At 38.1% G+C, this 72,089-nt stretch overlaps 1 protein-coding gene across 1 annotated transcript; it reads right to left on the bottom strand.

The window, feature by feature from the left end:
* Positions 1-37,460: 37,460 nt before the first annotated feature.
* On the bottom strand, positions 37,461-65,133 carry LOC110583188 (nesprin-1-like). Its single transcript, XM_021693240.1, has 17 exons — positions 64,993-65,133; positions 64,541-64,708; positions 62,456-62,632; positions 60,131-60,277; positions 58,436-58,561; positions 56,920-57,096; positions 55,452-55,717; positions 51,728-53,888; positions 46,707-47,044; positions 46,368-46,512; positions 45,304-45,522; positions 43,828-44,087; positions 42,324-42,489; positions 41,822-41,977; positions 39,341-39,493; positions 38,568-38,750; positions 37,461-37,631 (listed from the first exon to the last, which is right to left on the bottom strand). Exons 1-17 carry the CDS (start codon positions 65,131-65,133, stop codon positions 37,461-37,463), a joined length of 5,154 nt encoding a protein of 1,717 aa, XP_021548915.1.
* Between the last annotated feature and the right edge of the window lie 6,956 nt (positions 65,134-72,089).

Below are 72,089 nucleotides of genomic sequence, written 5' to 3'. Positions count from 1 at the left end.
GTAGCTTTGGTCCCCAGAGTTCCCCAAGGGTGGGGCTACATAAGCTGTTTATTTTGGAAATACTAGAATAGTAACCACTTTTGCCAGGAACATTCTTTGGAAGATTAGTGAGGATTGGAAATGCTAAATATTAAATAAAACATTTCTTTATAAAGCATTTCATTATTTATATAGGGCAAACTCTGCTCCTTCAAAGGATGATAATGTGTGAAAATGACCTAAACCTTTTATGAGGAAAGATACCATGTAATTCAAGAGATAGTATTACGTGCCCATATGTCTGTGTCCCTTCACAAAGACGAGGAATCTCTTGGGGTGGGGGGGGGAGATTAAAGGGATTGGTTATTCTTTGATACATACAGAAGTCCAGTTAGTTAAAAAAGATGGCCGTGATAGATAATGACCATTTTGTAGGCAAGTAGCACTGAGAAATGGTGTGCTTATGGCCATACAAGACTTAGGAAGGGGCTCCAGCTCTCCTGAATCATGCAAACCCCAAGCGAAGGATACAACCTCACTGACATTCTACATTCAATGGAAGATTTTTTTCCTCAATGTTAGTTAATTTCATATCAACTCTGAATTTTTTTACATGAAGGCAAATGACCCTTTTTATGGTAATAATAATGTAAACAGGGCTCCTTTTATTCATACAGTTGGAAAAATAATCTCTTCAAATAGCTCTAATTATAAAAAAAGAAAACCAATAGTTTATATGCTGGAAACTCATTAGACGAAAGATGAGGGAATTTATAGATATTTTAAAAATAAACAAGGATCAATTTAAATTCAGTGAAACGCTACCACGTTTTCCAGTCTTTACAATTTTTACAACAGTATCCTCAGGAAATCCTTCTACTTGTAGGCAGGGTCAGGATTTTACTCAATTTGAAGAATCCCTGTGGTCATGGACAGGATCTGCTGGGTGTGAGCCCCATAAGCTATTGAAGAGCTCAGCCCAGCCATCTCTGACCCAATCTCAAACCTAACCTTCCAGCATGTCAGGAGTTCCTTTCCCCCCAAAGCATGTGGTTTGCAAAAAGCTGGTTGTTGTTTTTATTATAGTCACTGCTATTTGAGCACTTCCTGTGAGCATTACTTGCATTAAGATCCTCAGGATTTTTAAAAGTTGAATACTATTAATATCCCTATTTTACAGATGAGAAAACTGATTATTTGACCTCAAGTTCCAGGAGCTTGCCCCAGGTCACCTAGTTAATGACTTGTGGTACACCAGGATGGGGAGACTTTAGGATAGCAGTTGGAAAGTGAAGGTCCAAGAACCTAGTCTGACCTCTGTTTGGCACACAAATTATTTTAAGGTTTTAGAATCAAATGGCAGTGTTTTAAAATTGGGAGATTATTAGACATAAATCCAAATGTCTCTTCTCTGGAAGATCTAGCAATAGTGCCTGTAAATTCTTGTATGACAATAGCTGGAGCTGAGGAACAGCTGCTTGACGTAAGACCAGCTTGCCAAGGTCCTGACTGGGCCTGCTTCACTCATCGATATGCCCATACCAGGCCCTGAGGCCTTGGAATTTGTGCCTTCATCCCTTCACCCCCACCCCTCAAACCTCCTTTTAATCCTGACATGTGCCCCCTGTGTATTAGGTTGCTCCCTCCCTTCCTACCTGCCCTAAGGGGTAGGGCAAGTACAGCTTTCATTTTTTAAAATTATTATGATGTTCAATTAGCCAACATATAAGTACATCATTAGTTTTTGATGTAGTGTTCAACAATTGCAGCTTTCTAAATAACTATTCCAGATGTGAAACCTTAAAGTCTCTCCCTTTGATTTGGTTTCTTTAGAGACAAGGTTCATTCACATATCACCATTAGGAAAAAAAAAAAAAAAAGCACGATATATTAGGTTGATAATACTTTTTTTAATAAAACCAAGTAAATTACTGTGAACTTTTATAGTTAGAAAATCCTCATTTTGTTAAATTTTAATATTTTTATTTTTGTAACTAAAATTTTAAAAGTTTATATTCCCTACTCCCTAATTTTAATATTTTTAACACTCTTCTTTTTGCTTTAATTCATAAAATCAGATTGCATGTACATTTTAAAATATGTAAATTTAAAGTAAAAAGCAATATTTTGTCTTTATTTGCATTTATTTAACCAATAGTGAATTAAAATACCTTTTCACATGTTCACTGGCCATTTGTATGTCTCTTCATTTGAATTATCTCTTCATCTTTTGTCCATATTTCTGTTTAGGTGATCTTTTCATATTGATTTACAAAAGATTTGTGGAAATTAAGGGAATTAATTCTCTGTCATGTGAATTATATAGTTTCTTTCCTATTTGTCCGTCTTTTCATTTGGTTACTATGTTTTTGGTCATATAGAACTATTTCATTGTTGTGTAGTAGTTTTAAGGAAACTAAAATTCTGTGTGGGGGCATACCAGCAAAGATCCTTCCCATCCTAAGATTTTTTTTAAATACCCATATATCCAGAAATTTTTAGGTTTAAATTTTTATATTTAAATATTTGGTCCATCTGTGATGCTTTTTTTTTTTTTTCTGTAAAGGATGGGATAGGAAATCTAGTTTATCATATTTCAAGTGGTTCGCCTATTACTTTATTATTATTTTATCCACTGATTTGAAATGCTACCTTAACCATTAATCAATTTCCCTTAAATACTGGGGTATCTTTCTGGAATATTTATTCTGTAAATTTTTTTGTTCATCCATTTATTGTGCCAATGCCAAACTATTCTAATTACTGTAATACTGTATTTTAATATATGGTAAGATTAAATTAGCCCCTCATAACTCTTCACTTTCAGAAGATTATGGTTAATTTCACATTTATTTTATTCCAGGTAAACCTGGAATCATTTTGTCACATTTTATATCACTGTGTTACATTCCAAATAACAAACTTACATGTTAGTAAAGACAAAAATGTCATCTTTAAAATGTTGTATTCCTATCTAAGAATAATTTATCTGCCCATTTTTTCACATTTTTTTCTACTCAGGTTTTAAAATGTTATTTGTTGAGATTCCAAATATTTCATATCTTGTTGATATTACAGGTGGAAAATTATTATTATTTCTCTAAGTTGTTTTCTCTTTGTACATGGCAAAGTTATGGATTCTCCATTTTTTTTTTTTAAGATTCATTTATTTGGGACAGAGAGAGCTAGCAGAGAGAAGGGGGAGAGAAAGAATCCTCAAATGGACTCCCTGCTGAGTGTGGAGCCCAACATGGAGCTCGATCCCAGGACCCTGAGATCATGACCTGAGCTGAAATCAAGAGTCGGATGCTTAACCAACTGAGCCACCCAGGTGCCCCTGGATTCTCCACTTTATTTTTTTTTTAATAAGCCAGTCATCTTACTAAATTCTTCCATTGCTTCTAATAGTTTTCTGTTGATCAGGTTTGATGTTCCAGACCACATGAATTACACAATTAACAAAAAGAACTGAAAATATGTAGTTTAGTCTGAAAAGAATTGTCATTACACTGAGTAAACAGAAGCAATCAGGGTGTATGTTCATCAAGTTTTCACCACAGTATTGGTATCCTGTCCCCTGCCAGCATCTGACTCAGACAAGAGGTTTCCCTGGTAGTGGAGTTCTCAGACCACACCCCACCCTTTTGGCCCTATCTTCTCCCTCCTACACATTTTTCGTCAGGTTCTTTTTCATCATTCTTTCTTCTACCGAGTTATTTCCACCCACATGTAGGCACGCCATTACTCTTCTAATCTTAAAATGTTTCTTAAAGCTTATCATTTCTCTGCCCCTCTTCATAGGGATATCCTCGGTCACTTGTGCTCTCCTCTCCAACCTGTCCGCTCGTCCTCACTTTCATTTCAGAGTTGTCTTGGCTTTCTCTACTCAACTGGAATGGCTGCTGTTGACTTCACCAAAGACCCACACGTCATGCAATTCAGTGGTCAGCTCCCAGTCCTCATCTTGCCCCACTTACCTGCAAGTAGCTTCCAGGAACTAAACTCTCTATCTTCCTCTCACCTCCCTGGTTTCTCCCTTTTACTCTCTTTTGTGGGCTCCTCCTCCACATCTTCCAAACCCAGAGCACTGGAGTGGTCCAGCACTTGATTCCACGACCTTGGTCTTCATCTCTCCTCAATCCTTTGGAATCTTCTCAAGCCTCATGCCTTAAGGACCATCTAGAGGCTGATGACTCCAGTCTAGGTCTCTCTCCTGAATTCCAGCCACTATGGGACACTGAATAGGCATTTCAAACTTCACCTGTCCGAAATTAAACTGTTGATCTAACTTCTATTTCTGCCCCCACATCTGTTCCTCAGATAGTTTTCACCTTCACAATTATCCAGAATCTAGGAAGTTCTTGTCACCTCAACCTCCATATTATGTCTTCTAACTGGTGCCTGAGCTTCCACCCTGGTCCCCTATAGTGGATAAAGGCTGATCTTGTCACTCCTCTATTCCCAATACTCCGGGGTCTTCTTATTTCTCTCAGGGTAAAAACCAAAGTGGGTACGATGCCTGTAAGATCCATTGTACCATGTCCCATGTTACCTGTACCTGGCTTCATTTGACACCACTCTCTCCTTGCTCACTCCACTCTAGCCACAGTGGCCTTCTTGAACAGACCAGGTGGGATGACCCCACCTGGGGGCCTTTGCACTTGCTTTCCCCTTTGTGTAGAACTCTCTCCTTCATATCTGCATGGTTCACTCCTTCAAATGTAACCTTAGGGAGGCTTCGTTGGTCACCCTGTTTAGGACTGCAAATCCACTCAGATTGCCTTTCCCCATCTACCCACCTTATGGTATCTCACCTGTGCCTCTTATTATCTCCTAACTTAATATATAATAATGTGTTTTAATTTTCTTTATTGTTTGTTTCCCCCAACCATAATCCTTTGAAGTCAGGAATGTATAAACACAGGCCTATAGATACAAATATAGTTATTTTCTACGCTCCTTCGCTCAGTTATATAAAATAGCAGCTGACTCATAGTTGCCTCTCAATAAATGTTCACTTAATTGTTGTATAGGATAATAATAGTAATTTCTAATTTTTACAGATTAAAAAGAGCAAAATTAAAATACTAGACAGTATCAGAATGAAAGATGCATGAGAAGTCTGGGTAAAAGTGTTCTAAGATTCTTACATTGACCTCGAACAAGATTAAAAAATAAACTTAGAATTTATTAGGTATGAGTGCTAAAGAGTAGATATTGGGTAGAAAAAGCATTCAACCACTTAAAAATAAAGGTTAAAAAGGAAAAAAAAGAATAGAAAGAGAACAAAAATAAAAAACAAAAAGTAAGATAACAGAAGTCTATCCCAGTAAACTTAAATGGACTAACCCTGTCCTTTCAAAGTCAGAGATTTTCTGATTAGATAACTGTTTAAAACAAAGTACAGCCAAATGTTTTTTTAAAGAAGCAAATCTAAAACAAAAGGACACAGAAAGGGTGAAATCAAAGGAAAGTTAAAGGATACACCAGGCAAATATTAGCCCCCTAAAACTCCAGTGACATAAAACAGAAATCATTATTTGGGAACATTAAGATCACCACGTGAGAGTAAAAAGGCTCCATTCACCTAGAATATATGACAATATAAGGTATGAACCCTAAATTAAAAAGTCTGAGTATATCTGAAAAATAGAATGTAGGAGAATAAAAGAAAAATATTAAAATGTTATAGAATATCTTAATCTATGTTTAAATACTTTTTAAAATATTCTATTTGCTGAATGTAGGTATTTGTTTTCATTTTCTTTTCTTTTCCTACACCTCAGACTTCAGGTCTACGGATTCAAACAGTCCTTACAAAACCTATTTGAAAATCAGTGCCGAAGTGTGTGTAAAGCAGATCCAGGCGTTAAGTATGCATCATTCCCCAACTATTCCTTTAGGGATCCAAGGCACAGAAAAGGCCCGGAACAATGCAGGAGGATTGAGCACTGCTGGAGCATTGGCTTGCTGCGCGTGGCTGGAGCCCTCACCTGGAGCCCTCACCTGGATGTTGAGCTGTTTGTCATGCAGTGCTCTCTGCAGCTCCAGGAGGCTCCCCTTGAGGGTTCGCAGCTTTACGGCCAGCAGCTCAGCCTCCTCCTTGGTGTGAGCCTTGCCCTCCAGCAGCAGGTTTTCGTTGTGGACTGAGAGTTCTGATAAGGCCACCACCTTCTGCTCTATTTCCACCAGCATGTTCTGGAGCAACAGAAATGAGGATGAAAATTCACACATCTTGCTGGCCTCGGCAAAGATTCCTTCTCACGTCGAAATACAACACTTCCTTAGTCTTCCACCAAAAGAATATGCCTTTGGGTTTTTTCCTACTTTTCTGACAGACCTGAAGAGTAGTTATAGATTTTTAAAAATTCCTTGAGCTTCCTAATTTTTCTCTTCTTTTAGATTAGATATTGTATAATGGAAAACATGTTGGAAAAGCACAAAGAAAGCGTATTTCATATAGCCAACGGATAAGGAGAAAAGACCATGCCTTTGCATTATCCCATTATTGTGACTGTTTTATCATTTTAGTGTTAGATTGTGATGCTTATGACTAATAATAGTAAAGATGTCATATGATCAACCCTTTCTTGTCAATTTAAAGATGATTTTCTCTTTCAAGACATTGCTTTTTTTTTGATTGCTGCTCTTATTTCTTGATTTTAATTTTTTTTGTTTTTTATATAATGTACTTTTAACCTTATATTTCTAAAAGTTTTCATAAGAATTTTACTTTCACTTTCTATGACAACTCTCTAGAGCTGCCTTTTCTTTTCAAATAGAGGCTAAGTTTAAAGAAGGAGCAAACTAGTCTCCCTTCTTCAAGGTAAGATTTAAAACAAAAACTAAAAAAGACCAAAATAAAAACATCAAAGCTAAACAAGTAACAATCATTTTATTTTTTGCAGAAATCATTCTGTTCTTATATTCTTTAACTCTGAACTTTTTAAAATGTACTATCTAATTTATATTTAATCAAGTAATCAAGTATTTTACTAATGAGAAAAGATATTTTAAATCAGAAAAACTGTCATCAACTAGTAAGAATATATGTTGGAACCAAAAGATTAGAACTAAATGGAAGCATGAAATGTTTAATGAAATGGAGCTTAACGGATGATTTCCTGAAGATTATTTTTTGAGAAACTAATATAATTATGTGCCGGACAGACTCCTCCATTAGGCACAGCTGACACAGTGCTGAGAGCTCATAATACTTTGAGGCCCAATAAAAATCTTAATTTTAATTTCTTCTAAAATCAGAAGGAAAAAAATGAATATAATAATGAGTATGTATTAATAAATCTACCCTGGATCATATTAGTCTTTGTACCAAAGCAGTTATAAAATAAAAATATAATTTTTAGTATTTTTATAGAGGAAGAAGCCCATAGAAGCAAGGTGCCCAGGGCCCCAAAATTCATAATGAGACCCTAGTAATAGCCACACTCCTAATTACATGACTGGCTTAAATACTACATTTGAATTGACCGAGGAACTGCTGTATACTTGTGTGATTCCATATGCTTCTAGTTTCTAAAAATGTTGTCAAAATACCATTTCAATACTTCATAAAAACCCTGAAATATATTATCTGAATCGTGGAATTTATGCATAGCTACAAAAATAGAGACATCCAAAAGCGATAGGTGGGAGTAATGGTAAAACCTAATTTTGGAATGCTAGTTAGTACATGTGCTAATTTTAAGCACTAGCAGGGAACGTAAAAAATAGACATATCTTTCCAGCAAGGAAACTTTAGGAAAGATGATACAAAAAACAGAAAACATTCACACGTGGTTCTCTATTCTCTCCCATCCAGGCAGAGAACAACAATGCTTTGAATACACATAGATAAGCTGCCTAGAGAATTTAAAAATCCAAGTTATAATGATCAATATCACAATAAGCCTCAAATCATAAAAGGAATGATCAAAATAGCATACTATATATTAAGAAAAAAGATAGTGTTCATTCATTAATGGTTTTTGCATATTTCCTGATTCCAAATAGGAGACATATAAAGTTACACATACTGATACTTAACCCTGCAGATTAGTAAGTCTTTCTAGATACTTGCTAGTTTGTTAAATGAAAGAGCTTCTAGATATACTTCACCCACATGTGAAGTCTATTATGTTGATAATCATTGAAATTCAGTGACTGGTACATGGGACATTATCTAGTCTCTATACTTATACATGTGTTTGCAATTTTCCATAATGAAGATATAAAAAATATTACAATAAAAACCTTAATATCATTAGTCCTTACATTAATTCCAAGAGACCTCACATCAGAGGAAGTATTTTTCTGCTCCAAAAGACAACCTTCTATGTTCAGTCTGTCTGCCTATAACTGACAGTTTTTCCAAGTTGTCCAAACAATATATCAGAATTAGAACCAAAATTGCAACAGAGTACCTAGAGACACCTCCTGCTGTGTTTATCCACACAGTTTATCCACAGTCTGATTCACTGATACTAATTCTTTTCATTGGGCTTGTAGTTCTTACTAGCCACTAAATAGAGATACCATAAGTGTTTTTGGTATTTATGGTCTTTAAAAAATGTCCTTTAGGAAGCTGAAGATTTTCTAAAGAGTAGATACTACTGGTAAATTTTTTCAAAAGACTACGTCCAATTTCAGATATCATTTAATCTTTTATAAGGTATTGTTTTTCTACTCTCTAACCATATAAAATATACAGATTGTGAAAAATCATATATCCGTACCAAGTCTTTTTACTATTATGTTTTCTGTAAACAATGTACTTCATGATGTTGACATATTCCCATATTCCTTCAAGACCATTTTTGTACCTGGCAGTCCACCAGCTGGGCCTCCATGTCCATAGGCTCTTTGGCTGTACCCAGTGCGGTGTCCAGAGTAGCCTTAGTGCTCAAGAGCCAGTGGTCCAGCTCGTCAGCTTCACAGCGATACCTCTGCAGAGCCTGTTCCTGTCTCTGTTCCTCAAGCTGATCATTTAACTTCTCCTAATGAATTAAATAGAATGTAACATAGATCACCATGAGGTCAAGTCATTAGGATTCAACACAACAGAACCAGGTTCTTAGTCCTGGTTGTGCATCAGAATCACCTGTGAAACTTAAAAAAAATTAAAAATTAAAAATTAAAAAAAAATACCTATGCTTAAGCCACAACCTGGAGCGATAAATGAGTTTCTGGAAGTGAGTCTCAAGATTGGTATTTGTTAAATGCTTCTCTGATGATTCTAAGGTGAACCCAGAGTTTAAGCTTCTTGCATACTATGGCTATGGCATTAGGCAGATAATGTAAATAATGGAAACTGACAAGGATTAGAACAAAACAATGGTGGAAGACGGTAAATGGCAATAGATGCTTTACCTCAATGTCTGGGAAGGTGTGAGCAGTGGTGGGGACAGAGTACCACCATGCAGTTTCAGGCAAGTGATTCCTTGCAGGAAGGGGGGTTCAGTGGTATGAGTTTCTTGGGTGAAGGCAGAAATTCAAATTTTTTGGTTACCTCTCTGGGTTTTCTCAATGATGGTAAATAATTCATATTAAAAAAAAAAAAAAAATCCAAGCCAATCACTTCATTTTAAAACTCCTCAAGGATTTCATAGCATGATTAGGGACAGTAGTAATGAATTAAAAAATTAATTCTTAAGACAAGTACTGTAAATACCTTATTTTAAAAATTATTTCATTAAAAACTTATTATTGTTATTTTTAAATTTCTGGGCTCACATTAGAATCACCAGAGAAGCTTGCTGAAAATAGAGATTAAATAAAGCTGACACATTGATTTTAAGCGTCTCCTAAACAACAAATAAATGAATATGTGATTTGACTAATCTTATAATAGGTAAAGCTGGAAAGAGCCTACACACAATAACAGGTCCGTGTTCAACTGAATTATAGCATAACCAGCAGCTACATAAATAATCTTAAGTTCATATAATAAGAAATGTGTTGAGAACTGATCATGAGCCAGAGAAGCTGCTTGACCCTGGAGACACCAGGAGAGAGATACTCTAAAGGTCCTTAAGAGGTTTCCAGTCTAATCAAATTTATAGGAGCAACATATGAACATTACATATGTTTAGGGCCAGGAATTATAACAGAACAAAGAAAAAGCAAAATAACTCATTTTGTAACCCATGTTATCATCACTAAAATTTATCTATTAAATAATGTTAAAGTTAAGTAACATGAGAACCAGAATTACAAAACTATTTTCATGAACTAATGTGCTCAAACTGGCTAAGGGTGACTAAGGATTTATTCTTCAGAGTATTAGTAATACTGGTCATAAAATGCTCTTATTTAAATTTTTTTTTTTTTTTTTAAGATTTTATTTGCGAGAGAGAGAATGAAAGACAGAGAGCATGAGAGGGAGGAGGGTCAGAGGGAGAAGCAGACTCCCCGCTGAGCAGGGAGCCCGATGTGGGACTCGATCCCGGGACTCCAGGATCATGACCTGAGCCGAAGGCAGTTGCTTAACCAACTGAGCCACCCAGGCGCCCCAAAATGCTCTTATTTAAACAGAGCAAACCATTATGCAAACCTTTCACAATTATTCTTCACAAGGCTCACGTCTACCAAGTTTTGCTTTCCACATTCTCAATTTTTCATGCTGAAATGAGCCAGGAAGTGGTGAAAAGACGCATTCATGGCTACACAGTGACTCAGTGCTCTATTCACGAGACCCTCCTTGAGACACACACAATACCAGCTTCTTCTGAGTGGGAAACTATAAAAATGTAGATCACGTAAATAACCCGCATGCTTGTCAACACAAGTTGGAGAGTGAAGGTAGATGTGAGGGGCACCTTCAGAGTTACTTGCTACCTCTAAAAGTTGCCGCTTCCCTGAGGCCTTCATCTTGATGGTGGACATTCGCTCGGCTAAGACGGTGAGCGTTGACTGCAAGGCCAGCTGTTCGGCGGGGTCGGACTCGGGAGACTCGGACACCAGCTCCTCCGCAAGAGACGACTGGAGCTCACTGATCTCATCTTGAAGCATGAGAATCTCATCCATCAATGCCTGTGGAGAAGACTGTGGAATCACACTCCTGTATGTATTTTTTTGGCCTGAGGAATCACATCCCTGGCTGAGTCTCACATTGAGATTAGTGAAGATTCTTCACGGGCAAGTCATTTAACCAGCAAACAGGGGTCGCACTAACCTAAGTTCTGAAATGAAAGTACCAGAATGAATGCCAGGACATTTCCGACTTCAAAACCATTTGTGTCCCTAATGTAAATGAATTTGAACAAGTTAATTAATCCTTCTGACTTTCAATTAGGCTCATCTGCAGTCCAAGAAGAGGGGGCATGCTCAGTCTGAGTCTACGATTCTATGTTGAAAACAGAATTCACTACTTTCTTCCTCAACATGATTTTTCCCACTCCAAATTTCCCCAAGTCTGACACAACACTACACTTTAACCCAAAGCTTACATGACACAAGACCAGGGAGATCCGTCACCTGTTTCTATGTCGTCACCCTCTCCTCATTGTCTCCTGTCCATTGCTGAGGCTTCAAATGCTTTCTAATGCTGAACACTCACAGGGGTGTATCCCTTACCCAGACATCTCTCCTAAATTTTAGGCTTTGTATTCAACGTACACATTTCCCGGGTATTTCCAGTGCGATACATACAAAGCTTGCTTCCTCCTCTGTCTTCATCTCAGTGAAAGGTAACACTCTCTCATTGTTCAAGCTCAGGACCTAGGAGTCACTCTTCACACCTCCTCTCCACTCGCCACATCCAATCAACACCAATTCCTCCACGACGTATCCTGTAGGTCTCCTCTGCCCCACCCCAAGTCACAGCCAGCTCTCTTACTGAATTGCTCTAATGGTCTACTGGTCAGCTCTCCTGCTTACGGGCTTACCTGGCCTCTCCAGTCCAATCTGCACAAAGCAATCCCAGTGAACTTTTAAAAAGGTAATCAGATCCTCTCATTCCCCTGCTTTAAAATACTTAGTGGCTTATTGCCTGTAAAATAAGAGCCAGACTCCTTGCCCTACTTGTATGTCTCACCACTTCCCGCCCTGCTACCATCCATACTTCCTGCTCGCGACATTCCCGCCTTCTGTACTCACTCTAGGACCTTCAGCTCTTTCAGGCAAATAGCACGCTGATTTCTTTATTCACATCCATCACAACTATATACATGGTTTTGATTTCCCAGGTTTTGGTATGTTATGACTTGCTCTTTGACTGGAATCTTGACAGGAGAAATTCTTATTTAGGATTTGAATGGTGTGTTAGAAAAAACAGGCCTTTTGGCTAAGACCAAGTGTAGAAAAAACAGGTGCTACCACATGAGGGGCCGCCAGGCTTCATCTTTACTAATATTTCATAGTTTCTCATGTACCCAGACTTGCATAGTTCACAGCTCTGCCATAGGACTGTGGGCTTCAGTGTAAGCCCAGGGCCTCCTCGGAGTGGGCTCTCAACGAATATTAGAAAACAAAACAACAAAAACACCTTCTCTTCTCCTAATATCAAGTGTCATCATACTCAATTGATTTTTAAAATATTTATATTCAAGTTATTCTATACATCTAGAGAAGTGTGCGACTCTTAAGTGTATAGGTCCATAAATTTTCACAAACTGCATATACCCATGTCCTGCCACTCAGATCAAGAAACAGAACAAGGACGCCACAAGCCCTTTTGACCTCCTCCCTGTTACCACCTCCCTCCTTCCCAAAGATCACCACAGTGTTACCTGTAAACATCACAGATTACTTTTGCCTATTTTTGAGCTTCATAAAAATGGAATCATGCCTGAGGTACAGCTCTGTGTCTGGCTTCTTTCCTTCCCTGTCATGATGATGAAAGTTGCTCACGTTGTATGTAGAAAGAGATGGTTATTTTCATTGCTGTATGGTACTCCACTGTCACCTGGTTTGTGGATCTTTTCCAGTTAAGTCTTTCTAGTGGGTTCATAGTACTATCTCACTGTAGTTTTAATTTGCATTTCCCTGATGACTAATGAGATTGAGCACTTTTTCCTATGCTTCTTGGCCATCTGGATATCCTTTTTTGGGACTGCCTGCTAAAAATCTTTTGTCCCCTGGAGTCTTTCCTTTTCTTATTGATGTGTAAAGTTGTTTCTATATTTTGGATAGGAGTGTCTGTGTTCCTTTTGGTTCTGTGTATTGCAAATATCTGCTCCCACTTTGTGACATGGTTGTCCCTTAATAGGAATGACTTCCCTCCTGCTGCCTTTTGATAAAATGAAGTTCTTAATTTTATTATAGTCTAATATATCAGCATTTTCCTTCACTGGGAAAGTTAGGGTTAGGTTTGGTGTCTTATTTAGGAGATCTTTGCCTACCCAAGCTCATGAATGTATTTCCCCATGTCATCTTATAGAAGAAGATACTTTAAATAAAGTATGGCCCACGAAATAGTATCAGTCTGCAAAATGCTTGTTACCAATTCATGACAAGACTGCGATACTGTAGGTGTCAAGAAACTTTTAAAGCAACGTGACATTGATATGTCCAAGCAGTATCTTATTTTATTTTGCTAAAATACTGGTCTGATGGGTCAGAAATTTCAAAAATTAAGTACTACAGATAGTTTGAGAAGTTCTATTTCAAAACTTTTTTTTTTTTTTAACCTTCACATTTAGATCTACAATACACCCAAACTTAATTTTTGTGTCCCGGGTAGGCAGGGGTCAATTTTTTTTTAAATATGGATATCCAATTGACCCTGCATGACTTATTGAAAATACTATTTTTCAGCCATTGTTTTGCAGTATAATATTTGACATAAACCAAGTGTCTTTGTAGATGTCTGTGTCCTTATGGCTTCTAATTCTGTTCCATTGACCCAGCTGGGCTATCCATGCCAATACCACACTCTCATAATTACTGTTGCTTTGTAAGTCACTCTCTGGTAGGATACATCCTTCAGCCTTATTCATCTTCTTTGCAGTTGTCTTGGCTATTTTTGACCCTTTTCATTTTCAATATATATTTTTATACATTTGCAAAATATTTTAATTTTTTAAAAGATTTTATTTATTTATTTGAGAGAGAGAGAGCAAGCGAGAGTGAGCAGGAGAGCCAGAGGGAGAAGCAGACTGCCTGGTCATCAGGGAGCCCAATATGAGGCTGATCCCAGAACCCCGGGATCATGACTTGAGCCAAAGGCAGACACTTAACCAACTGAGCCACCCAGGTGCCCCTTGCAAAATATTTTAGAATTAGCTTGTCAATCTCCACCAAAGAACTTGCTGGGATGCTTTAATGAGACTGTAATGAATTTAAAGACTGATCTTGTTTGTTATACATTCAAAATGCTTTTTCTCCAATAAATTATTTTCCACTAATTCATAACCATTTTTTCTATTGTCAAATACATAAAGTTCGTATTATTTGGTCTCTTTTAAAGGCTTCTCCATAACTAGACTGACCCCATTATGTCTTTTTTTTTTTTTTTTTGCACCGATCCTCTGTACGAGCAAGGAGAGCCCCTCACTATCTTATACCATGCTCACTCCCATTCTCTACTCTGTGCCTTTCTTCACATGTGTTTATGTTTATACTGCCTCCTACCCATTCCTGTTGCCACTACAAATTTTTAAGATCTGTGCTTCCCAAAAGACCTGATAGAATTTCCTTTTATCTACTTCCCATCACTGTAACCCACAATCCCATTGCTTTTTTTGTACAATGTGTTGGTAATTCACCCAAAAAGCACATTTTTAAATCATATATTAATGAGAAAGTGTGTTTTTTTCAGCTGTGCACATAGTAGGTGCTCAACGCATCTAGCTGACTTAATTCTAACTCATGATAGATAAAAGAGGTATCTGAATCAGGAAAAGAAAAAGCCACCTCCTTGAATCTCAGTGGAGTTGACCAAGCCAGTGTGCAGTGAGGTCACCAGCTTCTGTTTCAGGCTCACGATGTTCTAAAACAGCTCTCTGAAGGTTCTGGAGTAAGGAGTAAGGGATTCAGGAATCCTGGAACTGTTGGTTTTCAGGGTCAAGCCTCCCTATTCACGCTTCAGTTTACTCTCAAGGGAGAGTGGATGTTTTTGGAAGGTAGCTATAGTTTTAAACTTTGAGATCAAGCAGCCAAGCTTACCGGAGATGGGGTTTTCTCCTGAGGTAAAATGGTTTGAAATCAGATAGAGGCGGTGGTCGAATGACACTGTGAAAGTATTAAATGGCACTGACTGCACACTTTAAAGTGGTTAATTTGAGTATTTAAACAAAAAGATCCAGCAGTCAAATATGTCTTCACCCCGTAACTCTGTCTCCCCTGGTGACCAGCTCTTCCCTTACAACATCCGACTTAAGACTAAGAGAAGGAGAAGAAACGCACATCCTTGGGTTTCTGACTTGTTTTTACAAGGAGGATATGTGCATGATGCTTCTGTGGTTTAGAGAAGTACCTCGGGCTTCTCTAAAATGACTTACCTCTGGGTAAGTTTCAAAACTTGGAGTTGTCATGTATATTGAAAAAGCAAAAACAAAAACAAAATTACCTCAGAGCCCTGCTTACTACCCGTCACAGAGCTTAATGTGGCAAAGACAGCACATACCCACAAAGCATGAACTGCCCATGACCACGAAGGTCCCTATCAAAGAAGGCTTATCACTTAGAACAGCCACAAGTCAGCTTATGAACTGCATTAATGCCTGCATTAATGACAAGCTAAGATCTATCATACAATTTAGAGAAGATAACAGGAAAGGCACAGCACTCCACCCAAATTCAGTAGATTTAGACAAATGTTTAGAGGAAAATGTAGGGATCAGGATAGCTCTTTAAAGAAACATTAATACTTCCGAGAGAGTGTTGGGAAAGAAATAACAATTTAAGTGTTTCTATTAATTTTTGGAAAATATAAAAAGCATACCGGACTTCCTCACCCACATTCAGCTGGAACTTAGAAATAGTAATTCTACAACAGTTCTTGGAATTTTTAAAATGCCATTCCAGAAGCTAAGAACCAATTTAGACTTTGTGATACCATTAGCTTTTCACGTGGGCAGCTCTGTCCCAGAATTTGTAGAACATAGGTACAGACGGCAAAAGTAGGTCAGATGGAAAATTTTAGATTTGTGATCATATGAAAAATATTACATTATTTATATTTTCTTTGCCTCTCATTAGAGCATTAATGTAATTGTTAAGTTCAGATGATGGATAATCATCATGGCATTAGCTCTATCTCCTCACTGCTAAAATTGTTCGCATTACCACTCCCAATTTAGAAAGATACAGAAAGTCAAGTAGTTGGCTTAATTACAAGAAAAGTCACAGATTCATTTCTAATATTTAATACTTCGCATTAACGTGCAATTTTGAGTTTTCTCCATTAAGTCCCTTGAAGAAAATAATAATTCTGCTCTACATTGTTCATGCACGTCAGGTAATGGTGACTGGGAGCTAACCTGCATTTTCAGTTAAGATCTCTGGAATGTCAGGGCAGACTACCAGGATCCTGTTCTCATGCAGTTCCTAGATCCTGGGGGGACCCAGTGAAGGATCTTGGTGAGATGTGGTCAGTCACCTGGCACACTAGAATGATGGGCCTTGAACAAAGGCAGAGATGACCCTGAGAGTAGAGAGAGTAGAACTATGTAAACTCTCCCAGGAACCCCTGCTTCTGATAATCTGAGCCTGTGACACTCGAATTCACTCTAATGCAGCCTTTGGATAATGTATGCCAAATTCCCTTTGAATGTTTAGAGGAAACTGTAATCAAGTGGAGGTGAGTGGTCCTCCCCCTCCAGGCAGAGTGCCACATGGGGCTGGGAGAGGAGCAGAGAGAACCCCGGGGAGCACACTGGTGTGACACAGACAACACCTCAGATGACAGTGAGGGGGTGGCAGCTGACAACGTGAAAACTGGAGTGACAGTTTAAGAGGACGGTGGCACTCGGAAGAAAATTGCATTGTAAATCGTCACCCAAGTCCCTGATTGTCCTCATGTTTGGTCTGGTCCAGGTAAACAAATACTGACTTTAATCTTCTATTTTTATAGCACCCTGCCCAATCCAGACTGACTATGGATGACTTTGGGACAGCAGAAAGCCCCGTAGAAGGCAGTTTTACCAAAATAGGGCCTAAAAATGGGTGCTACACTTTGGTCTCTATCTTAAGAAGTCACAAGAGTGTCAAAAACCTGAAACCACTGTTTCTCAATATGTTGTCTCTAGATGAAATGTTCTCATTTTTGTGTTATACTGTAAGGTCCTATACTGTAAAAGAATGAAATTTTATCTTAGGCTATACATATGAACAACCAATGTATTCCAAGGTTATCCTGGGTTCCAAAAACAAAGTACAGAGTTTCACTCTTAAAGCTGATAAATGTCCCAGTACTTGACAGATACACATATCATATCATGCTTTTATAGCACTTAGTTTGCATCTACAATACCTTTCTTTTCCTCTGCCTTTTATAGGGTCATTACATGCTCCTTTTTTCTGCTTGGGGTCAGGTAATATTTCCCCCATCAGTGTGACTGCATATTTAGGTGAACACCTCAGTACCCTTGGCTCCCAGTTATACCTGATTGTGCATTAATAGCACACTTGATCATACTGCTGAAGCATTAACTAGATTTTAATATATGCACTTTCTTAGCATGCATTTTAAATTGATGCATTTTTAACACTTTTCTGAGTTAGGTTGATGTAATCATCTGTGTTTCTCATGTAAAGCTAAAGTTTTGCCTACTTTATATAACTTTTTAAAAACTGATTCAAGTCAGGGACAACTCTAAGAGTATAACTTTGAACCCCTATTCTTCAACGGCTTCTTTGTCCACTAAGCCTGAGAACTATTCTCTAGTGATAATGGGAAGCTGCTAGGCACACACTGGCTAAATTTCTTCAAAACAACAATAACCAGAGAAGGGGGATGCGGTGTACATTTTATTCCTACAACAACAGTTCACAACAACAATAAAATAATGTGGCAACTAGTAGGAAATGCACTCTGTGTGATAAAAGTAAAAAAGCAATACCAATGCATGCAGCTTTCTTTAAGTTCAAGGTCTGAATTTCTATCTTCCTCTCTTAGATCCCTCCCTGAAGCAGTGGTGGAAACAACCACCATTTGGAATCTTGTTTACTCTGTAAGAACTGATATTTAAAAAAAAAAAAAAAGTCAGTCTGCTCTCCCAAACACATGCTTGGCCGCTTGGCTGGCTGATCAGTCAGTCACAAGAGTGCACCTACTTAATCATGCAGGAAACTGAAGTCATTGCTATTTTTACCTGATGTTCAGCCATCTGGCTTTCTGGACTCCTGCCGTGCTCCAGACTCTCACTGAGTTTCATCTCAATGGCCTCCATCTTTGTGGAGATGGACTGGAGGGAGTCCTGGTACTTCTGCTGGCGTTCCAAAGCCTCATAGAGAGTTCGCTGCTTTTCACTGATCTGCAGAAGAACAGGATATTACCAAATGTTTCCTAGCCCCTTATCTTCTAGATTACAACATTTCTTTCCTCATATGACATTCTTACCTCTGTGGCCCAACAGAGGGTATTCAACAGTGTACCGAGTGTGTAAACTCTCTGCATGTGTTTCATAAGACAATCGCTAAGGTAATCTGTGTCTGGTCAAGTTAAACAATTCCATGTTTCAGAGACTTACCACATTCTTTAAAGTTTCCCAAGAACGCTGCAGATCATCCAGTTTAGCAGTAGCAGATGGCTCCAGCCCTGGTTCATAGAACTCCTGAGATGGCAATGTGCTGGGGTGGATTCTTGAGGCATCGGTCTGCAACCTCTCGGGAGATAGCGCTTGGTAATAAGCAATGTCCTGTGGGTACAAAGCCCAGTGTTGGATTCAAGAGGAAGACAAAGTAAACATGCTCTGGGTACTGTCTGTCATGTGGAGGAAAGGTTCAGGACTCACCTATGTCCCAGGGGGCTAGAAATTATAGAAGTTAGTATAATTCTTGTGACAAGAAGAATTTAAAGATCATATCAAAGCACATTACAGTTGCTTTTGAATTTTGGCTTCTATTAAAAAATGAATGAATTTACCAATATTTCAAGTTGCCAAAACTCATTCTTAGTTTATATTCAGTAAAATGGAAATATAAAGGATTTGAATGGTACACATGTTTAGAGCTTGATTAACTAGTAGGGCAAAAAAAGAGAATCTGAATCATCTATTTCCTAACATGTTGTTTAATGCATTGATTAAAGTTCTACATAATTTTAAAAAGGACTTTATTTATTTATTATTTTTTAAAATTTATTTTTACTTAAATTCAATATATAAGACTGATGAATCACTGATCTCTACCTCTGAAACCAATAATACATTATATGTTAATTGAATTTAAAAAGTACTTGATTTAAATAAAATTAAATCTATAAGTCGTTTTTAAGATATAGCCAGATCTTCAGTATTTGTGAGTTCATTATTCACAGAAATTAATTAAAATATTTTAATATTAAATAAAGGAAAATGTAATAACTTAGAAGTTAAAACTACTCTAAGTAACAAATAATAAAAGGGATTCCTTCTAATCAATTCCTGGAAGTACAGTAGAAATAAAGTGAACGATGAAAAATAAAACTTTTGAATATTTTATTAGTTTCTTGAGATATAAGTAACATTACATATTTTATAGTATTCATAATGGAATCTATTCTATCAAGACATGTAATTCATGTGTTTTCAATTGTTTCTATGCTTATTTATGCATATTAATAGAAATTGAATTGGGGAGTAATGTTTATATTCTGGGAATTTCTATTATAAAGTTCACTACTTTTACAATTATACTATTGAAGATAATTATGTATATGAATTTAAAATACCTCAGCTTTATGGATAATAATGTCTTGAAGAAGGTCCCAGCCACTGGGAAAACCAAAGTAATAGCAGGAAGGGGCCTGGCGTTTGGCAGGATTGTGTAGTAGGAGGAGTTCAGACAGGAGTCTGACACCTGAGGAGTCAGGACAACTGAGATTCCAGTGGAAATTCTCCTCGTTAAGTAGCTCTATAATTGGAGAAAGTCACTCACATCTCATGCATTGGTTCCCTAATCTGTACAGCACTGGGGAGTTCTGAGGATTAAACGAAGTCATATGTTTGATTGGCCATGAGGCCTTCTACCTATTTTGTTTTTGTTGAGACTTCCAGATAAGTCCCCAACCTTAACTGAAGGAATGTGGAGACTGGTTCCTCTTCATTTGTCATCCTGTCACCATCCTGAGCAGATTACCTTGCAATTCTCGTCTTTGCTTGGCTCATTCCCATTCATGCTCCCCTACTTTCACCCCACTTCAGTCCTCCACACCCTTGAACATGACAGCCTGTCATCATTGACTTGGTTCACCCCATGTGCACTTGGGGCTATGTCTAAAGTTACTTAAACCCTTCTCTTGCCAACACCTTTGCTTCCTTCTCCCCTTAAACTCTGCTTTACCAACACCTGGAAAATCCCAAGTAGGACTCGATCCAATTTTACTTTCCAGAGTGCATGTGTGTACACACACACACACACACACACTCCACACACACGCACAAACAGCTGAAACCACTGAGGAGATACTCCTGAAACTTCTCAGATTTCTAAAAATCTCTCTATTCTCAGACTCACCTTTATCTTACACTTGCCAGTCTCCTTGCTTAAGGATAACCCTCCCACCTACTCCCAGAAGCCCATCCACCTTCACTTTTTCAAGGACCTTGGTCCATTAATACCCTCCTCTTCTCCTTGTTGACTCTTTCCCCAGCATATAAATAGAGTCAAATCTTTTCAGTCTAAAAACATCTTTTTTTTGGTATTTTTCTTATAGGGTATCACATAATAGAAAAGTCCACAAATCATAACATGATGGGTCACCACACATGAACACACAGTCGCGATCACCCTTTCTTCCTTTTCTCCTTTTCACTTGATAATCCAGCTTCTGCAAATAGTAGTTTACATTTGATAATGTTCACTTTCTCGTCCTCACTCCACTTCTAAATACCCAGCCGAGTTTCAACCCTAATGACTCTTTTACTATGAAACAAAAAGATTGTTTTCAGCCCTTCTTCTGCCTGACCTTTTAGAAGCATTCAACACTTCTGCCTGTCCCCTTCTGGAAACACTTTCCCTTGAATCTGTTTTCCTTCTAGCTCTAGTCATTCAAGCTTTTTGTGTAGTTTGTTTCTTCCCCTCACTCTTAAATTTTGGTTATTTATAAGCTCCACACTCACATACTCATTTGTACATTTATATGCCTCATGCTCTTCAAACCAACATTTCCCAAAAAAATAAAATAAAATAAATCCAGATGAGAACTGAATTTAGGAAAAAAAATAACATTCTATCCACCTTTCAACAAATGGAACTTCAACTCACCAAAGCTCTGAGCTTGGGATTTATCCTCTATTTCTTCTCTCCCTTCCCATCCACTGCTTATTTAGGATGAGTTCTATCAACACATATCCTTGCCGCAGCACTGGTTCAAGTTCTAGTTAGAGCAACAGCTTCCTAATTCCCAGGCTGCAAACTGGCAGCCTGCAGGCTACCTTTGGCTTGCATACATTTCGCCTGGCTTATGCAGTGTATGAAATTGTTGAAAATTTCATCGAAGTAGGGAGCCTTTATAAGAATCCAGATTCACAGCTCCTTTTGCAAACCAGAAGGTACATAAGCCTGGACTCTGTGTCCACATGGCTCCAGTAATTCTAACAGAGGAGAAGCTGCCTGGTGTATGAACAGAGGTGCTGCTCAGGTCCTCTTCACCCCCGAGCCTGTTTCTCTCACGAACATCACCAGTCCTGGCCCAGGCATCAGAGTGTGCAACTTCTGTCCCTCACTAGCTTCTCTGGTTCTGAATCTGTCCATCTCTATTCTATTGTCCACACTGATCCAGGATGAGTTATTCTAAAACCTACTTCTATACATAGCTTCTAGTTAAATTCTCCCTGTGGTTAACTATTAGCATCTGGATGAAATTCAGTTTTTTTGTGTGTGGCATTCAAGGTCCTGTCCTTCATGATGTTTCCTTCACCCCTCTCAGTTTCTTTTCTCCCCCTCTCCCTCCTCCTCCAAATCTGGTTCTCTAATTATACTGATACTATTTGCAGTTGTCCGATGGGTCATCCTCCTTCCAGCCAGCACACCTTCTATACGTCCTTCCCGTTGTCTGAAAAACTTCACGTCACTCTAGTGCATACCAGCTGCCTAACTTGTTCTCCTTTCCTAAAGCTCTGGCTGCCATCTTTGACCCCCTTGAACTCCCGGGTCAGGTGCTTATTCCAGACCACCCTCACCATGCAGTTTTCCCACTGTCATGGCACCTGTCCCCTTCTATTGTGATTACTTGCCTGCTCTCATCCAGACTATGAGCTCTCTTAAGACCGGAGTGAGCTTATTGTCTTTGACTCTGAGCCTGAGTCTTTTGTCTTTGACTCTGAGCATGTCGTAGGGTGTTTGGCAAATAACAGACAGGCATATATATGTGTCCCTAGTGAATCGTACATGTAAAAACACTTTTATAAACTTTATCATTTTATATACACAGAAGGTAATACTATTACTGTCCACAAAGAAAAGCAAAAAGTTGCTTTAAATGTAAAAATTCTAAATTAAATACTCTATTATAAATAAAGAAGCCCCTCAAAAGAGTCAGAAAAAAACAATGTGTTATTTTTTTAAAAAATTCTTTTTTTCTGGTTCTTTGTCGTGTGTGTGTGTGTGTGAGAGAGAGAGAGAGAGAGAGGGAGAGAGATTGTGGGTGTGTACGTGTTTTGCTCAGGCCGATTAAACAGAACTGACAATTCCTGGTTTCTTAAAAGCATTTGAAAATATGGCACCTTTTGTAGATGAATAATTTGTATCTATTTGAGGACTACATAGATTCAATAAAATAGAACCATCAGTTCCATAACTATTAAGCAGAGGCAATAACTGGCATAATGAGGGATCATCCTTAGACACAGGTCTCTTGTTGCTTTGTGCCTAAGTTATGAGAGTTATTATCCAGTAGATTCCTGAGGGAATACATTTGGAAAACTATTGCTACTATTTCATTAACACTGTCCAGGTAAAAGAGTACTTTCAGGCTTCACATCACATTGAATTTTCAAAATTTTGTGAACTAAGGAGCACTGCTTCTCATTACAGCTGAGGCTGCTAAGGGACTTTGCAGGCTCTTTCAGCTTACCGCAGAAAGGCTGGGACCCGTTCTGAGTCTTTAACCCGGGGCCTGGCACTCTACCTGGTACAGGATTGCGCTTTTCAAACTTTGCCTTCTGTTGACTCTACCGAGGAGCCTGACTCTTGCTTTGCTTCTGCAGCAAATCTGGGGGCTGCCTGGTGCTTTCCACTCTCCAGTAAGCTATATCGTTCCACATCTCAGCTAAGAGCTACTGTCAGAGGCAGAACACACTGACTGGGGGGTGGGGTGGGGGGGAATCAGTTATATAATGAAGATCTACTTACAGAAGCAGCAAGCCCAAAACCTTTTTTTAACAGCTGCAATTTTATAAAGCAGTTATATTTGGCCGCCCCTTGAAACAGTTGTGCACATTCTGTACAGTATTTTGAGTCTGAAAAGTGGAACTTAGGGGGATTCTAAATGTCCTCCTCAGCTTCCAGAGATAGCTTGTTGGCCATGTTGGAGTATTTGTTCATTTTCCTCTGACTTATTTTACTGTATGAGAAGAATACCATGTGGCCATAATGATAGGGTTGATCTGTTTCAACAACACCAAGCAGAACACATTTGCTTTTTAACAGCCTCCTCTGAGTAAAGCCGTCTGACATAAAGACAGTTTTTGCTCACCTGCAGTATCATATAAAAGTATACTAACAATATGATTTAATTGATTCTTTCCTTTGATAGGGGGGTGCCAAAATAGATTTAAAACAAAAATCTCACTCATAATTGTAGGATTTGATTGAGTTTGACAGCTAAAGTAACCATAATAAAAACATTTGCATATTTTATCATTCATTAGGCTTTTTCACATGTACACTGAAAGACACTTTACAAGAAGTATCACTGAGACTGAAAATCTTAGAAAAGGGCTATTCTTCCCACAGTGTTCATCTCAAGGCCAGTGTTTACTGTTCAATTTGAAAAATTTAAGAACATTAAACATATTATATAGGGTAATTTTTTCCTATACAATAAACAGCTGACTATAGCCATATTTCTCTGATTCTAATAACATCTGTGACTACAGGGAAGAACACAACATCAAAGAATGAGTAATATGTATTTTAAAATCAGAATTTGAAGAACAGTTTCCCCCAGAGTGCCCTGAACTTCTCCTTTTTTTGTTTTTCATTTCCTCTCAACACTTCTGTTATTATTCAGTCCACATCCATCTTTCTTTCTAGATTATAAGGTCTTTGAGGGCAGGGGCAGTGTTGTCTTCTCCTTTATTACCTACCTGTGACCCAGCACAAGATTTCATGCCATGCAGGTGCTCAGAATGTGTCTGATGAATGCATAAATTGATAACTTCTTAGAGCTATAAACATTTTTACCAAGAGAATTGTTTTATCTAAAATTTTCAACAATTTTATTTTCCTCCTTTGGGGGAGGAGGGTTTTTTTTTTTTAATCACAGAAATACTATTTCAAATGCTTCTGCTTTAAAATAGAAATAATTGTAACTGATTTGTAATATAGCTTATAGAACATTTGCTCCATTTAATGCTTCTTTCTTAATAATAAATCCCAACTCCTTTGAACACTTACATAATTTCAGTCATGTAATTAAACTTTTTAAAAGCTATTTTGGCTAAAGGAAAAAAAAAGGTATTACTTAATGTACATTAAAAAGTTTTGGCTATTGTAAAAGCATATTTTTTATTTCCATCCAGTATTTTTCATGAAAACTCTGACATACTTAATTCAGTACAATCTAAATTTAGCAGAATACACGCTAGACAGTACCACATAACAACAAGCTATTACCTCCACTTTATAGGAAATAAAATTTAAGATTATTGATTATTAAGATTATTAAGATAAGCAAAAAACACAAGTCTACTTGGCATTCCAATATATACACTGGCAGACAACCCTTAAATTGGTTGACAGTAAATAAAGAAAAAGTATAATATGGTGAGCAGAAGCTTTTCATCTTCAAAATCTGAGCTGGTAAGTGGCAAAACCATGTTTAATGAACGTTAAAATACAAAGAGATCATATTATTTTACAATGGTGACACAAACATTTCATTTTCTGTTAGGATGCAGTACTCCATTACAGATAGCTGTTAGAGACTAAATGCCTTAAAACAGGGCTTTCTCCATCTATAATTTCTGTGACCTGGTTTTTGCCCATCTCACTGCTAGCAGCCCAGAAGAAGAGCGGATGTGCTGAGCCGAGAGTGGCATCATGTGACAATCACGGTTTGTGCAACTTCACACCTAATGGTGTGTCCCTCAAAGTCCAAGGTTCACACCCACAGTCTATTAAGAACAGAGAATGGAGTCCTGCAACCATCCAGAGATCATAGCTAGAGGAATTCCAAATGGCTGGTACCTGGTTAACTGAAGCATCTGTATTAGCCACAGGTGAAGGGGAACGACACGCAGGTGGAGAGGAAATTTCACTGCTGGTTCCCTCCTCCCCAGACTCCTCAGTGACAGGTGACAGCAAAGTGTGACAGCGACCTGCAGTCATCTATCACATAAAATGTAGCCCAAAGGACATGAACATCAGTTAGCTCTGTTAACAAAAGACCTGGTCTGGCACAGGTCAGAACACAAGTAATAATATAGCAAAGGTGAGAGATACAGAGTCCCAAATCGACATACAAATTCTGTGTTAGTATTTAAAAGTTTTGTCCTCAAGTGAGTATGACTCTAGGGACCATTTGTAAAACAAACAGGGAAAGGGGGTGCATATCACAATCAAGACTTTTGTTGTTGATTATTTTAGTTTCCTTTCCTTGATGTCTGTTTGTGTCTTTATAGACAAGTAGAAAAATTATGAATCATACAAGGGAGGGAAGGGTCTACAAAAGAAAACGGGTCTTCCATGGACATCTCAAATTCCAAATACTCTAGGGAGATAAATGCACCCAAAGTGATATTTTTTCAAAAGAGTCCAGCTATGGTTACACACCACCTGAGGCACAGCTCCTATGTGTGGACAATACACAGCACTTTACAGTTACCAAAATAAGTAATGCATTCTAGATACAAAGTGATAGGTAAGTGATGTGGCAGAACAGAAATTAACGGAACTTATTTATTTTAATCCAAAGCTAAACTTTGGATTTTTCTGTTTTCTTATTTTCCTAATAGGACCTTTTCTTCTATATTTTATTAAACATCTGTATAACAGAATACGCAAACATATCTAGTCACCCAGTGTTTTAGCTTGGAAAACATACACAAAAAATATGTGTAGCCTGATTCTCCTATCCCTCAGAAAACTAGAAAACTGTGCAAAGGAAATTTTTTTTTTTTTTGAAGGTCAGAGCCTCTCAGTATTATTGCTAAGTTATAAACAAATGCAGGGCCAACCTTCGACATATTAAATAATTCAGCCACCTCAAGCAAATAGCTTCATTTTAACTGTCACTGTTTACAGTACAAAAAACTGGCCTTGGCCCAAATGTAGTCCGAGAGTTAAGGAGACTGCTCCTCAGTTCGAGTCACGAAGAGGGAACCTGGAGCCCCTAGCCAGGGTACAGACAGAAGGGAGCGCGCTGGCTCCCAGCAAACCCGGCCTTCGCCCTTACTTACCATGACCACAGAGGGGTGGGCCGAGGTCGCGGGGAGGAGCTCCCTGTCCAGGTCCTCCGTCCCCTCCGCTAGCCCCTCCACCTCGGTCACCGTCAGCAGCATGGTGGCGTGCTTGGCTTTCATCGTCAGCATCTTGCACTTGGAGTTCAAAGAGGCGATCTGCTCCTGGTAGCCCTTGATTTTCTGAGCCAGCTCCTGGGGAAACATTTTTCCCCCCAACCGTGTGTCAGAGCAGCATCAAAAGGAAACACAACTAGTAGCGTTCATCTTCCTCCAGCGCTGGCCAATGAAATCGCAGAGCTGCGCCAGGCGGCAGCCGCTGCCGCGGCCGAGAAGCAGGATGTGGACGTGCGAGCGGAGGAGCCAGCCTCCCGGCCGCGCACCCGCAGCCCGACCACCGCGCGGCGGGGCTGGAAGAGCGGCTGCGCGGCGCGGGCCGGAGACCCGGTGCCCTGCGCCCGGGGGATTCTGATCCCGGGAGAGGCTCCGTGTGCAATCAGGCATTTAGGTAACGGGAAGCACTGGCAACTTTCTTTAAAATGCCTAAAGAATCTGAAACTGCCAGATGGTTCATGCCATGGAAATTAGGTCATGTGATGACTAAAACTACAAAAACATGCAATGCTCAGCTCTTACCACACGGAATGTGTCAAATAGAGCAGTCCTCTGTTACCGACCGCGTCGCAAAAGTAACCTGCATGTCAATTCCCGGGACCCACGGAGTTGTTTTTTGTAGATAAGCTAAATATTACATGTGAAACCCTAATTTTTTATGCATCTTATTCCCACAATAAAGTTTTGTACATTCATCAAATTCTCCCTCCTGGACTCCATCATGCCTCACATGTTTCTGATGTTTCCAAACTAGAGCTTTGCAGTCCAGTTCAAATTTAATGGCTTTTAACTTCATTTGTTGTTGAAAAAATGTTTTAAGAGATAAAGGTGTTAAAGCTTTTACCAAGAGCTTACTGAAAATATACTCTGGACAGCACGTAGCTCTCAAAAATCTAAAATATTAAATAAAAATAATCTAAAGTGGTAATTCTAAAATATTAAATTTATATTTTCTTACTTAAAAGATGTATACATGTTTAACAAAAATGAAGATGTCTATTCCAAAAGATGAATCCTTAAAAGTACCAAACCATTACTTTTTTCTGTTCCTTTTATTTGGCTCTGTTGCCTGAAAAGCTGTCATTAAGCGTTCGCATGTAACATATTTTGTGACAAAAACATTAAATGTCAACGTGTTTAAAACAATGTTATGTATATACCTATATACACACAGGCATATATACATTCTATGCCTGTCTGTATATATGTATACACATACTATCATTTTAAACACAGTGACATTCAAACTAGAGCTTTGAACTTGGAAGTTCAGAAACAAAGTGGATCAACAAACTGGTATATATATATAATGTGTGTGTATGTATATATGTGTATGTGTAGATATATACACACAGACACACGTATATATCATTTTGTTTCTCCCCTCCCAGCCAAAACTGACTAAATGAAAGGAAAAACAACCCATTAAAACTCAGCCAGTAGCCTGTCTTCTTGACTTCTTCTATAGCACAATAATTTCTAAAGCAAGAATTTAAAAAGTAGAAATCACTTCTTTAACTTTTAGAGCTGCAGGTACTTAATTAAACCTAATAGGGTTTGTTTGTTTTTTTAAATAGTGATTAAACAGCTACTTACTACATCTGACCTAGTGCCCAATACATGGTTACTCTATTTTAATTAGCATGCACATATAGAAGACATCTACCAACTCAGTGGACTTCTTGAATTCTGTGTTTTCATAGGACAAATCGCTATGCTTTCTTACAATGGCTTGCCCCATTGGGGTAGATTTGAAGAATCTTTGTGAAATAGCATTAGTTTTAGTCCCTCCCCTTTCCTGCCTACATGGATGGCTGTGTCCCCTCCTGCTACACCCTGCAAAGGTGTGTGCCGTGCTGACAGCAGACACCACCCATCTCCTAAACTGGAGTTCTCAACTTTATTGTGTATAAAACTCATTTGGGTTGTTTATTAACAACGAAATTCTGGTCTCCACAAAGGATTTTGATTTACTAGGCATTTTATACTTATCCCAAATGACTCCCTTGGAGAAATAGCTCTTTAGAACTTTCTTCTGTAAGACTAAAACCTCTCGATATCATAATAACTTTGTGGGTTGGTGATTAAATCTGCTAAATTAAAATGGAGCCCCACTGGCTTAATGTATTCCCTATTCTCAGGAAGCATATGTATTTTTAATTTTTACTGGATATTTCTGAAAATGATTACACAGGATGAGCATAAAGAGGTGGGAATTTCAGATACAGTGGCTGTTCTAAGTACAGTGCCTACCCCTCTGTGGGCAGTCTCCCGCACTCTGGAGAAGGCCTTGTATGTAAGGTAAAAAGCAAAGAGCCTGAGTATTCTCTCCTATGATTTAAAAGTGGCAGGATAATTTTTTCAACTTAAATGCAGCATTTAAAAAATTATAGAAAAAAATGTGAATTCCTTAGAAATGGATAAATTATCAATTATTTTTATGAGTTAAAGTTATCCTTCTAGATACTAGATTCACCTCAAAATTGAAATTCCATTAAAAGCCGGCTGAAAATACAGGAAAAAGCAGCCTTCCACATTCTTATGGTAAATCAGGCTTTCTCCACTGAGCACATCCCTTCCTGTGTTTGTTTTATATGCACAATGAGTCTCACACAGGACTATGCCATTGTGATTATGAACATGTATTCTAAATCACATGGCAAAACTTACAAACGTCTACACTCATGTTTAGAACTGGAAAGAGAAAATGTGACAAAATGAATGCATCCCTGAACAGGAGCCTGGAGGACAGTCTACAGATGACTGTGCTCAGAGCCAACTCTGGGACCCTGGGCAAGTCATTTACTTTCCTGGACCATCATTCTTCTCTTCTGTGCAATAAGGTAGCCCAAAGAATTTCTGCTGCAGGGGAAAACATCATGGAATTTGAGGCCACAGATATACTGGCTTAGAATCTGGTTTCTATTAGTTACTAGATTTGGGAGCTTGGGAAGTCACAAAAATCAGTTTCTGTTTTCTTATCAGTATAATGGAAATGATTAAAAAAAAAATCCTTACCTCACAGTGGTGTTATAAAAGATAAGAACTTTGTAAACTGTTAAAAAAACTAAAAAAAACTGTAGTAATTATAATTATTGTTATTTTAGACAAGATTTTAAAGATATACACTTTCTGTACTATGAGAGAAAAGTTGTTACAACAAAATTCTGGATCTTATAAAATGACATTAAAAATAGTTTCAAAATTAATTTGTAATATATAGCCTAATGTATGAATTGTATAAACAGTGGTTTCAAATATTTGCGTAACATATTTTCACTTAACCAATGGCATCAGAAAATCAATAGTTATCATAGATGATATGTACAGTGTAGAAGTAAATGTAGGTGGGATGTTTGTTTACATCAATTTGTAAATCGTATATAAATGTAAGTAGTGATGCACTGGACATGTCAAGAAATTAAAGAATTGCATTTGGAGAGATATTTCATCCTTCAAAGGTAACAACTGAATCTTCTGAGAAACTCACTATGATACTTGGCTTGGAAAAATGGTTTGTTGCTCTTATGACAGCAAAGTTAAAACAGAGCAGATGAAGAATAAACTAAATATCCACCCTTGGCACAGAGAAATAAGACACCCTTCCCTGCCCTGTTGCTTACCCCAATTCATGATGCTTTGAGCCAGTCCCCAAGGGAAAGAGTAAATGTGAGCCATATAGGAATTGACAGGTCAGAAGAAATTCACTGGTAGGTATCAATGGGCCAAGACACTTAAGGTCTATGATCTCTGAGACGAAGTCTGCACAAGGAGTGTTCAAGTCCTAAGTTTATAATGAAGTTATAAATTCAAGAAAGAAGGCATATTTGAAAATGGGGAAGATGCTAACAGACACAATCTGGAAATCAGCAAAACAACATGGACCATACTCTGATTTTGGTGGAAGCAACTGAAATAACCTATATTTGAAAGAGCAAATGATTTTGTTTTTAATATGAAATGTTTCTTCTTTTTGAAGAGAGTGATCAAAGCAGCAAGGCTTTGAGCATTGCTGTTTCTAGCAGGCTTTGAATACCCAGTGGACTATGTTTTGGTGTAATTAACTGTGAGAATTTTGGGTGCAGGAGACAATTGGTGGATCTCAGGTGAGATATGTCATCAGCAACATGTAAAGAGGTTTTGGCCTCAAGGGGAAGACTCAGGCTCCTGGGTCTTGGAAAGGATCAGCAAATACAGTGCTCAAAATGCAAAGACAGTCAGAGAGGATCCCCAAGAACTGAGCACACTGTGTACGGGACAGGGAAAACTTTTCCCTGTGATTCACTAGAAACCAATTACATGTTCTCAGCAAGTGCCTGCGTTCCTGTCTCACCTCATGCTGAGAAATCTGGGCCTGCAGCTCCTGGATGTTACTGGTGGCCACAGGTTTGTCCTCAATTTCTCTGTGAGCTCCTTCTATCAGCTCCTGGAGGTGTTGCATTTCTTGCTCATACTGTTCATACTGCACCACAGCCTCCTTTGAAAGGGGGAAAAAAAACAACACACAATTATCTTTCTATATCAATAACTATGGGAATCATTCTGTGCTGCTGTCTGTAGCGTTAACTGGTATTTACCTGTGTGTCTAGGGAATAAAGAAATGATGGGCAAAATCCCTGGATGATTCAAGTCCTCAAGTTTATGCAGATATTTCAAAGACTTCTCTCTAAAATAGTTTGCTAAGATTATCAACTGACTCAAAATAGCTAAGTAGCTAGATCCTCTCTCTTCTCCCTATTCATGTTGTCCTGAAAATGGCAATGTTATGGCCAGAACAACGTTGTGGTGGGAAGCAGTATGAAAAACATGATTGCTTCATTTTTCCATCTAAGAAATACTAAATATATATATGTAAGGCACTTGTCTAAATGCTGGGGTGGAAGACAAAAAAAAAATGAAGTAAGCATGACTTCTATCTTCAGGAATTTACTATGTAACAAATTACAAGATAATTCAAGGAGCAAAAATAGTTGACCAAGTTGACCATTAGCTATTTAATGAGCAGATATGTATGAAATTTTTGGATAAAGCAGGTAAAGTATTAGTGGAAAGGAGATATGAGGTGGAGAGTGTCATTCCTTCCTAGTAAATGATTTTTCTCTTATTAGCTAAAGAGATTAAGAGTTACACGTGGATGTACTTTTCAGGCAAGGAAATGCATTTGGTGCATCAATAAGCTGAAATATGAAAAAAAAAATTCTGTAACATATACTAGCAGTAAAGGCATTTTACAAGGCTTTAGAGGATTCTCAGATGGATAAAAAGAGATAAAAATATATGACTGAAGACAAAATTAACCTTTATAAGTTGTTCTTTACTAAAATATATTGCTCAAAGATAGTGTTCACCAAAGGATATTTTTTATAGAGCTTTCCCCAGGCTTTTGTGGGTGATCCAAATGATAGCATTTCATCTCCTTATTTTATATAAGCACAACAATCTGTCAAATTTAACACTCTGGATGTGTTTTGATGGCTGAGCCCACACAAGGCTAAGAAAAGAAGCCCATGACTCATTAGCCGTTGCTCGCCGGTGCGGGGACGGGAGGCTCCTGCGGCAGGTATAGGAGCACATGCCTGCATGAGGTTGCACTGCTGGATGGCCGTGTGCTGTAATCGGCTCGCCTCCTCCTGCAGGTGCAGAGCGGCGTGGCAGAGCGGCAAGCTGGTGATCACCTCCTCGGGGATCCGGAGTGCGCTCTGGCAGATCTGCACAGCATGGACCTTTGGCTTGAGTGACTCCATCTCAGACAACAAGTGCTGAAAGTGCAAGTTCACATTTTACATTTTGTAAAGCACGGGAAAATCGTATATTTTAATAGCTTATTTCATAAACCAGAGACGTTTACTAAATTACAGCTCTGTCACGTGTCATAAACATTTTCCAAGGAATTTTTCTTTAATGTATAGAGTACTAAGACTGTAACTGAGTTTAAAAATCATTTTTCCTCACTATCTTCCTTTTTTTTTTTTTTAAATATAGCTCCCTGACTCATTTCCTCTGAATTATTTTTGCTTACCAGTCGATGAGAAAGTTGCTCCTTGAGACTAAGACGTCCGACTTCTGGAGAAGTCAAGGTTGTCTGGGCTTGCTCCAAAGCAACTTGTAAGTTTTTTAGCTCGGTTTCAAATTTTTTCATATCCTACAGAGTAAAAGCAATATGAATGTCAGTATATAAGCACTTGAAGTTCAAAGTCATAGAAGAGTAACATCGCAGTCAAGAAGGCATTATCAGAGGTGAGTACTACATCTCCACTATAAAACCACCATTTTTTTAAAATGATAGACTTTCCAATTTGAATTACTATTATTATTATTATTATTATTGTTATATTTTACCTTGGCAGCATCTTGGAGATTCTGCAAACGAATTTTGATCATCTGTCGCAGCTCCTCAGACTCCCGTCCCAGTTCTGCCACTTGCTGAGACATTTTTTCTGTGGAGTACACACTAGCGAGGTACTGTAATTTCTCAATCATTGCTTCCAGATTGCTGTGAATTTCTTCAGATTCTTCTAGCATGGTCTAGAGAGAATTATCAATATTCATGACATTGACAGGTAGGCAGAGATAGACATATAGGTACTCAATCTGCTGTGGTATAAGACCATCAGACTAGAAGAGAGGGAGATGTTATCCACAGTTCTCATGCTCACTGTGGAGGTTCTGTGTGTCTTATTGTGTTTAACCCTCACACCCCTGTGCCTACTCCCCACCCACTCTTATCCCCATTTCACAGAAAAAGAAATCAAAGTTTAGGAACTGTCAACAGTTTGCCGAGGCCACGGGTTATTAAGTGTTGGATCTTAAGGCTCATGCTCTATCTACTGCCCCAAACTGCTCCCTGGTGAGGGTCAGAACGTGAGTATCCCAGGAGCGTCGATGCTCTGACAAGTTGGGCATCTTTGTCAGGTTGCTGAGCCTACTTTTCTCATATTTAAACTCAAGAGATGCCTTTCAGCTCTAATTTTCTAAGATCTGAGATGCTTATTGATCTAAGAAATTAAAATAACACAAGAGCATTACAAACAAAAACCTCTGAACACTTGGTTTTGGTGAGACAAAGAGGGTAGCAGCAACTTGAGATACCAAGAAGAATAAAACACAGCCCTCGTCATTCAGGGTAGTATCATCTAGTGGGACTAATAATACAAATGGATTGCTAACCACATAATACACATTATATGAGTAGAGTTAAAGAGTAGAAAGGTTAAAGATGACAGAAATGAGATGTGCTCCTACTTGCAGGAAGATTGGGAGAAGGAAGAGCATAAGTAAAGGAACAGAGGTGAGTGAGCACAAAATGTGCAGTTACTGGGATATGTGATGTACAAAGAGGAGAAATGGGAGCTGGGACATTATTCTTAGGCAATAGATCTTTATTTTTTTTAAAATAAAGTACAGTTTTTTTTTCCTCATGAGGAATGCTATATATATATGTATATGTATATACATATATATATATTAAAGCTTAGAAAATATTGAAAATATAAAGAAGAAAATAAAATACTCCACAATACGTCAGAGATAACTTTAAATAGGAGATAACTACTGTTACATTTGGGTATATTTTAAGGTAATTGAGATCATAATATATGTACAATATTCCATCTTTCTTTTCCACCTGACTTTAGAACACATGCATTCTCTCTGTGCACTGTTTTTGGCTAAACATGGGCAGCCTGAACTAAGGCAGGTAAGGAAGAACTCCTCAAAAGAGTGTCTACAGGCTGAGTTCTCTCCTGAGCTTCCGAGAGACCCACAGACAGGCGGTATCCCGTGTCTGTGAGGCACTCAACTCACCCACTGCCCAAGTCAAAACACCTGGAAGTTGTCCATGGCTCCTCCCTCTCTTTCACCCATATCTAAGAGTCTCCAGAGTCCAGAATTCTAGCTCAGTGATAGCCCTTGATTCTGTCTTCTCTCAACCTCCAAAGAGGGACCCTGTCACTCTCTGTCATAACACTGAAGCCAACTTCCGTGCTGTCTTACCTTCATCAGTCTATTTTCCACAGGCTGCTAAATCGTCTTTCTTAAAATACAAGCCTGAATTTGTCGCTTGCCTGAAGAATATCTGTCAAAGGCTTCGGAGGGACTGTAGGCTAAAGCCCAAGTTCTTTACAGGGCTTTTGATCTTTTATCTTCTCCCTCTATTCTTACCTCTTAAGCTTCTTTCCAGCTCTCCTCCACACCTCCTCCCCATAGTGCACCCTCCACTGCACCAGAGCACCCCTCACTCTTACTACTGGGATTTCGACATGCATTTTTGTCTAAAATGCATTTCACACAAGTAGGCAGCCTGTCATTCAGGACTCAGGCGGGACTTACTTTTTCCTAAGAAGGCCTCTTTTAACTTCCCCTAGACCCCAGGCAATGTGGGTGGAGCGTGCTCCTATGGGCTCCCTCAGCACTTTGATCCCTCATTTCCAGCACTTATCACACTGTTTGTAACTGTCTAGATCTGTCTTGTGCCTCTTTTATCAACTCCCTGGGGCAAGAACAGGGAATATTCTTTGTATTTTAAATTGCTAGCTTTGGAAAGAAAGCATTCTATAAATGTTTGTTGAATAAATAAATGAGTGCAGGACCTACTTAAAAAAAAAAAAAAAGCCTTGATGGTCATTTTAAAGACTACATTTATACTCTATTATATCCAAAATGTCATTGAGAAAAGTGACTTGACATTTTCTTTAAAATTCCACTATAGGGGTATCTAGGTGCCTCAGTCATGATCTCAGAGTCCTAGGTCTTCAGTCACCTCTGCCTTTGGCTTAGGTCATGATCTCAGGGTCCTACGAACGAGCCCCATGTTGGACTCCCTGCTCAGCGGGGAGACTGCTTCTCCCTCTCCCTCTGCCCCTCCCCTCTGCTCCTGCTCACTCTCTCTCTCAAATAAATAAATAAAATCTTAAAAAAGAAATTCCACTATAGTGGGGCACCTGGGTGGCTCAGTCGGTTAAGCATCTGACCCTGGGTTTCAGCTCAGTTCATAATCTCAGGGTCATGAGATCAAGCCCTGTGTCAGGCTCCATGCTCAGCATGGAGTCCCCTTGAGATACTTTCCCCCTTTCTCCCTCCCCCTCTACTCACCCCCCCCAAGCCCCCCACCCTGGCTCACACTCTCTTTCTCTCTCTCAAATAAATAAATAAAATCTTTAAAAAACAAAATTCCAGTATAGTTATTAATACCACATATTTTCTACATTTTGGATTATGGAGTAGTAACATTTTGATGATCATGATACATTTTGCCAATTGTTTTTCAAAAAGTTTTTAACAAGTAACCTTCAGAGTTGAGAGTTCTCACTTCTTTAAATATGAACCTCAAATAACTTTTTTTTTTAAAGATTTTATTTGACAGAGAAAGACACGGCGAGAGAGGGAACATAAGCAGGGGGAGTGGGAAAGGGAGAAGTAGGCTTCCCACGGAGTAGGGAGCCCCATGCGGGGCTCAATCCCAGGACCCTGGGATCATGACCTGAGCCAAAGGCAGGTGCTTAACAACTGAGCCACCCAGGCGCCCCACCAAATACCTTCTAAATGGTGTTAATTTGATAGAGTGTTCTCTCTCTTTAAATTTTCGTTTCTAGATTTCTAATGAGGTTGAATATTTTTTTCACTGTTTACAACCAATTGTAACTTAAGTCTTGTCTTGAGTGGTATAAGAATGATTCCAGAAGGGTATGCAAGATTGATTAGAAAAGAACGATTATGTACATAGGGAAATTAATTAGCATTTGTTAAAGCATTCCAAGAAGGAGAAAATGGGGCTTTGACCTAGAACCCTGTCCATAGGAATGGAAAAGCAAATGATTTAAAAGATATGAGTATACATAAATCAGAATAAAAGAGAGAGAATCTAAAATACTTCAGGATATCCATGTAACTAAGTAAAAATCATTCTGTATTGTATTGTAAGCTAACTGGGCTACTAGATATTTGTACTAATTCAAGCTAAAGATAATAAAAGGATGAAATAATTTCCTGGATGATATAACCAGAAGAAAACTTCCGGAAATGAAGTAATGCAGCCACCATGTGATATGGACTCTTTGCTCCTTTCCAGCTGATCCCTACTTTCTCTGGAAAGCCAGACAACCAAGACTAGGCTGAATGCTCGGGAGGCACCCACGTGGCACATGGTGTGCTTGATATTTGCACATATGCTAAACCATTTGATCCTCCTAATAATTCTGCAATATAAATATCATTTACATCTCCATCTTATTGATGAGAAAATGGAATTCAGAGAGGCAAAATAGTTTGCTCCAAATCACACAGCCCTAAATAACAGAGCTTGGTTTTCCCATCAGTCTGAGTCTGGAGCCTATAATCTTTCCACATGTCACATCTCTTCCTGGGGAAGAATTTCCCACCATATCCCCGCATGTGATTGTTTCAAAGAAGCCGCAAAAAAAGACAGACCTGTATCTGGCTGATTATTTGGGGTCTTGGAGAAAGAAAAGTCTAGGGGAGATAGAGGATATTTATTTATTTATACAGTCTAATGAAATCTTATGGGTAGCCACTTTCTTACAAACCTTTGGACAAGTCATTAGGGCTACCTTAGCTTTCTTTTTATCTGGCACCTACAATAATTCTACATCATGGTCCTTTAAATTTTCTGTCAGTCTAGCCAGTTAAATCAAATTGCTCTCTAAGTTACTCTTTGAAAACGTTTTTTCCCAAAGTTACCTGATGTAAAATGTATTGTTCTCGAAGTTGGTGTGCCGAATTCCATGTAATCTTTCCATGTACCAACACTTTAGCTTTCTCAATCCACTTCAAAATGAATTCAAGCATTTCATTGTATTCTTCTAAATGTGATGCTGCCTGAAAAATCATTACCATTCAGATAGCAATTGTAAACTCTGCTTCATGAGCTAGAAATCAGTCTTCTATTTCTCTTCAGATAGAATAATCCTAGGGGATCTGTGATATCTAAAGGTATCATAAACAATCATTTCCTTGTTGAAAACCTGTCAAGGACGTCCGAGTGACTTTAGGATAAAGTCCAAGTCCTTAATATGCTTGAATAACTGTCTTTTAAAAATATTCTCTATTCTCATTTCTTAGTCATCTGTCTAGTACCTCTCTACCCCTCCTCCCATACTCCACCCTCACTGAATAAGGAGGTTTTGGTACTATAATTCATTAGTTGCCAAATCATGATTTAGTTTGTCCCTGATTACACAAAAAACACATCATCAATTTATAAAGGTGAATCTACAGTCAACAATTATGATGGATGTGTGACCTGAACCTATTAAGTAAAGGGTAAATGCAAGCATGTATATATGTGTGTGTATATATATATATATACATATATATATACACATATATATATGTGTATATATATGTGTATATATATATATATCTTATGTCTTACATCTTTAAATATATATTTTTTTACTTTACATATATATATATATATATAACTTTAAGATATTTGAATTCACTCCATACTGATTTTGTAAAACATGTTACTGGATGAGTATTCATTTCACAAAATACTTCTCCAGTTGACAAAATATTCATTCCAAAAGTCCATTTATATGACCATGTTTGTCAATGAACTTATAATATGGTTTGATATAAAATAAAGGCAAGTTTAGATGTAAATTTTAGGAACACAGGTGTGGTATGAAATAAGCTACCCTTAAACTACCCTCATCATTGTCAATATTATCTTTTGATTTATTTCCAAAAGAAAAACAAACACTGAATTTCTGCCTTAGAAGATTTTGATGCCTGGCCTGGAAGACATACCTGACCGAGCTTGGAGAGCCGATTTTCAGCCTGCCTAATGGTCTGCTGGTGGAGTTCAGTCAGTTTTCCTATCTTCTTGGCCAGTGGTTTACCCAGTTGGCCATTCTGTTCTGCGAATTTCTGTACTGCTGCATCTAGTTCTATTAATTTTAAATGACAGCCATCTAATTCCTCTCCTAGCACCTAAATGGAAGCCAAAACAAAAGAGCATTAGACTATAGAAAGTAAATTTCTCCAGATTTTCCAAGATCAAGGGTGATATTTTAAATGACTTTTGTAAATGCCAAATATTATAAAGAATAATTCTACTCTGATCAGGTCATTTCTGTTTCTTTGGTTAGAAAGGCAGAGCAGGCAGGATGTTTTGTAACCCTGGTGTTCATTTCCTGTGAGGCTGAGTGAGAAGGTTAATGTTATCCTTCTGCCCCACCCAAAAAGGATTCATCACTTAACTCATCAGCAGAGCGAGAACACAGATTTAACCACCAAGACCATCCTTCATTTTGGAATTTTTATACTTATATTCCCAAATCATTATCTGGTCCTTTGACACTCTTCCCTCTTACACACATATGTAGGTACATTTATTAATACACTTCCATTGTAATGATGAAGTAAGTGATCTATGCTGTTATGTTTATAAAATGTCTTACTGCCTGCCTTTGCTAATCAAGAAAGCTTTTTTTCCCCCCCCTCTATATCCCCAAAATAACTCCAAAAAATAGTTAATTCATTCAGTAGCACCTCTTATGTTTCCACTTCTCCTTCCTTACCTTTTGGTCATTTTTAGCTTGAGCTAAATTATCTGTCTTTGTTCTCAGCTTACTCAGAATAGTTGTGAGATCTTTGGCTATCTTCTGAATTTGCCGGCTGAATTCCTGGCTCATGGTCTTGCTCTGTTCAACTTCTCTTACTTTGTCCTGGATCTAAATAATCAATGAGAACAGCAAAACCAACCATGATTAAAACCGCATAAGTGCTAATGAAAACCTCCATCTTAAGATGTTGACAAGAGGGGCGCCTGGGTGGCTCAGTCATTAAGCGTCTGCCTTTGGCTCAGGTCACGATCCTGGGGTCCTGGGATCGAGCCCCACGTCGGGCTCCCTGCTCAGCGGGAAGCCTGCTTCTCCCTCTCCCACTCCCCCTGCTTGTGTTCCCTCTCTCGCTGTGTCTCTCTCTATCAAATAAATAAATAAAATCTTTAAAAAAAAAAAAAAGATGTTGACAAGAGACACTTGAGGTGGTTAACACCACTCTGGCGTTGATGGACTTTGTCAGGCCAGCCACGTACCGTTACTAGCTCTCACGGCTTTCCAGGCAGCTTTGCTTCCCACCACCTTCATACCTCCACTCTCCCTTTCTGCTGCTGTTTCAGCAAAGAAACAAGCAATGCATGTACAGTGATCTATGCATCAAATGTTTATAGAATACTCATTACAAATAATAGTATGTATATAGCTGAGTTTGAATCCTAGGTTCTCCATTTACCAAATTCAGAACACAAATTCCTTTAAGCCTTTTTCTCCATAAAATGGAAAACACTTCCAGATCATTGGAAGCATCTGGATTTGTTTCCAAGCACCTTTTTATAAGTTAGCTGTTGGTGATCTGTTAACTCCTCTTCCAACTTCCCAAGTACATCCCTATAATATATCAAAAAAGTGTTAAGCACAGCCAATAAAAAGAAAGGTAAAAAAAAAATACAGTTAATGTTTATAAGTTTCAAATGGCTTTGGTTTGATTTGAAAACAGTGATATTATTGCTTATAATAAAATGCTTAAGAGAAAACGATAAAGAAATATTTTCTTTATATAAGTGAAAAGCACTTTAGAGGAAACATGCCATTAAAAGAACACTTTTTTGGGGCGCCTGGGTGGCTCAGTTGGTTGAGCGTCCAACTCTTCGTTTCAGCTCAGGTCATGATCTCAGGGTGGTGAGATGGAGCCCTGTGTGGACTCCTCGCTCAGCGGGGAGCCTGCTTGAGATTCTCTCTCTCTCCCTGTGTTCCTCCCCACCGCTCACACTTGCTCACTCTCTCTCTCACATAAATAAATAAATCTTAAAAAAAAAAATACTTCTTTGGCCTTCATCATTTTGAGTTGAGTGCCAACGTAAATGAGATGCATGAGAATAACTCTAATATAGAGAAATTCATCCAGAGAAAAAGAAAAATTAAATTTGAACTTTTTTTTTAAGATCTGAACTTTTTTTTAGGATCTGAACTTTTCCCAGTAGACCTTCCAATGTCTAAGAAGAAAAACCAAATCGGCCTCTTAAATACTTAAAATAGAAAATAACATTTTAGTTTAGGTCAATATCATGATGTAGTAGCATTGGATTTTGTTGAAATTTTTAAAACACTTTGTATTATTCATTGGAGGGTCCAAAAATGCAGTGTACTTGCATGAATTTTATAATTGCTACAATGTGACACTACTTTCCATTTCATGCAGCACTTTAGAATTAGTGGTATATCTTCTCTTTGTCCCCCATAGACTGCTTTCAACTTAACTGTGCTTTAGCATTATGTCAGCAAGGAGGTCTTAAAACACTATTATGTTTCCATACAGATGCTACCAAAGCTATTTACACTATATGAAAGCATGTCCTCTTTTTGGGACTTAAGATAGAAATCTCCCTCTGATCTCAGTACTATGAATGATTATGTATCTCTTTGTTTAAAAAAAAAAAAGATTTGTTTTAAAATTTATAGACATGGATTGGATTATGTCACATCTTTCTTTGGTCATTTGAAAGCTAGAGTTTATTTGAAGGGCTTTCTTCTAGCAACATTATAGGACCCACCAATGTGCATTTTGGGTAATAACTTCCTCCCTGGCTTTACCTTATTTTTTTACTTTGATTTTCCCTTTTTTCAAATATCTTCACCTACTGCACTTACATTTTGCTGAACTGAAATAACAGCTAGAAGAGTACCTGGCAGGTCCTGAGTACTCAAAAAATTTTTGTTGAATACATGAGATATAGCTTTTAAAAGATTTTAAGTCATCTATTTTAGAAAAAGGTGAAGTAGGTAAGTTATTTTTAATTGCATAACATTATTGTTCATATCCGTGATCATCTGATATGTTTCTTGCCTACAAATAAGACCTCTAATTTAGTATTGTTGTTTTATACTGATATGTTTTTAACTGTTTCCATGAAGACAGGATTGTGAAAATCAAGAACTGTCAAACAAGAGTACTGAGCCGCTGAAAGAATGGAAAGGTATACTTTGTGCCCCTAGGTTTACCTGATCATGGATAGTTCCCAGGTCCAGTGCCACCTCAGCTAACTGAAGGGACAGTTCAGAAGGTAAGATGGAGTAAAGACCCAGGTACTTATTCTTCTGCTCTTCAGTCATTTTCTCAATGTTCTGTCGGTGATTTGTGACTTCTGTTAGGAGAATCTAAAAAAAATGATCAAAATTAGAAGCTTCTGGGAGCCTGATAAGGAAATTCATTTTTATGGGTACAGAGACAAGACTATGTATTGTTTATCAATATATGAAGTGTGGACTTAGAGAAACATCTTAAAAAAAAAAACCTCAAGCCTTTCCTTAGTCTCTGGGGAGAAGCGTGTCCCCTTTATACAGAACAAAAGGAAGTCCCTCGAAATAATACTCAAAGCCTTTTATATGTTACATTTCTGAAAAATTTTAATTCAATACTCACTAAATATAAACAAACATATCTCATTAAAATCAGGACAACATTTTAAAATGATGGGTATAGGGAATAAGAAGAGTTTGGTACCTGAAGTTCTTCAAGTTGAGCATCTATTTCTATTGTTGGATTCCCCAAATATTCCTTTGTTTCCTGAACCCAAGATTTCACCGAATTGATTTGAGTCTCCACAACTTCTCGCTCCTTTAGCTCTTGCTTTACCACCTTTCCGTTACTCTTCACTTTGTCCTGCATGCTTCAGAAACATTAAAGGGAGAAACCAGAAAAGGATTTGAAATGAAAGGAAGTCCCTAATCAATGATATAATATTATCAAAAACAGACATTGAAAAAAACTAAAGCCTCATATCCTTTTTTGCAAATAAAGACACTTCCCCAAATTCTGAGATAATGTTCAGTAACACTTAAGCCAAGTACAACAGAAGAATATATGTCATATGAAGTCAATGATTTATCCCTGGAAAACTGAGAGTTGACACACTCCCAAGCCACTAAATTGCAATGAATTTTCCTATCTTAAACAATTGGAGATTGTTTATTTATTTCCTCTTTGGAAATCTACTCAAATGGTGCAGAATCATCAGCACTTAAAAGTAATGTGTAATTGGAATGTTTGTGGCTATTAGAAGCCAGTCTCTAAACAAAGTATCAAGCTTTGGAAATTTGGCAGTTAATAATGTTCAACATCCAAAGTATAAGTTTTTATTTGAATTGACAAAATAAGTAAAAAAGTTTTGGTAAAAAAGTTTAAATAAGTGAAGTCAGATTATCCCTTATTAGTCTATAAGTAGAAGAGGGGAATATAGGCTATGGATGAGTAATATTAGTTAATACAGGGTAAAATCATCTATTGACATTTTTTCCTCTGGCTCAATAAGTGATTCGGGCTGGTTACACATCAAGATTAACTTTCTCTTTCCACTAAGTTCACTATCAGTAAATAGCTATCATTTATCTGGACTTTGATATTATCCTTGTTCTGATCTCCCTGTCCTCCAATTTAGCCAATGAATTATCAAGCTTTATCAAAATGAAGTTTTCAATAGCTCTCACCTGTTCACCTTTTAAGCTTCATTTCTCAGGAATTGCCCTGTCGCCCAACCGCTCCTTGAAAGTGACATGCTCACATCCAAGCTTTCTTACATTGTATTCCCCTGTTGGCTAACCTCTCCTCCCACTTCACTGCCTAGCTCAAGCCTGCCCAGACTTCAGCATAAGCACCCCTCCTGAAGGGAAGCCTTCCTTGATTCCTCTCCTAGAGGTGCTGCATATGCCCTTACCACTCTTTCCATGCTCTGCTGAAATGCTTCCGTAGTTGTCGGAACAGATAAACCTCATGAAGGTAGAGACTGAATTCTGTATGGCTCATCACTGTATTTCTAAATACTACTAGGATGTATTTTTCAGATAAATACTTGAAGAGTTAAGAAAAATGAAAAGCAGGGATGAAGCGAACAGTTCCCCACGTTTTTAAGGCGGCATGATGGGAGAATCCCCAGACTCTAATACTACGCTTATCCCTCTGGGTCATGGCCAAGTTTAGTAACAGAGAATGAAAGCAAGTGTATGCTTACTTCAGGCACCTATCTTGCATTGCCATGATTTCCTGGACAATAGATGGTTCTTCTCCAGGGGACGGCGTGGCTCCATCCTGGAGCATGCTCAGTGCTTGCTGCTGCAGCAGACCTAAGGCCAGCTGCTGCTGGTCCAGCTCCAGAACGAGTGTGTCATGATGGTCAAGAAGAGTGAAGAGTTCTGCTTTTGAGGCTTTCTCTGCAGAACTGTCCGGTAATTTATCTTGCAGCTGATCAATCATTTCCCTGGCTTTTGTAACCTGAGGACAAATGTATATACTGTGAAGATCAAAAATAAACTGAAAAGACAGAGTAATTCCAATAAATGCCACATTTGACCCAAAGGCACTGAGGCACGTTAAAGATGACAGCATAAACTCTAAATTTCAGGGACTAGACATGAACAATCTCCTTAACATGAAAGGGAAGATTTCTGGGTTTTAAGATTTAATCTCAAAATAATAGGGCCATCAGAGACTGCATAACATAGAAAAGGTTGTTTTTTTTTAAATAAACAGATAAAAGAAAAACTCTTTCCAATATTTATGTTAACATGAATGTGTGCCTTTGAGTCATTAAGGAAGATATGGTTTAAAATACTGAAGCCTACTTAAAAGATAAAAGAAATTAAACATAGCATTTTGGAAATTCCCACTCATTTTCATGACAAAGAAAGTATTTTATACTTTTTCAGGGCCAGGTAAGAAATTTTTTTTTAGAGATTTATTTTTTTATTGGAGAGACAGAGAAAGTGTGTGTGTGTGCGAGTGGGGGGAGGAGCAGAAGAAGAGAATCTCAAGCAGACTCCCCATTGAGCAGGGGCCCCCCTTTCCCTCCACACTTGGGGCTCAGTCTCAGGACCCATGAAATCACGACCTCAGCTGAAACCAAGAGTCAGGTGCTTAAATGACTGAGCCACCCAGGTGCCCCAATTTTTTTTTAAGATTTACTTATTTATTTTAGAGAGAGACAGAGAGAGAGGGGTAAGAAAATTTTATTAAGAGCCCAGCAAATGGGGCAAAGTGGGCTTGTATTCTTTTCAAAATCTAATTGCTTGGTTTTCTCATTAAAATAATCAGACCCTGGGGAGCTTCCTGATTTTGGCTCAGGTCATGATCTCAGGGTTGTGGGATTAAGCCCTGAGTCAGGCTCTATGCTCAGCGGGGAGTTTGCTTGGGATTCTTTCTCTCCCTCTCCCTCTATCCCTCCCCGCCCCCCGTTCTTGCTTGTTCTCTCTTTCTCTAAAAGTAAATAAATAAATCTTAAAAAAAAAATAATCAGACCCTGATTTAGGATTAAATTGCACATTGCATTTCATAATTTGGCTTTCATGTCACTGAAACAGAGACTTAAAAAAGAAAGGCTTATTGCTTTTCAGAAAGCCAATTTCAAAAAAGAAACAAAATAGTGTTTTTTCAAAATACATTGTCATCAGCAAGGAAACAGTTCTTTGAGCCCATCAGTCGTGGAAATTACCTTAGTGTTAAGGCTTTTCCACTCATCTACTGCATCTTCCAGTATCTTCTCCTGGTCCTGAGCCACAGCACCGAGACGTGTCCAGCGCTGCCAGACAGTAGTCATCGACCTGCTTAGGGCTGCTTTGCTTGCGTCATTTCCAGTTTTTTCCAGTTGTGAAGTTTTATCCTCAAGGGCCACAACTTTCTCATGGAAAGAATTAACTACTGACACTAAAGACTGAGATAGGGAGAAGATAAAAGAGGTTATGAGGAGAGACTGATTTTTCAGAAGGTCTATGGATTTCAGTAAAGCTCAAAATGACCTGCAAAAGGAAATGTTCCTACATATTTTTATTTTCCTCTGGTAACTCTTACTTTTACACTTAACTTTTAATTGACTTAGGCTTGAATGTTTTAAAGAGGTAAGGTAAATTTATGTCTTTATTGAAAATTTATTTATTAAAATATTTTATTAAGAAGAAAAGTTCATTTGCGACTTGAGATAACATTCTCCCAATTTCAAAAGGCAGCAAAAATATAAGGCACTGAATTTGATATTTAAGTATGTTACATTCCACCTTATATTGCTGTGTTATATGAGTGAGACTCAGTTATGAATATCTGAATATTATTTGAATTTATTGAAGTTATTATCAGGAAGTATTTACTGAAATTTATTGTCATATCTTTTTTATTATGTTATGTTAATCACCACACATTACATCATTAGTTTTTGATGTAGTGTTCCATGATTCATTGTTTGCATATAACACCCAGTGCTCCATTCAGTACGTGCCCTCTTTAATTTATTGTCATATCTTATCAGAAGCAAATTTCTCTGGTCTTTTTGTGAAATTAGCTGCACATTTCAACAGGAATCCTAAAAAGGTGATAGCATTTAATTAAGTTCATACTGCTATGAAATGTGACTAAATGTATCCTTTTCACATTTAATATCCTTTTCATATTTAAATGCATCCAGGTGTAAATGAAGATTTATTGACCTGTTTCTGGAACTCTCAGATGACAAAGACCCATTACAATTACAATGAAAGGATATTTAAAACAACAACCAAAACTAACCTTGTGTTCTGACAGTCTTTCTTCTGCTTCATGACTGGAAGAAGTTTTCGATAAAGAAAACTCAGACAATTTCTTTTCTGCATCATTCATCAGTGTGATAACCTCTTCCCTTGCTTTTTGATAATCCTGCCATTGAGCAGCACATCTTGAAAAAGTCAGACAAAAGACAATAAGCAACATAAAATCACACATTTCTATACAGAGCTCTGGTGGAATATGTCTAATGATACTTAAGAGAGAAGAATGAATTTACATGCTAATGTATATCATTGGCATATTCCTCTTTTCTATGTGAAAATTCATTTCACTGGAATATAAAGACTAAAACAACTCTAATACCTCTGCAAGAGATCTAACTGGGCATGGGAGTCCTGTATTATCCTCTGGCTCTTCTCTTCCAGGGAAGCCATTTTCTGTGCTAGGTCCTCTTTTCCAGTTGGCTTGAGGAGTGGGTCCAAGCTGGCTACCAGGCCTTGGAGCTCTTCCAGATTGCTGTGGAACTGATCTTCTGTACTAAAAAATTCCATGTGGCTTTTGAGATTTTCCTCTGCATTCTCCACGTCTAGACCATTGCCTGCCAGTTGTAACATTTCATGAGCATCCTCAAGCCAGTCGTTAGCTGCTTGAGATACTTGATAGTACCTTTGACATTGACTATATATTTGAGTTAAGGCAGCCTGAAAAACAGTAATGGCAAACACAATCAACTCTCAATTGCAATGTATTTACTGGAAATAGTTTAATTTTTTTCCACTTCTTTTCCAGTCCTCAGTCATGTGGGTATATGCGTATAAGTGAATTGATAAGTTGGTGGAATTTTTTTAGGCACAATTCACCATTACTTTTTTCCTTCTCCTATTTGTGTTATGATTTTATTATGGCAGTTAAAATAAATAAACATGGACACAAGTAGAATAGAAATTTTTTGGTGGTATCTTGACTACTTCTGAAGCTTTGTTCTCTCCCTTTTAAAAATAAATATATAATGCTTTGCAATATATGAGCAGCTGAATATTTACCAAAGTGAAATAATGTCTCAGTTGGTTGGAAGTATAATGCCAGTGGGAATGCAAATTGGTAAAGCCACTATGGAAAGGAGTATGGAAGTTCTTAAAGAAATTAAAAATAGAACCATCATAGAATCTAGCAATCCCACTTTGAAATTAAAAATAGACCCAGCACAGAATCTAGCAATCCCACTTCTGGGTATTTACCCAAAAGATAAATGAAATCATCTTGAAAAGATATCTGTACTCCTATGTTATAGCAGCATTTTTCACTAGCCAAGGCATGGAAACAACCTAAGTGTTCATCCACAGATGAATGGTTAAAGAAAATGTAGTATACAAAAATAAATTCAAAATGGATTAAATGTGATACCTAAAACATTAAAGTCCTAGAAAAAAAGATAGGCAGTAATTTCTTTGACATTGTCCTTAGCTACATTTTTCTAGATGTCTCCTCAGGCAAAGGAAACAAAAACAAAAATGAACTACTGGAACGGCACCAAAATGAAAATCTTTTGCAGAACAAAGGAAACCATCAATGAAACAAAAAGGTAATCTACTGAATGGAAGATATTCACAAATGATATATCCAATTGGGGGTTAATATCTGAAATATATAAAAAGAACTTATACAACTCAATACCAAAACCCCCACAAATAATCCAATTAAAATGGGCAGAGCATCTGAATAGACATTTTTCCAAAGAACACATACAGATGGCAAATACACACATGAAAAGATGCTCAACATCACTCTTCATCAGGGCAATAGAAATCAAAACCACAATGAGATATCATCTTACACCTGTCAGAATGAAGAGCATCAAAATGCAAGAAATAACAAGTGTTGGCGAGGATGCAGAGAAAAAGGAACCTTCATGCCCTGTTGGTGGGAATGTAAACTGGTGCAGCCACTGTGGAAAACAGTATGGAGGCTCCTCAACAAGTTAAAAAATAGAAATACCATATGATCCAGTAATTCCATTACTGGGTAATTACCCAGAGAAAATGAAAACATATTCAAAGGATATATGCACCCCTATGTTTATAGAAGCATTATTTGCAATAGCCAAGATATGGAAGCAACCCAAGTGTCCATCGAAAGATGAATGGATAAGGAAGCTGTGGTATATATACACAATGGAATACTACCCAGCCATAAGAACAAAGGCGATCTTGCCATTTGTGACAACATGGATGGAGCTAGAGGGTATTATGCTAGGTGACAGAAGTCAGACAAAGACAAACCATATGATTTCACTTATATGTAGAATATAAAAACAGAACAAGCAAATAAAAAGCAGAAATAGACCCATAAATACAGAGAACAAACTGATGGTGGCCAGAGGAGAGGTGGGTGAGGGGGATGGGCAAATGAGCAAAGGGAAGTGGGAGGCAAAAACTTCGAGTTATGGAAGGAATAAGTCATAGGGATGAAAGGTACAGCTTAGGGACTATAGTCAGTGGTATTGTAATAGTGTTGTATGTTGACATATGGTAGCTACACTTACGGTCAGCACAGCATGACATATGACTCGTCAAATCATTATGTCACATACCTGAAACTAATGTAATGTGTATCAACCATACTTCAATTAGAAAAAAAAAGAAAAGAGGGTGCCTGGGTGGCTCAGTTGGTTAAGCAACTGCCTTCGGCTCAGGTCATGATCCTGGAGTCCCGGGATCGAGTCCCGCATCGGGCTCCCTGCTCAGCAGGGAGTCTGCTTCTCCCTCTGACCCTCTTCCCTCTCGTGCTCTCTGTCTCTCATTCTCTCTCTCTCAAATAAATAAATAAAATCTTTTAAAAAAAAAAGAAAGAAAGAAAGAAAAAGAAAAGAAACTATGGTATATTATGAATGTTATTCAGCCTTAAAAAAGAAGGAAGTCCTGTCATTTGAGAAAACATGGTTGAACCTGGAGGATATGATGCTAAGCAAAATAAGCCAGACACAGAGAGACAAATACCACAAGGTCTCACTTATATATGGAATCTAAAGAAAAAAAAAGTTGGAATCATAGAAATTAAACAGACTAGTGGTTCATAGGGGGGCTAGGGGGAGATTGGTAAAATGGTACAATTTTTTAGTTTTAAGTTGAATAAAGTCTGAGGAGCTAATGTGTAACATGGTGACTATAATTGATAACACTGTATTGTATAATTGAAATTTGCGAAGACATGAGAAATTAAATTTTAGGTTCTCACCTAAACAAAAAATGTGAGGTGATGGATGTATTAATTCACTCAATGGGGGAAATCTTTTCACAGTGTTTACATATATCAAACCATTGCATTGTACGCTTTAAATATCTTAGAATTTTATCTGTCAGTTAACCCTCAATAAAGATGGGTGTGGGAGGAAGGAAGTATAACAACACCAAACTTCCAAACTGGCATTCACCAGACTAAACAGCAATTTGTGGAAGTGAACTAGTAGTCCATAAGTCTTGAATAGAGACTAAAACAGAAAAGTTTAAGAATGGAAAGCTGACCCCATAGAGTGAAATCCATCCAAATCCAGAAGGAAAGGAAAGATTGTAACTGGCCAGCAGTGACTGGACAAGACAAGCCATTATTGTGCAATCAGACGCAGAAAGTATGTGCAAGACTGCCACTTAATAAGGGAAGAATGTGGATGGCCAAGCAAAGAATCAGTGGTAGAGAGAGTAATGCCCCTGGAACCACAACCTTCAATTACTGGGACCAAGACAATCAATAAGACGATCAATCACAAGATGGAAGAAGTAGGGACAACTTAACAGATTCAAGATTTTCATTCAAAAATAAAAAAATCAGCAGAAGCAAGCTAACAGGACAGATGTTTCTCAGGAATGAAAATTCCAGGTAACTTCTGTCCTGATTCTTCATTCTAGGTTAAATACTTTATGGCTACAGGGAAATTAAAAAAAAAAAAATTAACAGTGACCTTGAATCAACCTGAAAAGGTAGAAGTATACTAACTAGACTATAGTTAAAGAAGTCAGAACTTTAGCTGATGAAGTTTCTCAAGATTTTTCCCAAATATTAAGATTATCGGTGTGAGGGGGCAGGTGGGAACCCCCTGGGAGCCTGTGGGGTTGAAAAAAAACCAAATATTAAGATTTTAAAAAGATTTATTATTTAGTGTTAACCTTATTCTATGTGGAAAAAAAAAGTTAAGTGATAGCTAAGACTCATTGGGGGCTACTTCTGTCTCCATCAGGCCCTATACTGAGAATATAAATCTAAGAAGGAAATATTAGTATCCTTCCTCCACAGAGCAGAGACTGAGATTTAAGGGATGTGAATCATTTCCCCAATATCAAATAACTAAGATTAAAACCCAGGTGTGCCTTACTCCAAAGCTTTAGCTGCCATGTTATCCTAAGGAAAACTCTTTTACTTAAATGGCTGGTTCAACCAGGATAGAACTGGGGACTGAGGACAGATGTGGAAAAAAAGAGCCAAAGGATAGGTAAGTAAACTTCTGGGCGCTATTATATCTCTTATTTTCGAACACACAGAACTTGCAAGCCTCAGAACAAGCTGCAGTTAGGTTGTCAAACTGGGAAGTTCTGTGCACACTCTCATTTCTTTGTTATCCCCAAGTCAAGTCGTGAACGAATCTTTTAGTCTTGCTTCTGCTGTGCTGTGGGGGAGCAAGAGAAGATGAGGAAAGGATGAAGAGAAGGGGCAACTGATGAGAGGTCCCACAGGAAGTGTGGCTCAACATCAGGTCAGGACTGCATCTTGTCCACAATGCCTCCTTTGGAGGCTCTTCATCTAGCGCTAATCTTAGAAACGCCAGGCTTCAGATTGTTTAAAAAAAGGCATCACTGATTATTCTCTGCTAGTTAATTTATTTTAGTATTAATGTACTCATGAGTGGTATTGATTATATTAGTGCTATCATGTATTATTTCTCCTAGAGGTGAGAGAGAACTGAGGTATCACGGTGTTATAACTAAGGACAAGTCGAAACGTGGAATACATGAGATTAATACCATGCACGTAAGCAATAAAGATACTAAAGATGATTCTATGTAGTATCAAAAAAGAAATATAAGGGTGCCTGGGTGGCTCAGTCAGTTAAGTGTTCGACTCTTGATTTCCACTCAGGTCATGATCTCAGGGTCATGAGGTTGAGCCCCAAGTCAGGCTCTGCGCTGGGCATGGAATCTTTTTGAGATTCTCTCCCTCCCTCTCCCCCCTGCCCTTCCCCCTGTCTCTCTCTGTTTCTAAAAAAAAAGAAAAGAAAAGAAAAGAAATATTGAATGAAGCAATTCTAACCAAAAACAAAAACTAAGGAATTTCTCACAACTGTTTTACAAATAAGCAGAGCGGAAAAAAGAAAAGAGAAGCCCTAGCATACCAACCTGTCTGGTGCGTAAAGCTTCCTGAACATCTCCATCCAGCTCTGAGAGCTCAGCAAGAGTGTGCTGTAAATCGGCAGAAATCAGCTCTTTGGCTTTTGTGAATTTCTCCTTCTCCTTGTTACTCAGGGCATTCATTATTCTCAGGCTGGACTGTACCTCTTCCTGATGAATTTGGATCTTTCTGATCTCCTCCTGGATGTCCTGTAGGCTCAGGTCCAGGCACACCAGCCCACTTAGCTCTGCCTTCACACTCCTCAGCCAGTCCAGGGAGCGGCTCAGCTCTGTCTGGAAGTCTATACTCTGCACCATGCGGCTCTCACACTCTGTCACTGTTGTGCCAATGGCAGAAGTCAACAGTTTTAACTCCTCTTGCCAGGACTGGATCTGTTGCTTGGCTTTCTCATAAGCCAAGGGATCAAGGTGTGGAACCAGATCTTCAAGATGCACGGTGACTTGTTTTAGTACAATTCCTGAATCCTGAAGACTTCCTGCCAGGGAGTGATACATTTTGAGCTTCTCCTCTGCAGGAAGGGTCTCCTCATTCACTTTGGACTGCTCTGTTTTCACAGCCTCTAGTTGTTTTTCTAGCTGGTGGCACATCTTTTCATGCTCTTGATAAGCACTGGTGGTATCTTCTAGTAAGCTAACCCTTTGTTCTGTTTGTCGCTTCAGCCTGTGGTACAAGGTGACAAGTTGCAGCATCTTGTCTGGCTGCCAAGGCTGACCTGTGCTTCTAAAACTTTCTTTCTTCTGGTTCAGTTCATCCACTGCTTCCCCAAGGCCTGCCACCTCTCCCAAAAGGGATCTGCAACCTTCCTGAAGAGATAGAGCCTCTTCAACTCTCAGGTCAGCGGGGACTTTGCTCATCTTTAAGAACTGATCTTCAAGTTCACTCAGAGACTGGACTGTCAATTCGATCAAGGAAGCATACTCTTTCCGAGTAAGAATTGCTTCTTGGACTTTATAGAACTTGTCTTTAGCCAACGCAACAATTACATTAAATTGCAGGGGCAGAGCATTTAGCTTCTCATTGAGGTAGGAATGATCGACTTCATTCAGCGATGGCAATATGGCCTGCCCAGTTCTCTGTAGTGTAAGCAGGAGATTCTCATATTCTGGAGATTGTTCAAGAATGTGTTGGTATTTGGCTAGTTGTGTATGAAGCTCAGGACTCTCATTCATTAGGTTGATTTCAGGAAACGTAATAATATCTGCTTGTTTTAGCCAATGACAAGCCTTATCAAAATCTTCCTTAAAATGTTTCCTAGAAACTAAATTTTTCTCTAGTTCTTGTAGCCGATGGCTACACTTTTGTAAAACGGTGTCATAGATGCTCTGCAATTCCTGAAGCTTACCTAGTACTTCACTCTTTTCCTGCTCTGTGGCTCCTTTCATTAATTCACGACCCTGAGCCCAAAGTCCAGTGACTTCATTCTGGTAAGTCTTGAGGCTGGCTTGCGCACTCTTACATGTCTTAACTTGTTTGCTCACATCATCGGGTAACAGGCAAATGTGCTCACGGAACATTATCTTTCGCTCATGTTGCTGAATTTGGCTGGTTGCCTGGAATACCGCCATGAGGAACTGGGCTTTCTCGGACAAGGCCTTGTTTAAGTACTTTCGTCTCTGGCCCACTAAGTCGCTGAGACAATTCACATGTCTCTGTGCATCAGAGAGTGCCTTCTGGATTATCTGCCGCTCATTTAGGCCAAGATTGGTCATCACCCTGTCAGCATCCTTTATGAGTGATTTCAGGAGCATCTGTTTGGCCTCCAGTTCACTGCAAATGGCGAGGTGATCCATAAGGAGGTTCTGAGCCATATCTGGTGGGGGGCTCTGCTTCAGGGCCTCAGCAATGTTGGGCTGTTGTTCTTCTGCCCACTCCATCAGCTCCTGAAACCTGGACTGCACCACATTTAACTCCTCCAGGTTGGTGACTGACACTTGGATTTTCCTTTTAACAAGGTCCTCGAGCTGAAACCAACGTTGTTCAAGGTGACTTGTCTGTTCTTTGACTAATTCTTTGTCATCTAAATTCAGATGTTCTATCATTTTTTGCTTTTGATCTTTCAGATCCTCAATAGCCTGCTTTCTCTCCTGCAGAGCTAGGGCTAACTTTTTCAAAGCTTCTAGATGGACAGCTGTACTCTCTGCATCAGATCTATAAATATATTGAAAGATATACAAATAAATTAGCTTTGATTAATATCTATGTATGTTCATACCATGTTAAATTACACTTCAACATTTTTTTAAAGTGGATGGTCTTAGCTTAAAGTAGCTCAATTCATGGTTTACTAAAGAGGTTCTACGATTATTATGGACCCATATATTTCTGTATCAGAAGTTGAACCAAAACAAGTTGCCTTGATACTTCCCTGTGCTTCTTCTTCTGGCTAATGTTGCCCTCCCATCACATCTGACATGAACTTTTAGCTTCCTCCTCTGGCTCTTATCAATTGAGCAGGATCTGCATATTAACAACATTCTTGGATGATTTGTGTAAACACTAAATATTGACAAGCACTGATCTACTGCATTCTTAAAGAAATTCAAAAGTCATTCACGAGTTATGTGCTCTCCTACGAGAAGTTCCAATAAACAATATAGCACTAGTTTAATCTGTAAGATACAACGAATGACTTTAACAGCCACTCATCTGTGTACTGAGATATTTTTTGCTTATCAATAGAAATCTTTAAAAATAAGTGTGAAATGCAAAGAATTCTCAACCCTTTGACGATAAAACACACGTGAGAAAAAGGAATCTTGTAAGTCTCTTTCAATTATAAAATGATCAGTTCTGAAGGAGGAGGAATAGGGTTGGGAGGCAGTATGATGAGATCTGTTTAAGCCTTATTAGGTCTAAGGTGTCTGTGGGTCAACCAGATGGAGATGCCTATTATAAACTCAAAATACGGGTTTTTGCTGATATTTACTGGATTCATCCCAAAGACTAGTAGATTTTGAGCATCAAAGAAAAGTAAACAAATCAGAAAATAGTGCATCTCCTTTCAAAACACCACTATAATTTAACTACATCTAGAATAATGTTTTCAGTTTTAATTTTTACAAATTAATAAATCTAGGTAGAAGAAGTATAGATTTTAACAATTATAGTAATCAGAAGTATAGAAAAAGATTTCCATATGATGACCTGGTATATGTGGCAGAAAAGGAAATCCTTTTCAAACAACAAGCTAAGAGGGCTTCAATTGCTACAAAATCACAAACGACACACATTAATTGAATTCAAATTGTTCACTAATTTCTAGAATTCCACAAGCACAAGACAATTTGACTGAATTATACAGAATGTACTGCTTTACAGAATTGCCAAGAAACCTACAGAATACCTAGATTCAAGAAGGATTCATTTCATGAATTGATAGATGATAGTCCCATAACTGATAATTAAACAAAACTAGAAATACTCTTGGGATATTCTTTGAAGTTACAGTGTAACAGTCTTTGGAATATCCCTTAAGGTCATAGGGGAAAATGTTTTCAAACATTTTCCTCCTACTCACTGGTTAAATTAATACTGAGCAAGAAAAATCATGACTCTGTAGCCATATGACAACATTAGATTCTTAATAATATTTTATCAGTATTTATAATGATAGATAATAGATATTTAAAATCTAAGACATTTTTGATTTTTCTAAAAGTTAGGAAATTTCTGGCTTAGCATTTTGGTGAGCCACTGGAGAATTGCTGTTACCTGGCTAAGTTATCCCATTCTGTAGTAAATTTTTCTAAGAACACTTCAACAACATTCATACAGTCATGGTAATCTCTTGTTCTCTGAAGATCTTCTTCCCTTTGCAAGCACAGATTGTTAGACTGAAGACACAGATCTAACCACTGGTCATTTAAGTGACTTATTTCCTTGTGTTCAGGAGACTCCTGCTTCTTGGTTAACTTATTCACCCTTTCTGTAATAGCAGCCACTGATGCCTGTTTGCACTGTAGCTTCTTAACAAAATCCTGAAGGACAACAACAACAACAACAAAATGAATGATGTGTAATAACCACCCCCCATCCAATAAATACAGAGGGAGACATAGATATAATACTTCCAAACGCTTCAAGTATCTGAAGAATGTATAATGAGTGGGTCATGAGGGACAAAGAGAAAGTCTAAAAATCATACCTATTTATGAATACAAATTTTCAAGTATGTAAGAATCAAAGGATAACTGGTATTTTCCTTTACTATGTTACTTTGAAAAGTATAAAGAAAACGGATAAATGTGAAACAATACTATAGTCATTAAGAAAAAAAAAGGTAATATTTTTATCTTAAAGTGCAGTCCTGGTTTTCTAAAAATTTTTAGAGTTCATTGCTTTTGAGAAAAAAAATCTAATTTAGCTCCATTCTTCTTTCTGCATATGCAAACAATATTCCAGTAGAAAATATAAATGCTCACAATCATGACAAAAATAAATCTTAAATTTTGTTAAAAATCTGGTACAACTTCCAATCAAGTTAATATACTTTAAGTAATTTTCTATTACATTTAAGCTGTATATAAATATATAATATAAATTCTATTTTTATTACATTTAAAATTAATTATATATATATATTTTTTAAAGATTTTATTTATTTACTTGACACAGAGAGAGAGACAGCGAGAGCAGGAACACAAGCAGGGGGAGTGGGAGAGGGAGAAGCAGGCTCCTGGCTGAGCAGGGAGCCCGATGCGGGGCTCGATCCCAGGACTCCGGGATCATGACCTGAGCCGAAGGCAGACGCCCAATGACTGAGCCACCCAGGCGCCCCATAAAATTAATTATATATTAATACATACTTTATAGGTTAGATAGATTTAATTAACCGATACATTTACAGTCCTACAGCTTTAGCAATATTGTGATGAAAAGCTAGTAAATAATAAGGCTTCATGTTTGTTTAGTGGCAGCATCTTCTGGCTCTATTGACTAAACCACAACTGCTTTGTTCAGAAACAAGCTACAGAGGGAATGTCCTTCGATCCAAATAGCTAATTAGAGCTCCAAGAAAATATCTGAATGTTTACTTTCTCATTTTTCCTTTCCTGGCACCAAATGAAGGTTGTTCTGAGTCTATCTCATTCCTTAAGTAGCTATACTAATGTTGAAGGATTGGCTGCCACATACCAGTCGGAGTCTCCTTTATCTCCCCTGGAGACCCATTAATTCCTACCTTCACTTGGGAAACCATGTTCTGTGCAATGTTGAGCTCCAGTTCTGAGTGTCTTCTCTTCATATTCTGTAGTTGCTGATCAGCATCCTGGAGGTAAATCCAAAGCTCAGCCTTCATGTGCTTGATCTCTCCCCAGCCCTGAGTTAAGTTCTGTGCCTGGGCAAGCCTCTGTTCAATCTTAAGAGAACACAGAGGCAAAACTTAGCAGCAATAGACAGAAACATTGAGGTTTAGTGAATCAGACATGTAATCCTTTAGGCTGTCCATGTACACAGGCCAACATACATGTACAGGTATGCATGTATATGCAAACATCACACACACACACACACACACACTCTGGAATAAAGCCAAAATGAATTCTTTATTTGCTTGAAGAAAAGCAGATTTTCTTTTTCTTTTTATATTTATATTTTCTAAAGACTTTAAGTGTCGAAGACTTATGCCATGTGATTTCAATTAGTTGTGAAGCTCTAGAAGTTTTAACAATTTTTTAGGCCAGAACTGCCTTAGTGGTTTTTTATATCGGGCATTTTAGGAGACACATCTGCTTGACTGTCTCATGAATCTGGTCTTGGGGTTAACTAGAAAAGACTTATATTGTTCACTATTGTGTATTTGTTGGTAATTACAAAACACCAAGTAATGAATGCTTTGGATATATTTTTAGATCAGCTTCACCGGTTTTCAAAATCAGGTAATTTATTTCAATAAATAACTTCTTTAAAAATACATATGAACTACATCATCTTTCACAGGGATTTAAAGAGAGATTTGCTTTGATAATATAAAAGTAAGAAAAAAACATTATTTTAATATCTACATTATTATTGAACTATTTAACTTCTTCAATACTTTTTTCCTTTTTATCCTTTTACTATTTCTGTGAATATCCAATCAATTAAATATCAAAACAAAGTCTTCTTTTTTTTTTTTAAACCTAAACGTATTGCCTTGACAAAATTAAGGCAGCGCTGGGGAAGACTTGGCTTCTATGTTGCCATCTGCTGTGGGTGAGTAATGCGAACTCCTCACAACATTTTCCCACGGAGCCCAGACACAGCTTCAGAATCCTTCTCAACACCACACTCAGTCACTGCCCATGGATTAGGAGGGTCTTGACGGATGGCATGCTTTCTGCCATCCCTAATATAAAGCAAGAATCAGGAACCATTTTTATATTAAGTATTACCTAAAGAAAAAGTTGGGAAAAAAAAGTACAAAAATGTGAGTGGAAAAATCAGAAAAGAGGGGGAGAGAATGGTAATTAAGGAGAAAAGAGGAGAGGAAAGAGGCACTAATGATTGGCTGTCCCATGGAACGAAAAGTTCCAATTCTGTGGCATTAGTACCAGTGTGTTTACTTTCCGTGACTTAGTTGAAACTCAAATATCTATTTATTATAATAGCTGTAGGAGCATCACAGAAAGAATAATCCAAGGAGATACTTTCTTTCGCATCTAACATCAGGCAAGAGGATAAACAGACAAATCCAATGTGATTTTTTAACTTTTTACCATTTGCTCTGTTTGTTGAATGTCTTTTGCTGTGGTTTTCACGGAAGAGTTTGACAAGTCACACATGGAGCAGAGGAGATCTAAGTAAGTCCTTGCCTGTTCCTGCAAAGCTCTGAAGTGTTTGAACTGAAAAAAAAAAAACCAAACTTGTCAGAGTGAAAGAGAAACATGCTATATTTAGACAGCAAATATTTGTACCATTTGTAGTATTTTGTTGACATTTCAAAAATAACCTTGCTATGCTCAATATTTTCACCCTTGTTACAAATGACACATAGTGGTGACTTGCAGGAAGGCATTCCTGGCAGGGATCCATTTGTCCAGCAGCTGCTTCTCAATGTAATTAGTCTGTATGGTCTAGGAAGGGGAACACCCAAGAAACTTCTACAATCTTTCCAGATTCTCTGCTCTCATTCTAGCTTGTTTTCCATTTCAGAGAAAGGATCAGCCTACCCTGGCCTGCTTCTTCACATGTTTTTGCATATTCTGGAGACAGAAAGGAAAAGGTCATTGTGCATTTGTAGACTTCAATAGAGTTTGGTAAAAATACAGATGGCTGGGCTTTTTTTCTCTGCAGAAAGTTCATATAGTGCTCTTCCCTTTTCATAACCCCAAGAAAGGCTGATACAGGTGGATCTTCATACACAGAAACACAGAGAGGTGTGTTTCTATGAAGATACTCAGAGTGTATGCAAGCTCTATGTTAGATACTGGGTAGAAAGAAGTACCCCAAACAAAACCCTTGTTTCCATGGAGCTTGCATTCTTATGAGAGAGACAGATAATATATAAACAAATAAACAAACATGCAATGCAATGTTTGGTAGTGATAAACACCACGTAGCAGAATAAAGGAAAGTGAGGATGATGAAAGGCACTGTTACTTTGGGAAGAATGTACCTCCAAGATCTCTCTGAGGAACAGAATTGAATTCAGGGAAGGAGCAAATCATGCCATGGGGTGATGAAGGGGACACCAGGTGCAAAGCCCTGAGGCTGCAGCAGAGTGACCCAGTAGGAAAAAAAATCAAAGGGGGGGGGGGGGGGGCAAACCATGGAAGACCTTATAGGGTAGTTGATCGTACATCCAAATTTGTTGGGTTTATGCCTCTATGCCTTTTTAACCTTAGAACTATTGACATTTGAAGCTAAGTAAATCTTTGCTGGAGGGGCTGTCCTGATCATTGCTGGGTGCTTAGCAGTTTCCCTGGCTGATACCAACAGCATCCCCACCACTCCCAGGGGTGACAAACAAAACTGTCTTCAGACATTGCCAAATGTCCCATGGGGAACACAAACCACCCCTCCTTTCTGTTTACAAATCATGTACATTGTGGTATAACATTTGAATTTCTTCATAACTTTCAGAAGTAAGTATACTTAGAATCATCACTTTACATATGGAACCACCGAGACTCAGAGAAATTAAGTGACATACCCATGGTCACCCTGCTGAGTAGTTACTAGAGTTGATGTCTTGGTCACAGTGCCCATGCTCTTTCTATTCCACCAGGATGACCATCAGTATCAGGTTCATCTTCCTAGCTAGAACATGAACTTGACTAGAGTCAAGCTCTGACCTTATGTATACTTTTATGCACTCAGGAGCCAGCACACAATTTGGCACATAAGTACTTAATATAATTGCGCTGAACGAATGAATCACAACATTACATAAACTTTCGGGAATCTACTACCTGCTTCATGGCTTCTGCCCTGCTAAGAGGTGGGTGCTGGCTTGGCTTTAGATCCGGCTGGACTGCAGAGAGCCAGGCCTGGCACTGCTGCAGAGTGTCCTGTCGGCTAACATGCTTCTGAAGTTCATGTTCCAAACTCTGGTACACCTGAGATAAAACAATCATGCTGTGGTTATGAGAATGTTCAAAAAATCTCTGCTGATCTCTATAAAGATCACTGGATGCCAATGAAACACACGGACAAGTCCATGAATGTTCCCTACAGGACTCCCCAGTACCATATACATATCTAAGGAGTTTGCATAAGTTCCAAAATGTTGCAAAGCTCAGTGGCCATCTTTAATTTATAATTTCTCAACCCACACGTTGTAATATAATACCCTGACTGGGGGAAGAGAATGTAGGCGGGGTTAATGTAACCGTAGAAATGTGTTAGAATACAAGACGTCTTTGAAGTAAATTGTCAAACATAAATCAGAGGTTTTGTAGTCCCCACCTCCCCCATGGTATAATAACTGCACTTTTTGTTGAAGCTAGAAACTAAACATAAAGATAAAATACCGTATCATGAAAAGGTAACTGATATTTCTCTAACTGAAATGCTTCTGCTTTAAGAATATGGTCAAATTGGAACTAAACTACCACATAAGGAAAGGGATAGTTGGATGCCCTCATTTCATTTTAGAAGCTTTGTTCCAGGATAACAATGATCTAGAATAATCCAAACATTTTCTAGTATGTCTATTCAATTAATTAATCCTCAACCAGCCAACCAATTTCCATTTTATTCATAGACATATTGAGAAACTATGTGTCTCCTTGAAATCAAGGTGAAATATATCTATAATGTTTTTCTGAGCAAACTATTCTATTTAAAAAAAAGAAGAAGGAAAAAAGAAGGAAATTAAGTTAGCCTGGCTTTTTATTAAGACAAGTGAAACAATAATTGAATTCTGCTTTTCTCTGTCATCTATTAAACTCATCATCTTCATCTGATACTGGCACTGTCTCTTATTTATTCTTATTGTAGCAGAACTAAAAAGAAAAAAGGTGTTTTGTTCTCTTTATTATTTTTACACACTTCTATTATGAGGTTCTGATTATGTTCTTAGAGTTTCATTTGCTTTTTAAAATTTTATTTTTAAGCTACGTGTTTGTCTTTTGAATATTTACCAATTTTTTTTTTTCAATTTGTGAAATCCTTAATGTGTACTTGCTACAGTCAGTGTTGAAAATAATCTCTGCTGGAGAAGGGCACTAAGCAGCTCACCAGAAATCTCCATGCTGTTTTATTTCGCTTCACTCCCTTTTCCCGTCCATGTCCTCATCTGCAATTATCTGTTAGATTTACTTTGTCCCTCTTTCTTCTTAACTTTTTTTCCTTTTTTTAAAATTTAAACTCAATTAATTAACATATAGTATATTATTGGTTTCAGAGGTAGACGTCAGTGATTCATCAGCCTTATGCAACACCCAGTGCTCATTACATGTGCCCTCCTTAATGCCCATCACCCAGTTACCCCATCCCCCATCCCCCCTCCCCTGTTCTTTTTTCTTAACTTTTTGAACGTGAATTTTTCAAGTTTGGGAAGTCAACTAATGTCACCCAGCATTTTTTTTTTTCCAATCATGATGAAGACAGAGTATTCTTCCTATGTCACATGTGTATCTCTAGTTCTTACTGGCTAGCCCAGACAAAAATACATGGACTTTTTGCAAAGCCACTTAAGAATTCTAAAATAATAAAAAAACAATTCACTTATTTTACCTAATTTTTGTTAGAAGAGTGATTCTTATTCATCTTAGACTTATTTCTGTAACATTAAGAATTCCATTTTAATGGAAGTACACCCATTAAATTATAACTAAAATTTGGTACTAACTCCATCCAATTTCTATATGAACTCATAAAAATACTGAATTGGAGTAGAACCTAGGCAGCATAGAGTTAGACAGAAAATAATTATTGTGAAAATTACAGAATAAGTTTACTTTGGTGTTGGAGAATAAACGGCAAATTAGAAGTATTGATAGTGTGCAAATAAAAGCAAAACAAAATTTTTAAAAATTTTCATAATCAATCTATGAAATAAAGGGATTGGGTAAAACTGAGTATCTAAAACTCACCACTTCATCATATCAATCAAATGTATGATAATTCTGTGTCCACACGGAGATTATGAAACCTATCCTCTTATTTCCTGTCTGGACATGCAACAAAACTAACCTAGAAACTGAAGATCAAAGCTATTTTTAAAAACCTCTAGATTGTACAGACTTTCTCCTTAATTCATCATCATTCTAGAATGTTCCAGGCATACTCACCCTCTGAGCTGTACTGCAGATAGCCGAGTAACTATCTTTTGTGCCCTGCAGATGAGCGTGCACATTTTGTTTTAGTTTTGCTTGAAGGTGGTCTGCACACTGGCTGATCAAATTGTCGCCTTTAATTTTAAGGTTGTTCAAGCGGTCTTCAAAACCAGCAATTTCTTCCATCATTGCCTGCAAAAATGAAAGAAATACAGAGTTCTCATAATTCCATTTTCAGTTTTTAAATGACCAATTTATCAAAGTTTAAAATCAATAATTTCACTATTTAATGATGTTTTTGAATGAGTTTTGCAATTTGTCTTAGTCACCATATTAACAAACAAACAAACAAATGTATGTTTTCAGGGATACTCTAATGCGAAGGGTTAATGAGTTTAATGGAATAAGATATATAGGGATGATGCAGTAACCACTAAGACTAGAGTGAATTCATGGCTGATCTCAGTTATAGTTACAGAGATATATGTTCCATGGCATTATTATCAGCAAAAAGGATGTTCATACATTTTTCAGCTCTATAAATTATAATTCTGATATAATTTATACCTAAAATAATCTAATTACTATTTAATCTAATTTAATAATATCTATCTAATAATACAATATCTGGTTGATATAATAATTTAATATCTAATTAGTAATTTGTTTATATCCTAACTTACATTGAATAGTATTTATACTAATAAAAATAATATTTACCATGCACCATTTATTAAGCACCTGGTATAGTCCAGGAACTATATACATCCTGATAAATGTATATTATTATCCTCATTTTACAGATAAGGAGACTGAAGGACAGAGAGGTTATATAATGTGCTCCAGGTCATACAGCTGATAAATGGCAGAGCCCCAGCCTCTGGACCTGGGGCTGTCTGACTCCAGCTTGTCACACCACTATCCCCACATGTGTTCTCTAGTGAGCACTCTTCATAGACCACTTAGAGCAGGGAATCAACTTTTTCAAATCAGGCTTTAATTTCCTTAATGCTATACAATACTATTGACCAAGTGGTACATTCCAACACAAGGATTTCCTGGGTGGATACATCAATACATTTAAGAGAAACTCTAGTGGTCCCTCAGCAGCCCAGAGTCCACCACTTTTTTTGTGGTGGTGCTGGGTTAATTGTTATCATATATCCACCATATTGAAAAGAACCATTTGTCTTTGAGCTGTTAGAGAACCACTACATCATGAGGTGACTGAGGGTATTTCCTCAGTGCCTAACAGAATATATTATGTTTCTGTTTTTATTCGTATTTGCTAAATAAAATTTCCTCCTACATTATAAGGAATCCTAAAGCCTAGAGAGGTTAACTGGCTTTCCTAAGACACACTAGATCGTCACCACATCATGACTACAATTTAGTTTCCCGTTAAGGTCACCAAAATTGCTCCATAAAATTGTATTTATCCGAGAACTCTTTCCATAAAATTGTGACCATATGACACATGTCATCTGGCACATATAATTACTACAAATATATATTAATAAAGATAAGAACACTGTGTATCAGTATCATACTTCGTGGCTTACAAAATGCTTTCATGTACATCATCACTTGTGATGACCACAATAGCTGTATGGGGTGGCATCATTCCTGCAGAACAGCAAAAGGAGGAGACTCAGAGAGGTTAAGTTCCCTGAGCTGGGAACAACAGAGTCTGGCTAGAATCCAGCCTTTCTGATTACTATTCCTGTATCCTATCTTTGGTTACACTCTTCTAAAATAAAGAAAATCTCTTCCTCTGATAAATTACTTTATAAATATTAAATTCTGTGGGGGAAAAAAAAGCTATTAGCTGGGAAAAATGCCACAATGTGTTCAGAAGTTGAAAGCCAAGATTTAACTGTTGTTGCTTCACAGAAATAGGGACATTCAACTGTTCTCAGTTATCAGATGTTCTTGAGACTCAGACCTGATTCCTTAAGTACGGTTGTTATGATCCAGAGATGGGCTCCCTCTCCCTCTCTCTCTCTCTCTCTCTCTCTCACACACACACACACACACACACACAGAGCATAGCTGCTAAAGCCACCCTGCGTTCTTCAGCTCTTCAGCGATGAGGCGTACCTTGTGGTGGGCCAGTTGCTGAGTAATTGTCTCGAGACTGCTTGTCTCCATGAAGTCGGGCACCACCAACCTGCCTGACATCTGCAGCAGCCACTTTTCTACTTCTTGGAGGTCACTGTTATAATCTTCGTGATCTTTGACTTTTGCCTCGAGGCTGCAGACGTGCTCCTGTGAAGCCAAGTGCCCATTAGAGATGAATTTCAAGCCACAAATATACTCAGAACTGCTTTATATTTTTAAAAACCCCATGCAACTCATAGGTAGGTACAGCTACCTATTTCAAAAAATTACTAGGAACAGAAAAAACATAAAGAATCATCATACCGTTTAAAATGACCATCTAAATAAAAGGAAAAAGACTGATTCATACCAGCCCTGGCAGATAAAAAAAAAGGCAAGACCCCATTCTGGCAAATAAGCACATTTTTATTGAATTTCCGGTCTCTCCTTACCTTTCCTGCACCGCAGAGGTCCTTGTAATCACTCTGAAGTTTATCTACTTCATCCTTTAAAGTGACATCCTGCACGAGCTCCAGGAGAGCCTCACCTTTCTCTCTCACTGATCTTACCGAGGGCTCATGGGACAGCACCATTTGTTGAAGTGACTTGACGTACGAAGAGGAAAAAAAAAAAAAGAGCCAGCTCACCTACACGATCAAGGTGAATATATACAAATGTCTGTGCCACGTGTGAGACGATCTACCTCAGATGAAGCTCTGATGCATATTTTATAAATCGATAAATGTAAAACATTAAAGAATAATTTTTATGGCTAATAAAGTTTTAAAATACAGAGCAAGAGTAACACATCAAATAGCCCCTCACATGTGGAGAAGGATGAATGGAAAAGAATTACCTTTGGCTAAATTTAACCTAGTTCATATTTCTGGCTTGCACCTCATTTCTTCCACTGGAGGGTAACAGAAAACTCAACACAAAAGGAAGTGAGGTGTTATCATTTGATTTTGAGTTCATGAAGTTAACTGCAGCTCGAACTGGATGTGAAGTTAGAGAGACAGATTCCAGCTGCAACATTGCTGTGATAGGCCAAAAGTGCTATTTAAATATATTAAGAACGCAGTGGGGAGAGAAAAAAGGGAAAAGCAGTTGTGGTCTTACGTGGCACCTTCAAAGACATACTGTTACCCTTGGCAAACAAACAAACAAACAAAAACAAGGATAGGAATAGACTATTGGCTAGGGCGCCTGGGTGGCTCGGTTGGTTAGGCGACTGCCTTCGGCTCAGGTCACGATCCTGGAGTCCCGGGATCGAGTCCCGCATCAGGCTCCCTGCTCGGCAGGGAGTCTGCTTCTCCCTCTGAGCCTCCCCCCTCTCATGCTCTCTGTCTCTCATTCTCTCTCTCAAATAAATAAATAAAATCTTTAAGAAAAAAAAAATTTAGAACACAAATTATTCCATATATAAGCCTCAAAAAATTCTTTCATAGATTTGAGCAGGTGAAATATCTCTCTCTACATATCCTATATAGTCATATCCATATCACCATTTATTCTTTCAAAAATTAATTTCTAAGATGTTTAGCCACAGTTGGTTAATTAGAATTTATTTTCTTACAAATATGCTATCTCATTTTCAATTCGCCATAGATCAGCTTATAGTTATTGGGTACAAAAAAATGAAGGAAAGACTGTATGAAAGAGATAAAATGTATAGGTGTGGGGTGCCTGGGTGGCTCAGTTGGTTAAGCGACTGCCTTCGGCTCAGGTCATGATCCTGGAGTCCCAGGATCGAGTCCCCCATCGGGCTCCCTGCTTGGCAGGGAGTCTGCTTCTCTCTCTGAACCTCCCTCCTCTTATGCTCTCTATCTCATTCTCTCTCTCAAATTAAAAAAAAAAAAAATGTATAGGTGTGAGATCCTGATGCCAGGAAGACTTATCTGGAGTAGCCCTGTACCTGAATCAGATTGTCAGAATAGATCTCCATTTATTGATACAATCTTTGAATATCAGGCAAATATGATTCTTGAATGGAAAAATAAGTCTGATGTAGCATCCCTAGGTAAATCTACATCACTCACAGTGGAATGGACATGTTAAGGATATTTTCTAGCACCCATTAAGGGTGACACACACCAGGAATCACATTCCTCCCATTTGGTTCCTGTGTGCAGGACCTTCCCAAGCATTTGTCAGTGAGTAACAACACACTACCTTATATTTAGATAATTGAGCTTTTTTCTCATATAATTCCATTTTGGGTTCTTCAGGAGTGTGTAGGATTTCTTGATATTCTGATATCCACTGAGTTAGTGCTTTGTATTTATCCGAGAACTCCTTTGCTAAAAGAAGGCCTTTCTCCAGAGTCATGTGCTCTTTCCGGACAATACTGGTCAGTTCCTTCAACTGCTCCACGTGCTCCTGGATCTCTTTCCTTAATGTCTCTGCCTCGCTGTCCTCCAAGTATTTGAGAGCCCTGTCTCCTTTCTCTCGGGCTGATTTCAGCAAACCATGGCCTTTGTCCATGTCTTTTAGCAAACTCTGAGGAAGAGAGTGAGCAGGAAGCAAATATAGAGTTAGTATTTCTCTCCTTTTGAAGAAAAGGCTTTCAAGTAGCCATTCTCAAATTTCCCCTTAAGATATGTTTTTGAAGTTTTATGAAGAGGTGATCTGCCAGGAATCAGAATCTTCTTTTTTTAACTTAATATAGGTTTTAACAAGTCTTGATCACTATATCATTTCCAAAGCAGAGACTTAAAAAAGAACGTGATGTTCTTCTCATCCTTAGTAGGACTCCTAAAGATCTGAGTAATAACTCTTTTGTTAATACGTGGTCCCGTGAATTAGAGATAATTTTTTTCTCTTAACATTTAAGTGTCAAACTGGAATTCAGACATAAGCAACCAAGTCTAAGTCATTCAGATGACATGACATCACAAATAATTGAAAGCCAGCTTTTAGCCTTACAGAGATTATAACTCAATATTTGGAGTGAAGCGTGAGCCACGGACCATCACTCATCCCGGGGCAGGGATGAACACTCTTGCTCCCAATTCCTGCATGAGGGAATGGAGCAGCAGTGTGGAATGACAAAGGCTGGGAGACAAGTCCAATGTTTGCACACCTACCTCCAACATCTTCATTTTTTTCCCCATCATCACTTTATCTACCCGGTCAATTTTGGTGGCCACATTCTTGAAGTTTTTATGAGTAGAGCTGTACCAATCAGAATAGGAACTTAGGGATAATTCTGATTCCTCCAAACTCTGGATCTCTTCCTCCAGGAATTTTATTTGTTCCTTTAAAAGGAAAAACAGAATTGGACAGTAAATTACAGACCTATAGCAATGCCTTTCTTGATAAATGTGTGTCTTCACCAGAAGTTAATGCAAGGGAGAACATTTTTGCTTGTGAAATTTGCTGGCCTGAAGCGAGCAGCTGGTGGCCCACTCACCAGCACTTGGAGAAGAAGGGCCTGGTATCTGGAAGTCAGCTGGGTGGCCTGGCAGCCCATTCGGCTGCTCACATGGTTCTCATCCAGCATCTCCTGCACTCTGGCGCCCACTTCCTCAACTTCATCTTTGTATGCGGTGACCTCTTCGTGCCACTTCTGAAATGACATAAACGTGGCAGAAACAGGATCAGTCTTAGGCATTATTGCATTAGACAAATATATAATATCTTCTTAATAGGAAATGATTTTAGTGTATGTTCAGAATATATTTATTCAGAGATATAATTTTGAAAATGTACCATATATAACCTTCATGAAAAATTGTATTACAACAACATGCTAAAAACTGGGTACTTCTTATTTGGGCACTTTTCTGTATATATTATGCTGCTTTTTCTCTCTCTCAAATAAATAAATAAAATCTTAAAAAAAAAGAAATTCCAAAGGAAAAGCATTATTTTGATCATGACTACTAAATTTTCATAAAAGTTAGATAAAACTAATTATCAAGTATTATTTCAATGCACTACATTAGAGCAATTTCATATCAGAACCATAAACTTAAATGATTTCAATACTATCATTCATGTATCTTTACAAAACAAGGTAATAGGGTATGGGAAGAAAATACAAAATATTTCATTGAATTATATCTTATTAAAGACTAATTTAAGATTCTATTCAATAATTGCTGTCAAAGAATATTCTATATAGTAATTCTTCGTTGCAAGCAGAAAGAGATTTTGCAAAATTTAAACCTTGGACGAAAAGTTACTAAATATTTTAATGAAACAAACTATGTGAGGTCACTGCTGCTTTGACAAAGATGAAGAATTTACAGGAGTTGTACCTTCATCTGATGTAATTGTATCTCCTTGGCTGCCCGGCTAGACTGACGTCCTGTCCTGACACTCACTTTGTTCTCCAGTGTTTTGAGCCACTCATCTACTTGCTGGTACTTTTGTTCCATGAGCCTCAGTTTGTTGACTACGTTATTGAACTGAGTCCGGGTCTCAGACAGTCTCTGCTGGTAAGCCTGCCAGTCCTGCCGGAGGGATTCTAAAGCCCGGTCCTCGGTCTGGGGGATGCCCGATGGTATCACTTCTTCTCTGGTGTGTAGCACTGAATTCAACAGGGCCTGCCCCTCTGCACAGTGCACCTGTAGCTCCTGCAGGGGAGAGCGGAAAGGTATGGCTGTCATACCTCATTCATATTTTACACCTGCACAAGTTATCATATCTCACCCAAGTCAACTGTGCCAGCTTGAACTTCACATTAGAAAACAATTATTTTTTTCTGTCTTACACAAAAAACAGGTATCTAACACCGAACATTGTTTCCCGAGTCAGGGGAAAGACTCAGAAATACTTCCAGTAAAATAATCATAATGCACACCTAACACAAATGTACACACACACATACCCCATCTTCGAAACAGTTCTTGAAATTTGACTTTTCAGCTTACAGGCAAAAGCACTTGTGATTAAAGGGGTTTTGCTTAAAAGAATAACCTAGGCTTGTCATGACTCAAACTACTCAGAGAGTCTCAGGCTTCTTGTTTTGACATTGAATGGGATCAGTGTTATACCTGAGGCTCAGAAAGGAACCATGGACCCTTGTTTTTGCTAAGAGGGATCCTTTGCCAAAGCTGTTCTAGGGGATGTGATGGTCAAGAAAAGTTGGCCCTGGAGAGTACAGGGCATACAAATCTGGAAGCCTGATCATCACACCTGCCCACTAGGGGCTCCCAGGTGCAAATACCTTTTCTTCTACCAAAGCATAAGCCCCAAAGTGTTACTTGATCTGATCATCTAAAGTTGAAAGGAACCAAGTCAAGTCTCACCAAGAATGTTAAAAATACCAACATATTTAGTTAAAATATGGTATCATTTTTTAAAAAATCTTCAATATCAGTTCAAGCCATTTGAAATTGCTGATATCTGACAATTTCTTTAATCTACAAAAATAGCGATCTCTTATGGTTCAAACTAATGGATACGTTTTTCCTCAGCTATGATGTCACTAAAAGAATGCTGTAATGTGAATGTTTTGTAAATGGGAAAGAACAAGATATGTGGTAAAATATGAATCAAAATGTCCACAAACAGAAATTTTATTCCAAAATTCTTAGTTTTTTTTAAAGTTAAGTACAATATTAATACAATATCTTCTCTTAATTCAGAGTTGGCAAACTCTTTTTATAAAAAACACATTAGTAAACATTTTAGGCTTTGAGGGCCATACAATCTCTGCTGCAACTGTTTAACTCTGTCATTGCAGCACAGAAGTACCCAGAGATGATACATAAGTGAATGGGTATGGCTGTGATTCAATGAAACTTTACTGAAAATGTAAGCATTGTGGCCATAAGCTGTAGCTTACTGGTCCTCACTCTAATTTATTAATCTTCCCAATATATCACTCTTTCCATATTTCATAACAGTTTTCTCTCTTATATGAGTCATCACTGTATTAGGTGAATTCTTATATATCACATGGTTCAACTATTTATTCTGAAGGAAAAATATGGCTCAATATTTTTAAAATCTATATGTTCTATGACCCAGATTAGGCTTTCAGTTTACACAAAATAATTTGTGAACATGCTCCACATAGCTGGCCGATCCCCATACCACGATGCATACTGTAGGACCTTAGGAGGCCAAAGAAGCTCTGCTGGGCGGTTGCAATATCACAATTCCCTACCACCTTTTCCACCACTAGCATCTTCCCTCCTTTTTAAGATTTGTGGTGCCTCAAAATAAGACAATGTAAGAACTAAGGCATGGCGAAATGAGAGGTGGGTATCAGTTTGGGCCACACTGCTACTGACTGAAGGGAAACATTTTCTTCTGACCAGAACAAGAGAAACATCTGCTGGCGACGAGTAACTTTTTGGCCCAGCTCCCACACAGAAGGCAAGAGAGCTGGTATCTGCTTGCCAAGAGTTTGAAGTGAAGTGCTGAGAGGGGTTATTTAGCAAAAACAAAGCCAACTCTAGTAAAATAAATTACAACAGCTACACGTGGCAGACTGGAGTACCTATTATTTTGAAACAGAATGGATTAGATCCTTACATAAGCTAATGAAATTAGGACCCTTTTAATTTCTACTTCATATATATTTCATGAATGGAGCATAATTTAAATTAGATTTTTCTCCCATCTTATTTAGTCCTTCCTCATGACAACTCTGTGTAGGAAACTGAATGACAGAAGTTCTCTCTTGCCCAAAGTCATCCAGTGTCAGGTCCCACCAAGCATTAGAGTCCAAACTTCCTCATCCCAAACTTGTGCTCCTGCCATTATACATTCCCCAATACCCACATTTCTGAAATAGCCAGAAATTTTATATGCTGGTTATAACCATTCCAGTCCTTGTTTTTTCTGCTTTGTGCAAGCTCTAGGCACATCCTGCCCAATCTCGAACCAATCCTAATCAGGGCTGATACTCTGTCAGTAGCTTCCAATGCACAGCTGGTGACATGGAGTTGTCTCATTGGCCTTTCTCCATTCTCTTCTGTGTGTGCCTGGTGGTCTCTTCTAAGGGCACCTCCTAACCCCTCCCTATCTCTCTAGGTAAGATTGAGGGGCTCTCTTTGATGTTCCCATAAGATCTGTTCAACTAGTGTATTCCTTATCACATTATTCAAAATGATCTGCCTAGAGATCTGCATTTCTTACTAAATGGCAAATTCCTTGAAGGCAAGAATAATATTTTAATCATATTTATGTGCAGTAGCTAGACAAGTGTCTGCACAACATTAGGTCTTCAATAAATGCTGAATGAGTAAATGAGTGAATGGGTTAGGACCACTACCCACTAGGTCTGTCATCTTGCCCCGCATGCCGGAACTTTTTCTAGCCCCTCTAATTCCTTCCCCAGCAGTGTGGGAGCTCTTGGTTGAAACTAGATGGTGTCATCAGTTTGACTTTGAGGAATGTCATGTTCTATTGATTCCTGCTGCTAAGTTCCACTTCCAGTTTATCCTTTAGGGAAAAACAGGCAGGTGGGCCAGTCAAAACCATAAATTAGACCATTAGCCATTGCTGTCAGTGGCCACCTTAGTAGCTGAACAAATTCCTCAAGTCCCAGTCCTGCTCTATCTAAATTGCCCAGCAAAGATCTCAACTAGCA

This window comes from Neomonachus schauinslandi, chromosome 8 (assembly GCF_002201575.2).
Source record: "Neomonachus schauinslandi chromosome 8, ASM220157v2, whole genome shotgun sequence".
Lineage (NCBI taxonomy): Eukaryota > Metazoa > Chordata > Mammalia > Carnivora > Phocidae > Neomonachus > Neomonachus schauinslandi.
This window is presented reverse-complemented; position numbering and strand designations above follow the sequence as displayed.

Excerpts from the sequence above, each read along its gene's own strand:
- LOC110583188 (XM_021693240.1), bottom strand. The coding sequence starts at position 65,133 with ATGGTGCTGTCCCATGAGCCCTCGGTAAGATCAGTGAGAGAGAAAGGT. Across the intron at positions 60,278-62,455 it reads TCTGCAGTACAGCTCAGAGG|GTGTACCAGAGTTTGGAACA; the intron begins GTGAGTATGCCT and ends GTTTTATCTCAG. Across the intron at positions 41,978-42,323 it reads CTCAACTTGAAGAACTTCAG|ATTCTCCTAACAGAAGTCAC; the intron begins GTACCAAACTCT and ends CATTTTTTTTAG.